General features: G+C 40.8%; 3 protein-coding genes across 4 annotated transcripts in view; 2 read left to right on the plus strand and 1 right to left on the minus strand.

The window, feature by feature from the left end:
- The first annotated feature begins 6,925 nt into the window (after window positions 1-6,925).
- On the plus strand, window positions 6,926-40,540 carry CFAP97 (cilia and flagella associated protein 97). 2 transcript variants are annotated; one of them, XM_004281729.3, is made up of 5 exons: window positions 6,926-7,035; window positions 14,386-15,437; window positions 29,651-29,919; window positions 37,316-37,466; window positions 39,031-40,540. In XM_004281729.3, exons 2-5 carry the CDS (start codon window positions 14,390-14,392, stop codon window positions 39,156-39,158), a joined length of 1,596 nt encoding a protein of 531 aa, XP_004281777.1. In that variant the 5' UTR covers window positions 6,926-7,035; window positions 14,386-14,389; the 3' UTR covers window positions 39,159-40,540. The 2 variants fall into 2 exon arrangements, with proteins under 2 accessions (XP_004281777.1, XP_033265153.1); XM_033409262.2 differs by having other exon boundaries at window positions 6,997-7,137.
- A 13,200-nt stretch (window positions 40,541-53,740) lies between these two features.
- Window positions 53,741-57,831, minus strand: SLC25A4 (solute carrier family 25 member 4). Its single transcript, XM_004281731.3, has 4 exons — window positions 57,587-57,831; window positions 55,811-56,297; window positions 55,147-55,287; window positions 53,741-54,246 (listed from the first exon to the last, which is right to left on the minus strand). The coding sequence occupies exons 1-4, from the start codon at window positions 57,695-57,697 to the stop codon at window positions 54,089-54,091; spliced, it is 897 nt and encodes a 298-aa protein (XP_004281779.1). The 5' UTR covers window positions 57,698-57,831; the 3' UTR covers window positions 53,741-54,088.
- A 7,651-nt stretch (window positions 57,832-65,482) lies between these two features.
- The window catches only part of LOC125962843 (uncharacterized), an 86,563-nt gene continuing 80,218 nt past the window's right edge, over window positions 65,483-71,827 (plus strand). The window contains exons 1-2 of the mRNA XM_049704293.1: window positions 65,483-65,511; window positions 65,634-66,648. Coding sequence (XP_049560250.1) covers window positions 65,483-65,511; window positions 65,634-66,582 — 978 coding nt within the window. The 3' untranslated portion in view covers window positions 66,583-66,648. The remainder of the gene's footprint in view (window positions 65,512-65,633; window positions 66,649-71,827) is intronic.

Raw genomic sequence — 71,827 nt, forward strand, 5'->3', positions numbered from 1 at the left:
TGAGTATGGCTCGTATCTTAGCCAGCCCCCTGACAAGTGCAAAGTGATTTATAATAATCACTAAAGTCAGTAAAACCACAATCAGTAAAGGGGAAACTATCTTTTATTGAGAGCCCTGGTCTGTAACTCTTAAGACCACGATCTTTCCAACACACCTGTATATTGTTGCCAGGAATGCAGATCTGGAGAAATGTACATTCGTGGTCAGAAAACTTCCTTAAAGTATATGTCGTATTTGCTAAGTCAGCATTGACAATTCAAACATTTACTTAAAAAAAAAAAACATTTACTTAACAAGTAGTAGTTGGGTTTCTACCCTGTGCAAGGTCTGAGGAACACTGAGAGGTGGTACGATATACAAGGGAGTGCCTGGGATCAGGAGGTATTGAGGGAGAAGTCAGCTATTAAATTAGAATCCGGTGTTCCCTCCCAGAAGTCAGTGTTGAGTCCTACCAGGTCTAAGTTAAAGACCAAATTAAGTAGAGATGCCTTATTTATATTCCTTATGGCCAGCATATTCTGACAGGTTATAATTAAATGCTCCACAGGCTATCTTCATTATTCTCTTATGTAAGATGGGAATGGTGTTTGCCTGAACTCACTGGGATATTATAAGGACAAATTAAGTGAAAATTTGACATTTCGAATATTAGATAGTGTAAATAGGTAGACAACACCCAATCTCTGTCAAAATATGTGATACATCTTCCCCTTCACTATTTAGTATATTTCTCCTTAAACCCCCTGGCTCTCCTTGAAGGTAACCACAGGATTAGAGAGAAAACCACAGTATTTGCCTTTGACCACTTTGGGTAAAATTGTGAATAGGTATTAACATGAATCAAAAGACCTAGGTATCATTATAGTTTCTCCTACTGATTCAGTGCAAGACCCTAACAGGTCCGTTAACCTCTCTTTTCTGTAGTTTTCAAGCAGAGTTTGATTTACAGAAAATACAGATATAAGTATGGTCAAACTTCAAAAAATAAAAGTGAAAAAATTATAAAATACTTTAAAAACAAATAGTAGGGCTTCCCTGGTGGTGCAGTGGTTAAGAATCTGCCTGCCAATGCAGGGGACACGGGTTCGAGCCCTGGTCCGGGAAGATCCCACATGCCACAGAGCAACTAAGCCCGTGAACCACAACTACCGAGCCTGCGCTCTAGGGCCCGCGAGCCACAACCACTGAGCCTGCGCGCCTGGAGCCCGTGCTCTGCAACAAGAGACGCCACCGCAATAAGAAGCCCACGCACCGCAACAAGGAGTGGCCCCCGCTCACAGCAACTAGAGAAAGCCCGCGAGCAGCAACGAAGATGCAATGCAGCCAAAAAAATAAATAAAATAACTAAAATAAATCTATAAAAAAAATAGTAGACTGTTAAAGCTTAAAGGAAACATATGCAGCATTTCGAAGAGGAAAGTGAATCTGAACAAAATTTTAGAACACAGATATATAAATTATGCTGAGTGAGGCTCCTTATTAGTAAGTAAAATTATTCATATTGGGAAACTTTCAGGCAGAAGTGTCTTTGTATTAATCTTCAAAGAGAAAGAGAATTACAAAGGAAAGTATTGTAAACTAAATTAGCTGGTATCAAGATAAAGAATTGATGAGGGTAGATCACACACAAAAAAGGATAATTTCAATTTACTTAAGTTTTGACCTGAAATTTAGGGAAATAGAGTATGTCAATTATCTGCTGTTGTATAACAAACTACCACCAAATAAAAACCATTTTATTTGCTTATGATTTTGTAGGTCAGCAATTGGGCTGGGGTCATTGGGCAGTTAGTTCTGTTCTTCTTGCCTGGGTCACTAACAACGCTGTGATCTCCTGGTGCATAAGCTGGGGCTGCTTGGGCTATGGAGCCTCCATTGAGATGGCTTGTCTCTGCTCCCTGTGTTCTTATCCTCCAAGAGGTAGCTTGGGCTTCTTCACATGACAATCTCAGAGATGTGATATATACTACAAGTTCTTTTTAAGCTTTCGCTTATGTTATGTTTGCTAGCATCCCATTGGCCAAAGCAAATCACGTGGCCCAACCAGGAGTTAAATAGGAGAGGGGGCCTACGTGTGGAGTTAAACATTGGGAGGTGTAATTCATTGGTTCCATTACTTTAACAACCCACCACAATTTACTTTGACAGAATATACTCATCAGTTTTTGTTGGATCATCCAGCTGGTCACCAAAATCAGTAGCATCTAAGGACTTATCCCTCAAATATGTTAAAGTTCACATTTCTTGTTCCTGTTCTTGTTCATAATCTGCGTCCACCTACCTATGAGATAGAGAAAAGAGCCTGGATAACGATAGGGACATAGGAGGCAGTGTACAACTATGTTTGTCAGCTGGAAGTTTGGTGATGTAGCCGTTAGCCTTATTTTACCCTAACATTTTCAAGCTGTGAAACACAAAGCATAAAAGAAAATTCTAAGCTCATTGAGATTTGGATATCCAGTATTATTGGACAGCAGATTATAGAGAAAGAAAATAAATTGTTTACTTTTTATCTAATTTCTCCAAAATATATGCACGCTGAAAAACTTTGAACTGACTTATATGCTGTTTCATATTTGTCATGAGTAGAATAAAATATAAAGTAGGCAGCGCACAATTATTACACGTACTTGCATAAGTTAGGAAAGGATCTTGAATAGTTTAAGATTAATGCTATGCATTTAAGATTATATAAAGCTTTCCTTTTTTTTTGCGGTACACGGGCCTCTCACTGTTGTGGCCTCTCCCACTGCAGAGCACAGGCTCCGGACGCGCAGGCTCAGCGGCCATGGCCCACGGGCCCAGCCGCTCTGCGGCATGTGGGATCTTCCCAGACCGGGGCATGAACCCGCGTTCCCTGCATCAGCAGGCGGACTCTCAACCACTGCGCCACCAGGGAAGCCCTATATAAAGCTTTTATACACTACCTAAAAGAAGCCAGTGTCTCTTAGTTGTCATTTATTTGCTATAGGAAAGAGAACATATTTTGGGGAAGTAAAAATTAGTATTAGAGAATTAATCACAGTTCAGAACAGGGGTTGGCACAAAGTAGGCCCTTAATTTACATATTTTTCAATGAATAAATGTTATCCTTCTAGGAAAATATATCTAGAATAATTGAACAGACTAAATAACAGTAATAAAAATATTTCATATTTGAACAGGAACTTTAACTTTCTGAAATCCTTTTTAAAACATATGTTTCTCACTACAACTCTATAAAGGAATATAGAGTTAAATATTAAAATCCCATTTTGCAGATGAGGGAACTGAGATTCAAAGAAGTTACATGACTTGCCCAAAATCACATAGCTAGTTGGTGGGAGGACCTAAATCATAGGATTCTCCTTCATTATGCTATCCTTCAAATACAATAGTTAAAAGTAATGTCAAAGGACAAAACAAACTGCTTTCTACATTACATGAAAATGTCCTTACAAAACCAATACAATAATAATGGTATTCAATTGGCTTTTTTCCTGGCCACACCACACGGCATGTGGGATCTTAGTTCCCTGACCAGGGATCCAAACCCCACCCCCTGCATTGGACTGCCAGGGAATTCCATACTTAGCTTTTAAATAGATGGTAAACTTCTGGAAGGCAGTACGTGACTTCTAGTCATTCTCTCACTCAGTCCAAAAATATTAGCCAGGGGCTTTGCTAGAAAGTAGTATAAAATACGGTCTCTGTCCTTGAAGAGCTCACAGTCTAATTGGGGTGGGGGGAGGAAAAAGGGGGTGGGGAAGGGAGGCATAAAGTAATGTAATACATATTATAAGAAAGGTATTACCGAGTTCTAGGGTGACAAGCGGAGAGCTATTTCTGCTTTGTGGGAGTTAAGGAAATTTCAGATGTTACCTTTCCTGGGAATCTAAGTCATTTTGCTTTCTGAATTTCTTCTATTTAATTGTTTCGGGAGGTTTACAAATAAGTGAGGAACAATTTTTAAAAAGGACAGGAGGGATAATATTTAAATCTTTTCTGACAAAAGAGTCCAGATTCAGTGAATTTGGGGAAAGACCTTTTTTCACCTATGAGTTGATGACCTCATATGAACTATGAAGAGGAACAAAGCAAATAAAATCTCTGTCATGAAGGAGCTTATTTACAATATAGTTCATTGGTTCATTCATTCAATATAGATGCTCCTTCAGGAAAAGAAAATCAGGGAAAGGGCAAAACTTACAAATTCATAGCACAGAAAAGAGCCAAAATTAAAGCTTGAGATGTAATAATCTTATTTTTTATCATGGTAAAATATACACAAAATTTACAATTTTAGTCATTTTTAATATAATTCAGTGGCATTAATGCTTTCACATTGTTGCACAACATCACCACTATCCATCTCCAGAATATTTTTGTCATTGCGTACTGAAACTCTGTACCCATTAAACAATAACTCCCCCATTCCCTTCTTCCCTTGGGAATTTCTACCCTAATTTCTGTTGCTATGACTTGCCTATTTTAGGTACCTCATGTAAGTGGAATCATATAATATTTGTCCTTTCATGTCTAGCTTCTTTCATTTAGTGTAACGTTTTCAAGGTTCATCCATATTGTAGCATGTGTCAGAATTTCGTTACTTTTTATGGCTGAATATTTCATTACTTGTATATACCACATTTATCCAGTCATCTGTTGATGGACATTTGTTTATCCAGTCATCTGTTGATGGACATTTGGGTTGCTTCCATCCTTTGGAAGCATTATTGTGAATAATGCTGCTCTGAATATGGGTGTATAAATATCTGTTTGAGACTCTGCTTTCAATTCTTCTGGGTATACATCCAGAAGTGAAATTGCTAGGTCAGATGGTAATTCTGTGTTCAATTTTTTGAGGAACTGCCATAGTTTTCCACAGCAGCAACACCATTTTAAATTCCCAGGAACAATGCACAAGGGTTCCTATCTCTCCCCATCTTTGCCAACCCTTGTTATTTTCTGTTTGTTTTGTTTTAATAGCCATCCCAATGTGTGTGAGGTGATATCTCATGGTTTTAATTTGCATTTCCCTAATGATTAATGCTATTGAACACCTTTCCATGTGCTTATTGGCCATCTTCTTTGGAGAAATGGCTATTCAACTCCTTTGTATAATAAACTTCTGACCACAGGGTGGACAACCATCCCTGGAAAATGGTGTCAGCATAGTTTTTTCAAGCAAAATTAAGTGAAATCCTTCCTTTTAGCCTCCTAAAACGACAGAGAAATGATTCTCTGTGCTTGTTGGTAGTTACGACCAGTAAGTACAAAATGCATAATGAAGAACAAAAATAGAGCCAATTCCTTAAGGAGACTCCCTAGGATATGGCTAACCAGTTCCTTTCCCTATACTTTCATGTAAAAAATATTGGGTACCTATTGTATTAATTTCCTGTTGCTGCCGTAACAAATTACTACAAACTTAGCGGTTTAAAACAACACAAATGTATTCTCTTACCTTTCTGGAGGTCAAAATCTAAAATCAAGGTATGGGCTGGGCTGCATTTCTTCTGGAGGCTTCAAGGGGAGAATCCCCTTTCTTCCTTTTGTCAGCTTCCAGATGTGCCTTCAACTCTTGGCTCACGGCCCCTTACTCCAACCTCTTGCTGCTTCTTTTTTAAAACAAAAAATTTTTAACCCAGTTTTATTGAGGTATAATTGACATATAACATTAAGGTGTACAACAAAATGATTTATGTACATATTACGAAATGATCACTGCAAGTCTTGTTAACATTGATTACCTCACATATATACAAATTTCTTTTCCTTAAGATGAAACCTTTTAAGATCTATTTTTTCAGCTACTATCAAATATACAAGAGGGTATTAACTATAGTCACCATGCTGTGTATTACAACCTCTTGCTTCTAGTGCCATGTCTTTTATTACTGACCCCGAATTTCTTGCCTCCCCTCTTATAAGGACCCTTATGATTACATTGAGCTCACCTGGGATAACCTAGGTTGATTTTCCTATCTGAAGATCCTTAATCACAAAGTCCCTTTTGCCATGTAAAGCATCATATTCACAGGTTTGGGAATAGGAGGTAGGCATCTACGGGGCACCATTGTTCTACCGTACCTACTATGTGCCTGCAAGTTCAAAAGCGAAAAATTGCTGCCTTCAATACATTGGACAGAAATCATTTTTCTTAGATTGTTATTTTTTTTAATTAATTTATTTTTGGCTGTGTTGGGTCTTCGTTTCCGTGCCAGGGATTTCTCTAGTTGCAGAGACCGGGGGCCACTCTTCATCACAGTGCGCGGGCCTTTGTTGTTGCGGAGCACAGGCTCCAAACGCGCAGGCTCAGCAGTTGTGGCTCACGGGCCTAGTTGCTCCGTGGCATGTGGAATCTTCCCAGACCAGGGCTCTAACCCGTGTCCCCTGCGTTGGCAGGCAGATTCTCAACTACTGCGCCACCAGGGGAGCCCCTCCTAGATTGTTTTAACTACCCATCTCATTTACCAGTAGTCAGAGGACTTTCTAATGTGTTACCAGCCCCTGGCCCATAAAGCTAACTAATTCTTTGAACTGAACTTTGCTGATAGAAATAATCACAGGCACAGCCGCCTTCGTATTTATTATCATTGCTGCTGTTCGGGTACAAGATAATTAAAGCAGCTTTCCCCATGACATCAGCCACTGCAACAACTAGGTCCACCCGCACTGCGGTTAACAGCCGAGAGGCAGCAGCAGTAACACCCTGGCGGGGCACCGGGCAGCCGAGGGCGCGGAGATCACTCTCTTCCCGCGTCCCTTGCCATTCGAGAGGAGGGTCGTCGGGCAGGCCTCGCGCCCCCCGCCGGCCGGAGTGGGGCCGGCCCGCCGCACTCTGTGACACCCGCCGCGAGGAACGGCGCCGCGCGGGGCCTCTGGCACCGCCCCGTTCCCACGGGACTCGCCACGTCCCCTTGCGACCTCTTTTCCAGTTCCGCTCTCTCCGCCTCCGGAAGCTCGAGCCGCCGCCGGGGCTGCGGGAGCGCGTGCGCGAGGCCGGAACGCCGCGGGCGGCGCTGGGCTGCTGCGGTGGTCGCGGTTCCCAGGTGAGCGGCGCGCGGGCGACCCTTCCTCCCCTCGCAGAGCCCCCGCCCCCCGTTCAGGATACTTTTTCGTCTCCGGAGCCCAGGCCTCGGCGAGCACGCAGGGTCGGTATGCGGAAGCCGGCGCGGGAGGTTAGGAAGGCGGGCCGGCCGGGCCCCGAGCCCTGCGCCCCGCCTCCTCTGCGGCACGGGCAGACCCTCGGACGGCGGGTGTAACCACCGCGGAGGCGTCTGGGCCGGCGGGACCACGGGGCCGGCAACCCCAGCCGGCAGCGGTGGGACGGCCCGGCCTGCCCTGGGGCGCGTTCGCGGGTGGCTTGGGGGTCGGGGTCGGCCGTGAATTTAAGACGTGGTCGTGACCGGGATCCCGGCTCAGGGCACAGCCGCCCACCTCCGGGGACTTGACCCTGACCCCTGAGGCGGGAGGGGGATGTCAGTTATTATCCGCTACCTAGCGAGATCAGGAGGGGGTTGTGTAAAGAACCAGAGTTCCTGGAATACAGGTGTTTACTTTGGCCCGAGATTTTCGTGTACCCAATCGGTTACCTTCTTTGGACCAAATCATATGTCAAAACTACAGAAGTGTAATGTCATAGTATCAAAATGGCAGTTAAAAATGCCAGATTCCTATTTGTGTGTTTTCCTGATGGAACGTGAAAGCATCAGTATTTCTATTGCTGGTTCTGCAGGGGCAGTACAAATTGTGTGTCCAAGTGATTCCTGGGCACCTTTGGCAAGTATTTGTCCTCATTGAGCACGAGCAGGGTTACTGCAGCCTGATGAACTGTCATTTGATTTGAATCTCACTTTGAAGTGAATGTTATCAAAAGGATTGCTTAGCGGGACAGTTGGATAATTTTTCCGTTAATTAAATCACCTGAATGTTTAAGTCCTTACAATAACCGGTCTGTTGGATGTTATGAACCTAAACTTAAACCTGAAAAGTCTCCCAGGCAATGGGCTATGCACCCCTCTCGTGAACTGTGACCCCTTAGGGAGACAGATGCTTACACCTACTGGGGACTACAGGAACCTTATAAATGCAGATAAGGGGATAGTTGATTCCGGTGTGTGTGAGGGGCGGGGAATGAGGGACAGCTGTAGGAAACTAGCTCAGGTGAAAGAGGTGATTGTTGTGCTTACATAACTGGCTAGCAAAGAGCAGAACTAGGGCCCAGCCTTAAATCTCCTAACTCCAAACTCCTTCATCAGATAAACATTCTTTGAATGTCTAGTATTTGTCAGGTCCTACTTTAGGCACTAGGATATAAAGATGAGCAAGATACCAGGAGTTCCCAGTCTGGTAAGACAGGAAAGGCAGGAAACAGCTTTGAGAAACAGGGATTTCAAAGAAGGATCTGTAATCATTTGGCTTACGGTTAGACTTTGGGATTTAGACCTAGTTCATGTTAGGGCTGGGAAAGGTCATAGCCTCCAAATTTATAAATACCCTCTGCAACATCCCAGCAAATGGCCATCCAGTCTTCGCTCCAACATTATCTAGTGACTTACGGCTCCTAATTTTAGAAGGCAGCCCATTCCATTTTTCAGCAATTCTAATGTTAAACTCAGAACAGCTTTCGTATGCACTCCATCTGTTGATGCAAGTTCTACCTCTGGAGCTACAAATAATAGCTCTCAAGTCTGTTTCATATCACAGTCCTTCAAGTATCTGAACACACCCTTTCTCTTAGTCATTTCTTTTATTCCTATGAGCCCTTGGTCTGATAACCAATTAATCATAACTTCAGTTCTAGACTCTTCACCATAGCGCACCCAGGGCTAAGTGCTTCATTCAAAAAGATGTTGCGGAAAAACCTGAACGAGCTTTTTGGCTAACCCAATGGTTTGACCAAGCAGAATGTAATGCAAGTTGTCCTACACTGTATGTTGCTACTCCAGGTTTAATGACTTCCAGAAATGTCACTCTCCTTGCCAGAAATACCTTTGGAATTCATTACTCTCTTTGGAAAGGGGGTTGGGTCCCAAGCTCAGCTTGGAATAGAGAGTCACAAGTTGATTCAAAGTTCTGAATTCTTATTACCTAGGTTAACAATTTACCTAAGGTGACTGGTTTATTTAATTTGCAATGGCAATGAAATTTGTTCCAGATTACTTTGTTAGAGGAAAACTGCTACACAGCAAATATATCTAGTAAAATGTGTGGCAAACACTGACATATGTATCTAATTTTAACTGTACAGACCACCCTTTTTTGCAAAGAACTGTTTCTAAAGCTCTATTGCTAAACAAGTCCCATTTCCCTTAAAAATCCCTGTGAGGGGACGGTCTTCTTATCTTGCCCACTGTTTACCATCAAATAAATAATAGATATCACAACAATGTGTTTTAAAGTTCAAAAAAGGAAGTCTCAGTTCCTAGCCTTTTGGAAGGACCATACTTTGAAGCAGAGTAGAACAGTGGTTAGTAGCATGGTCCTCAAGACAGCCTGCTTTAGAATCTTGGCTGTGCCGCTTCTTAGCTCTATGGCTTCGGGCAAGTTCTTGGTCTGCTTCAGCTTCCTCTCTGCCAAATGGGAGTGATGAAATCTCTTACAGTTACTGTAGAGATTCAATGAGTTAATACTTGTAATGCACTTAGAATGATGCTAACATGTAAATACTCAATACTTCCGGCTATTAGTAGTAGTAGAATAACAGCACTAGTACAAGTGAGACTTAGTTATGTTAGTAATTTTATTTCCATAGAAATGTAAACAAGTTTTGCAGAGGGATGGAAGTTGGAATGATTTGGATGATTAGCTTTTTAAAAGATTTGTTTTTTAAACTGGCTAGGAAAATTTGTGCTCTGGGCTGTGCTATGAAACCATTTGCTTTTAAAATTTTAAGAACCTTGTAAAAAAAATTCTTGAGTCCTAAAGGCAGTCTTAACCATGGGAAAAACAGTAACCACAGCTCTTTTATTCCAGCCCTTGACATTTTGGATTAAAGGGTGAATTATCTTACAAAAAAGGCTGACTTTGGGGAGAATTTAATGACAATGTTAATAAGAGCTGCCCATCATTCAGCAGCTGATTTGATTTGTTGTTTTTCTTTTTGAACTCAGGTGGGCAGAATTGGATTGATAACGATCAGTCGTACTCTTTAGGTCTGTGATGACCTGTAATCACAGGCCTCTGCGCCTCTGCCCAGGATCTTTTCTCCTTTGTCCACTTTCCCAGCCTCATTCCTCCCTCCCCTTATAGGCTCATACTCTTAGATGTTTAGTGTATGTCCTCTCAGCCCATGCTGTAGAATTTTATTTATATGTTTGTGCCCTTGAGAATTTAGTTTTGTTTTGTGTGTGTGTGTTGCTTTTCATAATTGTATTGTCATTCATTTAATTCTTTTGGTAAGCATAATTTTTGTAGATCTCAGCTTATCCTTTTTGACTGATATATAATATATCATATACAACATTTTGCTTATCCATTTTCCTCTTACTAGACATTGAGTTTTTTCCAAGTCAGTGCTGTTACAGACAGGGCTGTGATGAACATCCTTGTACTTGTGCCCAGGAACACACAACTGGGAAGCATCAGAACCAAGTTTTGAGCCTGAGTGTCTGGCTCAATTTGTTCTCTTTCACTGTGCAGACTCCCTGTCATCACTTACTTGCTTAGTTTATTGCATGAACACTATTATTAAAAATGCAGCGGGATTGTTGATTTTTCAACTCTTCATTTTTGTTCTTTTTTCCCCTAGTTTTTGTTTAAATGTCTAAATTGTATTAACCCAAGATGGATAACAATTTTGTATTATGCATTTTTCATGCTGATAATAGCACCTAAATCAGGTGTCCACAAAATTTTTCATTAAAGGGATCAGTTGGTAAATATTTTAGGCTTTGTGGGCCCTATGGTATTGGTCACAGCTACTTAACTCTGCAGGTGTAGTGGGAAAGCTGTCAGAGACAGTTCCTAAACCTGTGAGTGGGGCTGTATCCCAATAAAACATTATTTACGAAACAAATGGTGGGCTGCATTTAGCCCAGGCACAGTAGTTTGCTGACCCCTGATTTAAATAATTATTTTAATGGATTCATAATATTCCTATATTCAAGTCTTTTTCTGTATTAAAAGAAATGCTGTAATGCACAGTCACAGCCACTAACCATCAAGGAAATGATCTCCCTAAGACTGAACGTCAGAAAAGTAAAGAAGAAAGTGACTGACTTAAAGATTGAGCCTGAAGCTGTGACCTGTGAATGTCACATGGGTTAAGCAAAAGCATCATAACCTCTGGATGCCACACAAAGGAACAGCAAACCTTGAGAACTTCAGAGCAGTAGCTGAGAGTGGTGCTAATGCCTTAGATTTTAATCACATCTCTCATTTAAGCTGAGTTTGATCAAAACGGGGGAGTTGTTAAAAAGAAAACTACAGGCTCCAGATGGAGTCACGTCTGCTGGGCCGCCCCACCAAACTGGGACTTCATACCTAACCTACTTGAAGCTTCAACCTCCCCCAGAAATGTAGTCTTAACCGGTCAGTCAGAAATGTTCTGGTCAGCACCAGTGAGGTAATCTGTCACAGGGCCCTGTCCATCCCCCAAAGGGAGATGAGGTAAACTGCCACACAGACCCCTTTCGTCCCCCATGGGTAGGTTACCTAAGCCTGAAATAGTCTTTTTTATATATGAGTTCCTTGTCTTGCCTTTAAAAACCTTTCCCTTTCTGTAGCCCTTTGGAGCTCCCCTCTGCTCTCTGGATGGGATGCTCCCTGATTCATGAATTGTTCAATAAAGCCAATTAGATCTTTAAAACTTACTTGTTTGAATTTTTCTTTTTTTTAACATATGTAAAACCTTTGAGGAGGAGGCTTCCTTCTGTTGATTTGAATTTTAAAACATAAAGAGGGCATTAATCCATGCTGCAGGAAATAATATTTCTTGTATTTAATATTTATTAAATATAATAAATATTATAAGTTTTAGTCTAATTTCTCTGAAATCTTTAAAATCTACTTACATCTTATTGCAGTTTAAATATAATAATGTGTTAGAATTTTAAAACTCACTTGTACTTAATCCTCTCTTAATTTATCTTCATTTAGCTTAAATTTTCCTGAATACTGTATACCATTTGCAAACCTGCTTAATTAATGGCACGATTACAATTTTAGTATATTTGATTTTCTTGAGTACCTCAAACAGCTAACAAGACACACTTATAGATCTCACAAAGGAAACCTAAGTACTTAGATGTTTTTTGTAAACCTAAGTCTAAACTTACTGATTTAATCAGATTCCCTTAAGTGTTTAAAAGTTGATTGCAGTTAAATTTTTGCAAGTTTAATATATCAGAATCTCTTAAGTTTTTCAAAACTTTAACGGCAGAAACCTTAACCTATCATATTAATCTGTCACATTAGTGTTAATAGTATAAGTTTGGTTGCTTTTTAAATCATGTCTCTACCTACTTGTTTTTATAGATTGCAGGGTCACTTAAACAAAGGCTGCAGAGTATCATGGCTGATTTAGGATACAGATTACATAGTCTTTTATTGCTTGATGTGGTGTAACGGAATTAATCATGATTTGAATATAGTGAACCCATAATTGGATTGTTGGCTACATATTATTATTATTGGAATTTTGTATATACCTTTCCCTTGACATAGCTCATGTTATTTGCTTCTTTTGAATATCATTATCAACTAATGGCTTTCCACAGAATTACTTTTTTATTTTTAAGTGTATTTTGTGTTTTTTTGTTCTTCAGTGCAGGATTGTCCAGCTTGGACAGTGGAAGCCCCTTTAAACTGAATCCTTTATTACCACTACTCTGGGATTATTGTTTGTCTTTACCTCCAGAAATGGAATCAGCTGCCTTCCAAAGGATCTTGGTTTTGGGGGGTGGTTTTAGTGGAGAATAGTATTAGAGAGGTCAAACTCTGAATTCTAGATTATTAGTGACAGATACTGTGACACTGCTGCATAGACCCCTGTAATAGGAGAGAAAGAAAAATATGACTTTATACTGACATTTCCAGTTTAATCCCAATTGCATGAAGTATTAAAATACTTTAAAATCAATTTTGATTTTTTACCTTAGTAGTACACATATAAATTTACAGGTCAGCTAATAGTTTAAGATTTATAGCCAAAATAGTGGTCCCGGCACCACGTTAGCAGCAATTGCTTTGAACTTTTTAATCCATTTCTATATTTAACTCCATGTGTCTAAATAATATGCCTTAATTTTTCCATTTTAGAAGCCTGTCTACTATCTCAGTAGATACTAAATCTCTCTTACGCTGGACTCCCTTTAGCACAATGAGACATGCATACTTCCCCCTTTTTACTGTGGTTATGTAACAATATGTGATTAAATATTCGGAGGTTTTTCCTCCAAGCTCCCTGTACTGTGTATACATGTGTCTTAGAGGTTTTGTTCCTCTTTAAGAAGGGACAGAGGGAGCTTTTACTTTTAATAGGATTTATCTCCTGCTGCTCCCCCAGTGAGGGCAGTGAAGGAGCAGAATAGGACAAAGACAAGTTCTGAAATAGGGAAGTTTGTTAATCCCCATTGAACTATTTCTACCAGAATGATGTGTGTTTGGGCTGGCTAGGCTGATCTGAAGAGGTTTTAACACCATCCTTTCTTATTCTAAACTCTAACTGTACTTAATTTATAGCATTCAGGTTTTCCTTGGAGGCCAGTCTAGGTATCCATGTTTGTGATATGCCTGACGATCTCTTATTATTTTCTTGTGAACCAAACTATTAGACTAACTTACTGTTCAGATCATTGGTGCTACTTGATATTACCCCTGTAGCCCCATTATCATTTCACTGAGTTATTGGTGTTTTTTTAAATTTATTTATTTTTGGCTGCGTTGGGTCTTCATTGCTGCACATGGGCTTTCTCTAGTTGCAGCGAATGGGGGCTAGTCTTCATTGTGGTGCGCAGGCTTCTCAATGCTGTGGCTTCTCTTGTTGCGGAGCACGGGCTCTAGGCGCGCGGGCTTCAGTAGTTGTGGCTTGCGGGCTCTAGAGTGCAGGCTCAGTACTTGTGGCAAGCGGGCTTCAGTAGTTGTGGCTCACAGTCTCTAGAGCGCAGGCTCAGTAGTTGTGGCGCACGGGCTTAGTTGCTCCGCGGCATGTGGGATCTTCCTGGACCAGGGCTCGGACCTGTGTCCCCTACATTGGCAGGTGGATTCTTAATCACTGTGCCACCAGGGAAGTCCGAGTTATTGGTTTTTGGTAATTTTTTTTTGTTTGTTTTTTTCATGTTTCTCTTTATCTATTACCCAAACTTCTCAGTTTTGGAAAATTTGCAATTACTGTATAAAAATGAAAAGTATTTGGAAATTACTCTTTTGTCTGATGGTTACACTTTCCCTCTTTTCAGATATATGTTTGCCGTCATGGATCAGTTTGGAGATATATCAGAAGGTGAAGTGGACCATTCTTTCTTTGACAGTGACTTTGAAGAAGCAAAGAAATGTGAAAGTAACTCAGTTTTTGACAAGCAAAATGATGACGCTGAAGAGAGAATAGATAAAGATACGGAAAATGTAAACTTGAAATTTGGAATACAGAGATGGAAAAGTGATCTTACTGAGAAGGGAACTGAAAGAAATGAGAAAATTTCTCCAGAAGAACACCCCATAGAAAATGATAATATACAAGCTAGGAATTCTTTGTCCTTGACCACTTCTTCACGATCAAAATTGTGTGATGCTACAGTAGAACATAAAATACACTTGCCCATCCCAAGTAGCATTCCCAAAATTGTAAAAGAAGGTGAACATGATTACTATACAGATGGAGAGGAAAGCAGCGATGATGAGAAAAAGCATCATGTCAGGTCAAAGTCAGCTAAACCATCTAATAACTTCAAGAAAAGCGTAAGTAAAAAGGATTCCAGAAGTAATTCCTCTTCCTCTCTGTCCTGCTCGTCTTCAAGTTCTGATACAGACTGTTCAAATACCGGGTCTGATGTCTGTTTATCTGATTCATCTCCATCATTAAAGAAGCGTCTCTCTGGTGTAACCCACTTGCCACCAAAACAGAAATATAAACTGGGAGAAAAATCAACAGGAGCACAAACTTCAGGTACTAAGCCGAGAGTCGGTGACTACACCGAGGAATCTGAAGATACTGTGACAGATGTCAGTCCTTTATCGACTCCGGACATCAGCCCTGTTCAGTCTTTTGAACTGGCTGCATCAAACGATCAAAAAATGAAAGTTAGAAGGCAAGAGAACGTGAGTCAAGAAGTATATGAAAATGTTGAGGATTTTAAAAATAATTCAAAGTCTTTGAAATCAGACAAAAAAGGGAAAGAAAAACATGAGCCCAGTCTTGCCTCAATGTCGGCAGTGTTGGATTCCAATTTAGACCACAGATACGAGGAAAAAGTCTTACATGACACAATGGACCTGAATCATCTTTTAAAAGGTAATTTTAAAAACTGTGTATTGAATTTAAATATTAAACTTAGTATTATATTGAGCTTAAATATTAAATGATATGAATTTGCCTTGATTTTTCACTTAAAAAAATTGTATTGTTTGGAATCATTGATATTATCATAGCTTTACCAAATATTCCATTTAAAAATATCTGGAATATCATTGTTTATATTACTGCAAAGCTACTCAGCTAGGACTAGAAACTACTTCATACTGATTCTGTTCAGTGCCTTATAAACTCAAAATGCCTGGAGAGACCAGATGGATAAAGTAAACAAGAGAAGGGGAGCCAGATGTTTTCCCACCTTTGGTAGAGACACAGGCATAAGATATATTTCACTTTCTTCTTCGAGAAAGGCAGCAGCACTAAGGTTAAAATAACCTGACCTGTTTCAGGGAAAGTGGCAAGAATACTGGCAAATTAGAGAACTTAAAGTAAACTGTAGGAGACTCTTCAGATTTTAAATGAAAGGCTGAAGAGCATTACTTGAAAGTAATTACCAAGTTGATAAAATAGCATAATTCAAGTTGTAGTTGCTTTAAGATAGAAGTATTTTAGAATTAGGATAATCCTGATTGCTGTATTTGTCTCAATTTATTATTACCCATTATTTAGTTTGAAAGGAACAGAATATTCCAGGTGAAATAAAAGCAACTTTGAACTTTATCTTTGACTAGTTAATATAAAACTGTAAAAATACTGAGCTTGCTGGTTAGGTTTTAAGGCAGTTGGAGATAAAATTTTTAAGTTGTAAATAGGACTCACTGTCTTCGTTTGTTTGAAATGTTATTTGAAAGAATAAATCTTCAGCTACATAATTTACATATGGTGGCAATGTAAGGGCATAAATAAATCCCCTATTTAGTCAAATGAGTCGCATAGATTGATAAAGTGTATTTTGGAGCAGTTTACACTTGTGAATGTTCCTTCTTTTATAGGTTTTCTTTGCTCTGATCGTACCTATTGATTGTTTAGTGTGTCTGAAAAATCAGATTCTTGGCATTGGCTATTACCATCTAGTGGTTAAGACTCTACTCAATATATCTTTCCTGATAAATGCTCATTCAGTCTCTTAAAACTTTCAGGATTGAGTTTTCTATTCTTGCCCCTCTCCTTCTTCCCCTAACAACCAAGAGTGATCTTTTAAAAAATAAATCAATCCTACTAGTTTTCTTCTTAACTCTTCAGTGGGCTTACTCTTAGTTTAAATCCAAATTCCTCATCATAGGCTAACAGACTTTACATCAGTGATTTTCACCCGAGGCAGTATATTAGCATCACCTGGAGAACTGTTAAATTATCAAAACAAACTGTTAAATACTGATGCCTAGGCTCTGCCATGAGATTCTGATGCACTTGGTCTAATATGCAGTTAAGAGTGATAAATGATTCATTGCTGTCCGTCATATGGATACTTGCCTACATCTCCTTTCCTCTCTCTCTGTCATTACCTCTTGGTCCAGTCACACTCCTTCCTTACTGTTCTCAGAATACTTTGCATTCATGAAGCACTTTGCACTTGCCGTTGGCCTTTCTCTTTGTAGAGGCTACTTCAGTCTGTTTCTAGGGTCTCGGTTTCTATGTCACCTTCTCAGGGATACTCTTTCTGAACATTCTGTGTAGAAGCTGCGTACCCCACCTCTGCCTCTCTGTCACAAAAACATATTTCCTTCCATGAGACTCTGGAATCAGTGTAAGCAACATGAGGGCAGCATCCTATTTCTTGATGGAATCCCCAAATCTAGCAAGTATTGGCACATAATAGACAGTATTTATTTATTTATTTTGCGGTATGCAGGCCTCTCACTGTTGTGGACTCTCCTGTTGCGGAGCACAGGCTCCGGACGCGCAGGCCCAGCGGCCATGTCTTACGGGCCCAGCCGCTCCGTGGCATGTGGGATCTTCCCGGACCAGGGCACGAACCCGTGTCCCCTGCATCGGCAGGCGGACCCTCAACCACTGCACCACCAGGGAAGCCCCAATATCTCTAATTTTTTATCAAGCCATTCAGTGTAACAATTTTCACTTAAAAAAAAATTGTAATGGCCACTTTGCAGTCTGTAAGATCAGGTGTATGACAAATTGGGTTGATAATTCGTCAGGTTGAGGGCTGCCTCTGTCTTCATCTCTTCCGGATCTCCAGCATCAGTCCCAGTGCTCTAGCGTAACAGTTTTCAAACTTTTTGACCTTAAGACTAAAAGCACTCTTTTAGAGATTATTGAGGACCCCAGGAAGCTTTTGTTTAGTGGGTTATATCTATATAAATATTTACCATATTAGAAATTAAATCAGAAGTTTAAAAAATATTTATTACTTCATTTAAGAATAGTAATAGTGGGGGCTTGCCTGGTGGCGCAGTGGTTGAGAGTCTGCCTGCTGATGCAGGGGACACGGGTTCGTGCCCCGGTCCAGGAGGATCCCACATGCCGCGGAGCGGCTGGGCCCGTGAGCCATGGCCGCTGAACCTGCGCGTCCAGAGCCTGTGCTCCGCAACGGGAGAGGCCGCAACAGTGAGAGGCCTGCGTACTGAAAAAAAAAAAAAAAAAGTAATAGTAAACCCATTATGTATTAATATAAGTAACGTGTTCTATACAACATAACTATAGTTCCAGAAAAGTTAGTGATTTTTGCTAGTTTCTAATGCCTGGCAATAGCTGGATTCTCATGTCAGCCTCTGCATACAGCTATTGTGATATATTGTTTTGGTTGAAGTATATGAAGAAAATCTGGCTTTACAAGGATATATAACTGGAAATGGAGCGTTTTAATAGCCTTTTCCGTTAATTTTAGATATTTTTTTGATACCACACCAAGACTCCACAAGTAATAGTTTCTTAAATGTTAGTTGCAATGTACAATTTGAAACTGATGTTAATTTGTAGTCCATTACATTAGAATTTATTGCTCCGTCTTACATTTTGAACGTATTGTTTGCCCTTGCATGGTTTTGTAACATGATATACAGGTTATTTGGAAAATGTTGGTTCACTGAGCATGTAAATGTTGACATATTTCATAGTACACCATACAGAAATCACAGTTGTTAATATCACTACCAATCTCACTAGAAAGCTCTTGGGAAGCTATCAAACTCAGGTTTATCAAAAATTCTAATTTTTGCTAAAATGCTCAGATTTTATGATTGCCAACAGATACTGTCAGTTGTTTTTCTTGAAGTGACAGGTTTCTTAAAATCATATTTGTAATGCAAAAAATTGGAAGGTAGTTGAAATTAAACCATAAAGGGGCTTCCCTGGTGGCGCAGTGATTGAGATTCCGCCTGCTGATGCAGGGGACACAGGTTCGTGCCCCGGTCTGGGAAGATCCCACATGCCGCGGAGCAGCTGGGCCCGTGAGCCATGGCCGCTGAGCCTGCGCGTCTGGAGCCTGTGCTCCGCGACGGGAGAGGCCACAACGGTGAGAGGCCCACGTGCTGCAAAAAAATAAATAAATAAAAATTAAAAAAGAAATTAAAGCATAAAAATCTATCTGATGTGATAATGCAGACTGCTCCTAATGTTTTGTATTAATAATATGCATCTTAATATATTTGCTGTTTCTTCTGTGTCAAATGTCTATTGCTACATTGTTCTTAATAATTTCTACTGTGATTTATATGTGTTTAAAAGTAGCAGCCAAACGTTTGGCATTATAAAGTATCTTACAAAATTTTCTTAGATTAGAAAAGTAAGTATATTGAAAATAAACGTTACAGAAGATAAATGAAAATGTATAATATGACTTGTAGTTCATTTTAAGGGCTCACTGTTCCATTTTTTTATTCTTATAAGTACTGTTTGATTCCACAAATTATAAGCATCACTCCATTCTAGGAATGAGAGAGGACACAGCCAATAAAAATCTTATCTTGCTTTAGGGAGAAAACATTTGACCCTTTTGGAATTGTCAGGTTTTAAAAAAAACCATCTAATGGAAAATAGTCTGTGATATCTGAGCTTTTTGTTCAGTACCATCAATGATTATCTCTTTGTATTATTTAGGGTGATTTTGGATGTAAGAAACAGAAATTCCTAATGAAACAATGTTTCTCACATAACAAAAAGTCCAGAGATAGACCAGCTTGAGGGTTGACTGACTCAGTGGCTTAAAAATGTCCTCAGGGACCCAGGTTCTGTCACTGTATTCCCCCAGCCCTAGTGTTGGCTTCATCCTTAGGCTACCAAGAGATGTCTGCAGCAACTTTTACTATCCACATGCAGACATGACAGTGTCCAGAGAAATGGAAGCTGCCTCTACGTCTGGCTCTCTTAGAGTGGAGGAACCTTGAACTGACTTCCACTTATGTCTCATTGCTCAGAACTTAGTTACACTCCCATTCCTGAAACAGTGACTGGCAAGGGGAATGGGATTATTCCAGGCCAGTAAACTCACTCTGGAGTCAGGGTTGGGAGTCCGGAGAGGGAGGTCAACTTCCTCTTAAGGACATAGCTTCATGGGGAGGAGCTAGCTGTCTTAAAAAAAAATAAAAAAAATAAAAAATCAGGATGTGTTAATAAGTAAGAAGGAGGGGAAAGTAGTGTCAGGGAGGAGAAAATTTTCCCCTTCTCCTTCTTGAGTTCTTTTGGCTGGCCTAAAAATTAAATTGAGACAAAACATTAACAGGAGAAAAAAACAAATTTAAATCGTACTTACAGAGGTCTCAGAGAAATAGGAGCTAAGAAGTAAGCAAGGCAGGCAGCTTTCACACTTTATAGACAAACAATAAATTTTGTGAGGAATTGACAGGACAAAGAAACTTAGGTTTGGGTTTTTAATTAGTGAAGAATCTTAGCAGGGATTGGGCTTGGAGTAGTAAATCAGCAAAGAAGAACAAGGCTTGTTTATGCAGCCTTCTTGGTCCCAGGTTCCCTATCACTGGTGATAAGATTGGCTCTCTCCCTCCTGGTACAGGGAGGGCACCTTTCACATTGAGAGATTCAGTTCTTGTTTTCAGGGAGACAGGAGGGTCAAAGTGTCATTCTTGCGCCAGCTTTTTCTTAAGTAACTTTAATTCAAAATCATCAATATGGCACTTTGGCATATTTGGGGGTGACCTGCCCAGAACCCCAACAGTAGGAATATATGCTAATTGGGCAGCCAGCTTTATCCACTAGGCCAGAGCTTCTCAAACTTCAATATACATACAAATCACTTGGGGATCCTGTTAAAATGCAGATTCAGGTTCAGTTAATCTAGAGTAGAATCCAAGGAGCTACATTTCTAGCCAGCCCGATGGTGATACCAATGCTGCTGATTCAAGGACCCTAGTCTGAGTATCAAGACATTAAAAAAACTACCTGGTCCCATTGAAAATAATTAAGGTGTATCCTCACAGCTCTTAGCTAATCCATTTCTGAAACATTTTAGATACAGAAAGCCTATATATTTTTAAGTTTTAAGTTGGAAAAATGATAATCCACCCCAAATCCCTTATCCGTTTCCCAAATATAATTGAAACACTGAAACACTGGTTTAACCCGGAAACTGAGCTAAAATGTAAAAGGAAAGCTTTATTCATACTGCTGCACCGTAGGGAGCCCTGATCGCAGTGACCTGCCAGTAGGCGGTATTCAGGGCTTCTACAGGCACAGGGACAAAACAGCGTTTTGCCCGTTGATACATCTGTTATTGGAGTCAGTAATAAACCACCAAAGATTCTTTATAGTACTAAAGTATTTTAAATACTAATTATGGAGATCAGTCTATTGCATAAGGTATTTGTTTAGATTTTTCAAATTATTTTTCATTCTCGGTTTACCCAGTGAAGCTTTTCAGATCCAAGAATATTTTCATTAAGTTTTCTTCATTTCTTTCATTAAGTTTTCACATGTCCAGTTTCCACGGACATGTGAGATGTGATGTGTGCCTGGCCAAGCTATGCCCCTCTGCACTCATATCTCAGTAAGCCTTATTACTTCCAACATTTACCCCACTCTGTGGGCCTTTTAGGCCTCCTTGGCTCACCTAATTTCTTCACAGCCTTTTCCACTTCCTGGGAAGTTAAATTCACTTAATGAGAGGAAGATGATAGTGATGATGGTAACACATTTTAAAAAGTATGAGTAGGACCTGTGATCCCATCAGAGACCAGCTGAGTAGGAACACAGCATGCTCTGCAGCCTCTCAGTTTAAACATTCTCACTAGCTCAAGTACAGCTACAGTAAAACACTTCATTCGTTCAGATAGTGAATTCTGAGGTAAATATTTTGCAAGCTATTACAGCAAATATTGGGTGAGACTTTAGATAGGGGTGCCTCTATTAGCTAACAGTGTTAACATTATTTATTGGTTTAAAAATGTTTTGTTAATAAGTTTGTGAGTTCAAACTAAAAAATATTAAACCTGTGAAAGAAAAGTTAATAATAAAAGAACATAAAATCAAGTGTCCCAATAGGCCATGGGATATTGAAATAGGCCATGGGATAATGAAACAGTGTTGAACTTGAATACTCACACAGAGGGGTGAAGAAAATTCTGAAAGCGGAATCAGAACCTTTTAGGCTGGGGCTTCCCTGGTGGTCCAGTGGTTAAGACTTCTCCTTCCAATGCAGGGGGTGTGGGTTTGATCCCTGGTCAGGGAGCTAAGATCCCACATGCCTCGGGGCCAAAAACACCAAAACATAGGGACTTTCCTGGTGGTGCAGTGTTTAAGAATCCACCTGCCAATTCCGGGGGCACGGGTTTGAGCCCTGGTCCTGGAAGATCCCACGTGCTGTGGAGCAGCTAAGCCCGTGTGCCACAACTAGTGAACCTGCGCTCTAGAGCCTACGAGCCACAACTACTGAGCCCATGTGCCACAACTACTGAGCCCGTGCGCCTAGAGCCTGTGCTCCACACAAGAGAAGCCACCGCAATGAGAGGCCCACGCACCGCAATGAAGAGTAGTCCCTGCTCACTGCAACTAGAGAAAGCTCGCACACAGCAACAAAGACCCAACCGCAGCCAAAAATAAATTTTAAAAATAAAACAGAAGCAATATTGTAACAAATTCAATAAAGACTTAAAAAGAGCAACTTTTAGGCTTCTGGGTGTCATCCACATGACCATAGACAAGCAGTAACTTTTCTGTGCCCCAATTTCTTCATTTGTAAGATGGGGGTAGTTGATATAGGTTGCTAAGGTCCATTCTAAATACAGGGTTCTGGGGTTCTGTGAGAAGGGAAAGTCCGTGGAGACTAGAATTATTAGACATCTTACTTTGGGGGGACTTCCCACTCCCATCCCCAGCCTTCCTTTGCTGTACAAATGTCGAAAGGGTATGATTGGAATTAGTTCTTTGGCCTTGGGCTGTTTATCCCTGAATAGGCAGAGAGGGCATTGAAAAGTGGAGTAGTGGAGGAAACCAAAGTTAGGCATTGGCTTATGGCATGAATAGCTCCTGTTTGGAGAGCAGTGAAGTTGACATGACTAGATTTTAAAGTACCTTTCATCCTTTGTAACGGTAAAATGAGGTCAGTTTAGGAAGAATCTGGAGGGCGAAACAGAGATGGTTTAGAAATGCACCACTTCAGATTTTACCACCTAGATTCTGTAGGAAATAATTAGATTCATTATTAGAGGGTGTATCCTGGGAAGAAAAACTAATATAAGAGAAAGAAAACTAATATAAGAGAAAGAAACGGGATAAGGAAGCATTGATGAGCAGAGAAACCTGTCAGACCTATTGCTAAACTGATAGCAACATAGGAGGAAATAAACAGTACAGTATTCAAGGGGAAGATACAGCCCCCGTTACCCTCGGTAAGAAAGAGGATGCCCACGCTGGGACTAGTGGCTGCTGGCACATCCCTTGGCAGCACGTTGTTTGTCTTTGCTGGCAGGCTGCAGCAGACAGGGTTCAGATAGGCAGGCAGGAAATCTCAGATACCCTCGGCCCACCACCAGATACTACCGAAGGTTTGATAAAAGCTCAAATCAACAGAGGCACCATGCTCACGTGAAGAACCAAATGCCTGAAACTGTTAAAGGAGCAAGCTCAACGATTTTAGAGAGGATCTGCAAGGACAGAACTATTTTCACTCGTAAAGCGAAGGCATGATTTGCTTTTCACTCTCTCCTGTCATGTGTGGAGCTTTCCAGGGGCTACATGACAATGACAGCACAACAGAGTGAGTGCAGAAGCAGATATGAGAATCCAGCTGTCTTCTATTAAGGCAGGCATTAAAATATTTGCAGAAATGTTCAACTCTGCTACTCTTCTCACTAACCTTTTTTATAAAAATGTGATGTTCACATATCACTGGTTTATTGTTATTTTCAGACTAATTAATACCTTAAAATTTTTCCCTTTTAACTTCTAACATGATAAATATTGATAGATGTAATCCACATAAACATTCTTTGGGGTCCCCAATAATCTTTAGATGTAATGAAAGGGTCCTGAGACCAAGAAGTTTAAGAACTTCTATTCTAGAAGAATGGAATTAGAATATAGCATTTGTAGTCAATTAGAGAAAAAAAACTTTATCATAGTCTTCCAAAAGGGGGAAAAATGGGGAAAAAAGAAGAAATAACCAAAAAAGCATTTTTTAAAGAAATAAAATTGTGAGAAAAGAGATCAAACAATAAAAGTAAATGGTTTTATCAGAAGATAATATCAGAGGGGGTTAAAATTTTTTAATCAAATCCAACCTGCAAAGATATTTTAAAAAGTATAGGAGGAATGAGTTTTGATATGCCAAACAGGTAACAAGGAGAAAATAGAAATATCAATCTTAGTAGTACACAGAATAGCATTCAGGATGTGAAAATTACTGAAAGGGACAAAGAAGAGTGTTTTACATTAATAAACTGACCAAATATGCTAAAAAGATTTAATAGCCATTGATTTAAAATGTATAATAAAGGCAAAGCAGAACTAGATGATCAAATTGGTTAGACCAAATCAGTTAGACCAAAAAAAAAGGAAAAAAAAGCATAAACTACCTGCTTGTAGACTGCTCTTGGCCATGGGTATTTTGTTTGTCTATCACACAGAAAAAATTTTTAAGTGATGAAATATTGGTTTCTGTTGCTACTTAACAAATCACCCCAACATTTAGGGTATGGAGAGACTCAAAGGCAGGAGTGACTTGACAGCTGGGGGTCTGGAGTCATCTGAGTGCTGGTTTACTCACACGTCAGATATCTGGGCTTGGGGTGACTTGAAGACCAGGGCTGCTGAGTGGAGGACCCACGGGTGGCCTCTCCTTGTGGCCTGGCTTCTTCACATACCACAGCCTCAGGGCAGCTGGCTCAGGGCTCCAAGGACAGTGTTCCAGGAAACAAGGCACAAACCTCATCACCTTTTATGACCTAGCCTTGGAAGTCACATAGCATCATTTCTTCCATGTTCTATTGGTTTAAATGGTTATAAACCTTCCCAGGGCATAGACCCTCCTTCTTAATGGGAGCAGTGTCAAATAACATGGACATGTTTCAAAACCTCTTCAGTCCAGCCTCTGGCCATACACTGATTTACATTCCTCCCCAGTGCAAAAATGTTCCCCCTTTCCAAATATCCCTCCAACCTGGAGATCCAGGGTTTAAATCGAGTCCAGGTGCGGCTGTGGCTCCTCGGGCGTGGTTCCTCGGTTATAGCTCGAGTACTTTGAAAATCTTCTGCCGGGAGAGACTAGGAAGCTGAAGTAGTAGTTATACTTTTGAATCCCAAAAGTCCTGACTCTTATATTCTGTCTAAATTTTGCTTGAAAAGTGACCAATTCCATTTTTTAAAATTAATTAATTTATGTATTTATTTTTGGCCGCGTTGGGTCTTTGTAGCTATGCGCGGGCTTTCTCTAGTTGCGGCGAGCGGGGGCTACTCTTTGTTGCGGCGCGTGGGCTTCTCATTGCGGTGGCTTCTCTTGTTGCGGAGCAAGGCTCTAGGCACGTGGGCTTCAGTAGTTGTGGCTCGCAGGCTTCAGTAGTTGTGGCTCGCGGGCTCTAGAGCGCGGGCTCAGTAGTTGTGGCGCACGGGCTTAGTTGCTCCATGGCATATGGGATCTTCCTGGACCAGGGCTCGAACCTGTGTCCCCTCCATTGGCAGGAGGATTCTTAACCACTGCGCCATTAGGGAAGCCCCCCCCCCCCAATTCCTCTTTTTACTTCATCTCTTTCTATCCTGTCTTATTATTGTGGTAAAATAAACCATTGATACTTCCAGGATGCTGGAATCCTTGTGCTTGGGCCCCTGGGCCAGCCAACAAGGGGTGGGGGGGTGGCCTGTGTCTGTCTCCGTTTTTGCTGAGCCTTGGGCTATATTGTGTTGGTCCACGCCATCACAGGCCTGTCGAGATGCAAAGGAAGGAGACCAGAAGAATGTCACAGAAGTTCTCATCTGACAAGATGTTCATAAAGAAGACAAAGAAGCTTAGTAAACTTAGTTATTATTCCTTGAATTGTCACCTCTCAATTATAAGAGTTGGATTTTTTTTAAACCTTTAAAAATCATTTTAAAAAGCAAATATCATTGATTTTTTTAAATAGGGATTATGAATATGCCTACAGGATGTATTTTTTAAGAACTAATATTATGTGAATAAGGACTTAATATGGCTTGGGATAAATTTTCCATTAATAACATTACACATAAAATATTTAAATGCTGTCATATCTCAATTAGCTTAGGTGCAAGTTAAGCTGGTACTTCCAGTAGTTAGATGAGTCAAGAAGTGGCTCTAGCTATGATGGACATATTGAAATACTGTAAAGAGTTTGAGCAAAATTGTTTCATTAAAGAAAATTAGGAAAAAGCAATATTTCTTAAATGTGTGACTTTAAATATGTACATATTTATATAAATATGTTTGTATCCCTGAAAGTTTATTCAAGTTAACTTTTTTTAGATCTTAATTGGAAAGACAATGGATTATATATTGGAGGTTGCCATGTGCTGAAGCACACAGCAGCCACTTTAGAAAAATGTGCTAGTGATACCTGGTGTCACTAAATAACATCCAACATATACTTCTCCATCAAGGAGAGTTAGAATGCTATCTTTTTAAATGAATTAGACTGAAATTCTTGTTTTATTTTATTTTTTAGCTATTGCCTTCTTTTATTTTTAAAACCTTTTTTAAAATGATATTAGGAAAATAGCTTACTTGTAATTCCCTCTAGAATTTAATTTTAAAGCCTCTCATAAATGGCTAAATTAATCAAGAAACCTTATTAAATTCTACAAAATGGATATTTCTTGGAAGAAGATACTTCAATTATATATAGTACAAATATATCTTTTTATTTTATATATTTTTTATACAGCAGGTTCTTATTAGTCATCCACTTTATACACATCAGTGTATACATTTCAATCCCAATCTCCCAATATCATGCCACTCCCTTCTGGCTTGTAGAGTTTCTGCTGAGAAATCAGCTGTTAACCTTATGGGGATTCCCTTGTATGTTATTTGTCATTTTTCCCTTGTTGCTTTTAATTTGCTTTGTCTTTAATTTTTGTCAGTTTGCTTACTATGTGTCTCGGCATGTTTCTCCTTGGGTTTATCCTGCCTGGGACTCTCTGCGCTTCCCGGACTTGGGTGGCTATTTCCTTTCCCATGTTAGGGAAATTTTTTTGACTATAATCTCTTCAAATATTTTCTCAGGCCCTTTCTCTGTCTCTTCTCCCTCTGGGACCCCTCTAGTGAGAATGTTGGTGTGTTTAATGTTGTCCCAGAGGTCTCTTAGGCTGTCTTCATTTCTTTTAATTCTTTTTTCTCTATTCTGTTCCACAGCAGTGATTTCCACCATTCTGTCTTCCAGGTCACTTATCTGTTCTTCTGCCTCAGTTATTCTATTGATTCTTTCTAGTGTATTTTTCATTTCAGTTATTGTATTGTTCATCTCTGTTTGTTCGTTCTTTAATTCTTCTAGGTGTTTGTTCTTTAATTCTTCTAGGTCTTTGTTAAACATTTCTTGCATCTTCTTGATCTTTGCCTCCATTCTTTTTCTGAGGTCCTGGATCATCTTCACTATCATTATTCTGAATCCTTTTTCTGGAAAGTTGCCTATCGCGACTTCATTTAGTTGATTGTCTGGGATTTTCTCTTGTTCCTTCATCTCGTACATAGCCCTCTGCCTTTTCATCTTGTCTATCTTTCTGTGAAGTAGTTTTCGTTCCACAGGCTGCAGGATTGTAGTTCTTCTTGCTTCTGCTGTCTGCCCTCTGGTAGATGAGGCTATCTAAGAGGCTTGTGCAAGTTTCCTGATGGGAGGGACTGGTGGTGGGTAGAGCTGGGTGTTGCTCTGGTGGGCAGAGCTCAGTAAAACTTTAATCTGCTTGTCTGCTGATGGGTGGGGCTGGGTTCCCTCCCTGTTGGTTGTTTGGCCTGAGGCGACCCAGCACTGGAGCCTATGTGCTCTTTGGTGGGTCTAATGTTGGACTCTGGGAGGGCTCACGCCAAGGAATACTTCCGAGAGCTTCTGTTGCCAGTGTCCTTGTCCCCACGGTGAGCCACAGCCAACCCCCGCCTCTGCGGGAGACCCTCCAACACTAGCAGGTAGGTCTGGCTCAGTCTGCTGTGGGGTCACTGCTCCTTCCTCCTGGGTCCTAATGTGCACACTACTTTGTGTGTGCCCTCCAAGAGTGGAGTCTCTGTTTCCCCGTCCTGTTGAAGTCCTGCAGTCAAATCCCGCTAGCCTTCCATGTCTGATTCTCTGGGAATTCCTCCTCCTATTGCTAGATCCCCCAGATTGGGAAGCCTGACGTGGGGCTCAGAACCTTCACGCCAGTGGGTGGACTTCTGGGGTATAAGTGTTCTCCAGTTTGTGAGTCACCCACCCAGCGGTTATGGGATTTGATTTGATTGTGATTGTGCCCCTCTACCGTCTCATTAGGTCTTCTCCTTTGTCTTTGGATGTGGGGTATCTTTTTTGTTGAGTTCCAGTGTCTTCCTGTCGATGACTGTTCAGCAGTCAGTTGTGATTCTGGTGCTCTCGCAAGAGGGAGTGAGCGCACATCCTTCTACTCCGCCATCTTGAACCCCATATATATCTTTCTAAATGGGTTCCTATTCAGGTTTTGTCATTAGTGTGGTATGGTTTGAAACAAACTACCAACCACTAATTTCCTAAGTTTTCCTTTCAGGAAGCCACTGTTAATCATTTTTTTTAAAGTTTCTGTAATCTTTGATAGTGTTCAGTTTAAGCTTTGGGAGGTAGATTTACAGTTTTTGTGACTTTGCTCAAAGGATTTAACTTTTTTGCACCAGTCACATTTTTTAAATGGAGTTTAAAATGCCTCTTTACCTTACAGCACTGTGCTTTTAACAGTATAAAATACTAAGGAAGTAAAAGAGTTTACATAAAGCTACACTCTAATAAAAACAAATAATGGTTACTCTAAAAAAATATTGTTAAAACAAAACAAATGTACCATTCTGTTAATCTGATATAATGTATTCATTTTTAGCACAGACTTAAGCCGAAACACTAAGCCAGCTTAATATTTTTAGAAACTTCTGACAAATGTTTAGTAATAATTGTGACTTACTGAAAATTGTTATAATAATGAAAATTTAAGAATTTAGCATGTTGATAAAAGCTTCATTTGATAATCATAGTATGGAAAATATTTTTCTTTGTTAAAAACTCCTTTTATATAATGTATTTATTTGGCTTTTGTTTAGTCAGGAATAAAAGTTTGACTTTTATACAAGTATTTGTTTTAATGCGAATATTAAGGTCATAAATCTTGTGTAGTAAAATATTTTCAGGTTAAGTTGAAGGTTTCAGAATATTCTGGGTTTGCTTTTGCCATTTTCTGGCCATTGTTTGCATTGCTGAGGACATTTTATTTTTTGAAGTATACCCTCCAACCAATAAGAACCATCTCAACTAAGTATTGCGTCAGTACACTCCACCAGAGGTTTCTAACTTTTAAACTGCCTTAGGAGAACATAAAACGAATGTGACAAAGGCATTTTCCATAAATTATACCAGCAGTGTACAACCAGTGCCATGAACATTTCTCATTAAAATATCTTCATGGTTTTATATTAGCATTTTATTCCCAAAGAACCCAACGAGCAGAAAACTCTAAGCTGCCTCTGAGTTTTTTTCTACCCAATTGTAGTCTGGATGTCACTGGCATTATTTCATACATCCCTTTTCATGACTTAATGTAATTGTTTCCATTTATAGGAGCTAAAGCATATACCATCATATTTCTGTGCTACTTTGTTTAGCCATTTTCCCTTTTTTTGCTCACTTCTGTAGCTTTTCTGCAATTAGATAAAAAGGGACCACAAAAACATCACTTTGATCAGCCTTCAGTAGCACCTAGGAAAAACTACTCTTTCACAAGAGAGGAGGTGAGACAGATTGATCGGGAAAATCAGAGGCTTTTGAAAGAACTGTCGAGACAGGCTGAAAAACCAGGAAGCAAAAGTACGATTCCAAGAAGATCGACTGGTCCTCCACCTAGGTTATATCATAGTGCTCTCAACAGACAGAGGGAACAACAAAGGATTGAAAGAGAAAATTTGGTAAGTAACTGAGATTTTTTTAGTCATCAAAGAAAATGCATTTGTACTGATTTGTTAGTCCAACTTTCAGGAAACCCAATACAGCGAAATTTTCTAACTTATATAAAAGTAGGAATAGATACGTATGGCCTGAAATACATGATGAGCTATGAGCCTGGAAGGTACAATGTATGCTTTTTTATCCAGGAAACTATATTTTAAGGGAATATTAAATGAAAATACTGAAAGCTCCATTATTTATTTGACTATATCTGTGGAATCACTATAGTAGTACAGGAAATGGTGTCCAAGGGTGAGATACATGTCTCTTCTGGAGAGCTAAATCTATTTCACTTCATTTTATCCTCGAAAGCTAAAATAATTTAAATATCATTTATTTTAAATAATAAATACATTCTCAGAGAGGTCAAATTTGTTGCCCTGCTGCTTGAATGTATGAAAGACATTGATTGTTAAAAACCATATAAGTACGCTTTGATGTCCTAAGGAATATATATGGAAACTGTTGAAAATCTTCACATTAAAACCTATTTATTCATAGCATATCATTTTCTTTATAAAATGCAGTTCATAGTAATTGATGATATTTATTGAGCTCTTTAATGCTGGGCATTGTTCTAAGTGTCTTCTAAATATTAGCTTATTGAATCCTGACAATAATTCTTTCAGGTAGGTACTTTATTTTTATCCACATCTTACAAATGGAATAATTGAGACCTAAAAGGGTTAAATAATTAATCCATGGACAAGGAGCTGGTAAGGAAGTGGCTAAGCCAAGATTTTAAACCCACGTAGCATCTTAAACTAAAATTAGACCCTTAATGAGCACATACATTCAGAGCTAAAATAATTGGTAAAGCTATTATTAAAATTACTAGAATAATTAGCAAAATTCACCCTCATTATGTTTCGTCATCAGTACAGTTCTATTTGACTATGTACTTAACCTGAACTTGCAAGAGTAACAACTCCTGTGAATTTCTTTGTTACCATCACTAGCACCAGGAGTTGGCGAGCTGGGTTGGTATATTTACAAAAATAGTACTCTTGGGCCCTTTAGGAGAGTCACCCTGAATGTGGCAGGAAGTAGGTAACAGCAAAACGAGTTGAAGTGAGGTTGGTGGGTAGTGAGCTACATGATCACTTCCTGCACGTCACTCTGGCAGTTTCAAGATTCATTCATGATTTTAAAAAATTTGGAATTAGTGTGTGTCACGAACATCTGGTTTTACCTTATTTTCACTCTCCCACATGGCTCTGGAGTCTTGTTTTATTTAACAAGCAGTTGCATAGTGCATACTGTTTTACAATTTTAGGTCATTTAATCCTCGTAGCAACCTAAAGACACACTTACTGTTGTTGTGGAGGAGAAAATGAGACACTGAGTAGGGCGCAGGGACTTCCTCAAGGTTAAACAGCTAGCAGGTGGCAGAATCATGTCCCGGTCACCTAGCTTTGGGGTTACTTTTTTTTAACAGCTTTTTTGAGATATAATTCACATACCATACTCATTTAAAGTGTACAATTCATAAGTTGTAGTAAAATATATGTAACATAAAAGTTGCCATTTTGTTTTTAAGTGATTGATTCAGTGGCATTAATTACATTCACAATGTTGGGCAACCATCACTACTACTTATTTCCAAAACTTTTTTGATCACTCCATACAGAAACTCTGTACCAAACAATAACACTCCGTTCTCCCTTCTCCTCAGCCCTTGGTAACCTCTAATCTACCTTCTGTCTATAAATCTGCCGATTCTAGATATTTCATATAAGTGGAATAATGGAATATTTGTCATTTTGTGTCTGGCTTATTTCCCTTAGCATGTTTTTGAGGTTTATCCATGTTGTATCCTGTATCAGAACTTCATTCCTTTTTGTGGCTGAATAATATTCCATATATGTATGTGCCGCATTTTGATTCCCCATTCATCTGATGGTAGACACTTGGGTTGTTTCTACATTTTGGCTACTGTGAGTAATGCTGCATGGGAACACTGACTACAAGTATCTGTTCAGGTCCCTGCTTTCAGTTCCTTTGGGTGCATACCTAAGAGTGGAATTGCTGGGTCATATGGTAATTCTGTGTTTATCTTTTTGAGGAACTTGGGTTTACTTTTGAGAAGCTGAAGCCATACTGTCTAGAGGCTTTACTGGTATGAACAGGATGAAAACTGTTAAGCAGCTTCTGTTTACAGCTTTTATCATCCCCCATATCAGTGGTACATCTCAGCTGTTTTAATAAACAGTGAAAAATTACCACTATTTTATTCTTTTTACTTTGTATGCTTAGTAATATGTATATGTGAGCAATATTTTTCTCCATTTCATAGTAAGGTCTTATTTGTTTTACTCTAGGACAGTAGAATATAATGTGAACCACATGTATAATTTAAATTTTTCTAGTAGCCACGTTAGAAAGTTCAAAGAAACAGGTGAAATTATTCTGCTATAATATTTTAACTGACTCAACCAAAAATATTTCTTTTTAACATGTAAGCAATATAAAAAATTGAGATTTTACCTTTTTTTGGTACTAAGTCTTTGAAATCTATTGTATATTTTATACTTAGAGCACATCTCAATTTGGACTAGCCACATTTTAAATGCTCTGTAGCTACATATGGCTTGTGGCTTTGGGCAGTGCAGCTCTGAAACAAAAGCTTAATTCATAAGTGGAAAAAGTAGCTTAAAGCTAAACAGGAAAATAAACATAATTTATTATAAAATATTGTTACATTATTGTAAGGAAAATTAATCTTCCAGATTTATGCTTAACTCTTCACCGTCTATACCAAAATAAAACTAATTCTATACCTTTTAAATTTTTTTCTTGGCTATTCCTTTGCATTTATTCTTCATACTGACTGACTTTTTTCTTTATAAAAAGTTTTTTTATTAAATTTTTGTTGGAATTGTGTTGACTTTACATTTTAATTGCAGAGTGTTTGGCACTCTTAAAATATTACCTTCCTATCTAGAAATATGGTATGTCTTTCCATTTACTCAAGCCTTCTTATACTCTACCTTAGTAAGGTTTTATAGTTTTTTTTAAAACTGTATATTTTTATGCTATTGCCATGAAATTTTTCATTACATTTTCTAATTGGTTACTTTTGTAAACCATCACTTTTTGTGTATTTATTATATAAGCAGCCACCTACCAAATCCTTATTTAGAGCCACATTGGCTCTAATAGTTCCTCAGGGTGAGATGATATACTTTTTAACCTGTTTGCTAAACTGTTCGTAGTCAAAACACACATGCATGGGTACAGACGTGCTCATACAGCACTTTTGTGTCAGGTGTACTGCACAAGCAGGGTCCATTACTTTATAATTTTCATGATTTATAATCCTTCATTTGCTCCATCTCCAGTGATAGAGGCCAGTTCAGATGGCTAACAGGCATGATGACTAAAGCAGTTCTGTTCCAGTACTCTCAAATTAGTTCCTTAGTAATCCAGAGGCTGTTAGACTTGAGACAAAGTAGTGCTGTGCAGAAGAGGTAGAAAAGGAGAGCCCTCTATCCAGTAGAGGGCGTGCTTGCTACATATAGACTCAATTATATTAGAACTTCATTATTTCAAAAGGGAACAAATTTTTTAATTCATGAATTTTGAAATATTCCTGTTAAACCATGTCTCTTTATATTCATTTGGACATAATATGAATTCTGTTTTTATGAAAGAGTGCAAGAATAACCTTAGCAGAAGGAGAAGGGATCAGTGAGGATACTTTATAGTTTCACCTTACTCTAAAAATAATGAGGCTATTTCATGCTCTTAAATGTATGTCTGTCAGTTTCCTGAGCTGTGAAAAGGGGGTGGGGAGAGGAGTAATTGAATAAAGTAAACCATAAACTTTCCACTCATGAGTTACTGTGTTAAAATATTATTTTTAAAGTAAAAGTAACGCATGTATGGGGTTGGCCAAAAAATTTGTTCGGGCTTTTGTAACATCTTACAGAAAAACCCGAACGAACTTTTTGGCCAACCCAATGTAAATTTATAAAATTCAAACCAGTCTTAAAAACATTAGATGAGCAATAAAATCCTTCCTCCCTCTTCTGTTCTTTGTCTGCTGGTTTAGGGAGGTAATGTTAGATAGATGTGAAAACTATTAGAGAGTGATATGTTGTCACAAAGATGAAGTTTTATAGCAAATCTCATACCAAGTATGAGTATTATCTGTGGATTAGTCAGTACCTTTGTTCCAAGGTCTTGAAATAATTTACAGTTCACTCGCTTTGGTTTTCCTCCTCTGCTTATTGTCTGTTATCTCCTTCCACAGAGGAAAGCAAGCTAATGATAACTGAATACAACTCCAGCTATAGACAAATATGTAGAACAGTCGTGATTGTCCCAGACTGTAGGACACTTGTTACTCTTTAATGTCCTTCGGGGTCTTTGCTTTTTCACTTTAGAAACAATAAAGCAACTCTCCTCTGCCGGCAGCTGCAGAAATTATTAACTCACTGTTTGTCCATTCATTTGTTTTAACCTTTCCACCTCAGAAGGCAGGATTCAGGCTGGGTTAATTTTCTTTCGAAAAAGAATGATACTTCCTAGATAGAACAGAGATATTTGAACAAACTGTTCAAATTCATTATTAGAATCTGATTTGAGTAGCAGTTCTAAGATTTTGTAAACCATAAATGGGAATATAAGTAACCATTCTTACATTTTTCAATCCATTAAACAGATATTTGTTTAATGTCTGCTATGAGCTATGTAAGAAACTGGAATGGATATAAGAAAAAATATAAAATACTGCCCTGTCATTTAATATATAACTTAGCTATGAAGATAATACTAGAGTGTGTCAAACAACTAGAAAATAATCAAAGCAGTATTAAGGATAGCAATTAATATTTAATAAGTCCTCACTATATGCCAGGCACTGTTCTGAGCATTTTAAATGCATTATCTCATTTAGTACCCTAAACTGACTCTTTGAGTTTTATTTCATTGTTAATATCACTATTAAGTCATTTGACCAAGGTCACACAATCAAAGGCAGAGCAAAGGTTTAAATCCAGGTCTTTCTGACTAGAAAACTTATATTTTTTTATCACTCAATTACAAGTGTTACAGTATTTTGACCTATCATTTTTAAGTCTTACTCAGGAGTTGTAAATTGATGACTAGATTGAAATGTATATACTTTTGATTTTAGGGTTTCTACTGTAATCCTTCATATTTTTATCAATATATGGTTTCTACAAGTAAGAGCTGTTTGTATCTGAAATCATTCCTTTAGGTTTTGCTGAGCTTGTTGTGTTCATATTGCACACAGATACATGGCACGGTTCCGTGTGATTTGGATAGCTGAACCAAATCATTGCTCTCTTATTTCCCCAGGTTTCTGCATGTAAACTTGATAAGTGACATATCAGCATTACAGAATGGGTTTACTTTTTGCCTTATTGTTAACTTATTTCCAAATTGATTTTGATCACATTACTTTATATGTTTTATATCTGATAAATAAGCATTGCAATTTTCTTAAAGTTTGTAAAAGAAAAATATACATACAACCAAATGAATAAATTTAGGGAATTAGCAGTTTATCTAAAAAACATTGAGACTTCTACCAGCAAGAAAAAATTGGTAGGTAACTGAAAATACCAAGTTTTCTGTGCTGTCCATTCCACCGTGCACAGCTCAATGGGTAGTTAATAGGATAATCAGATAAAACAGCGAATGGTTCTCTACCCAGTAAAATACATTGATGATGTGACACCCAGCAAGTTTCTTACTCAGTTATAAACTGCAGGTGGAGGAGATATATTAGTTGGTAGGTCTTGGCACCTAAATTGTACAGGTTCTCTGTCTACAAAGAGAGAAAGACAGCATGTTATTATGGAAAGACCGTAGACTTTATAGTCAGGTGGAACCACAGATAAATCCTGACTCTGAACTCAGCAAAGAGAACCGTTACTCTACTTGTGTAAGACTTCACTGAGGAGTTGACTCTTTTCTAGCTTTTGAAGGCTCAGAACTGAAGAAGGCCATTTCATGCAGGAAGATGAGCTGGCAGGCTGAGTCCTCTGGGTGGGTCCGGCTGCTCCTTCCTGTGTCCTGCGCCTCTGCCGTTTGTCTGCAAGCTCCTTTCATTCTACAACCCTTGCTCTCCTTTCCTCGATAGCTCTTCCCTCAATATTCTGGCTTCTCTGGAATCGCGCAGGAACACACTGATAATGGAGCCTCAGAATAGCAGGGCGGGAGGGGGCTGATAACAGTTGAGAACAAGTTCTGGAGACAGTTGTTGGTGGTGAACTGTAGGCCTAAAAATGGTTAGAATGGTAAATCTTATGTGGATTATACCACAATACAAAGATAAAACTAAGTTGAGGGAGAAGGAAAAAAGATTGTCCAGAGAAAACTTGTCCTATGACTAAACTCATGAGGCTAACTTTATAATGTGAATCTTAGTGCAGGACAGCATTCTCTTTTCAAACAAAGATCAACTTGCTACAGAGGAAGTTTAAGTCAATAAAGAAAATAATAAAACACAACCATGGATCAATTCCCCCATCCATTTGGTCTACTTAAACATTCCTTTCTCACCGAAGCCTGTGAAAATCAAACAAAAGAAACTCTTTCACCTTCTGATTTGTGAAGGAAGGATTATGAATAAAATTAGGGACATTACACATTAGCCTCTGTTACAAAATCGTATTAATGCACATACCACGCTACTGGATACTGTCTTGCCTTGGCTAGTTGGTTTATACAATCTTTAAAAACCTTTATGTTCTGTAGTAGTTGATTTCAAACTTCTTAAGAGCAAAAACTTTTTTTTTCCAAACAATTTTATGCAGAATCTTCAATATATAAAACAGACAATACAGAAAGCATAGTTGGGCCGGTAGAAATTAGGAGTGGGAGACCTGAGAGGCCGGCCCACTGGCCTTTCCTCAACGTCCTAGGAGCCCTGAGGCACCACTGGAAAGTAAACAGGTTGACAGTCACTGCTCTGTGCGCATATATAGATAGAACTTATAATAGTAGCTTAGATATGTTCACAGTCATTTCTAGGGTTGAACACTGGGCTCTTAGCATTATTGCTCCCATTATGTCATTTCTATGAGGAAATCAGGTTTAATGTATTTCAGCTTACAGCACCTTTTCTAAGATTGTAACCCGACAAAGAAGAGAGATGTGCCTACAGTCGGTTGTTAAAATCATAGCGGTTTTGGTTAGCCATAGGTTAGGTGAAAACCCTTAGATTTTCCTGAAAGTACATTATTTGAAATATTTTTTCACAGTGACTTAAAGTCTTTTCTACTTCATTTTGTGAATTTCAGGTTCTAGAAAGTATTCGCCTTTTTAAAAAACTATTGCTATTTTTCTAACATTGGCTTTTAAATGGGTTGTCTTTAAATGAAGGCTTTATTGAAACGGCTTGAAGCTGTGAAACCAACAGTTGGTATGAAACGCTCAGAACAGCTGACAGACTATCACCGCAACATGGGTTATTTCAGCTCATCCCCGACCTCCAGACGAGTGAGGTCCACTCTTGGCCAGTACAGCCCGTTAAGTAAGCATACTCAAAATTATTTTGTACTTGTTCGTGTCTTTTGTCCTTTTAAAAACATATAACTTTGGTTCTTATGATAGAGTTTTAAAATGCTGACTTCTGGAATGCTGTCTGTTGTTTTTCACTGGCATGCTTTGTTTTATTTGTGTTACTTCATTAATTTCAGGTTTCATTTACAGTGTATAATGGCAGCATAGGAAGGAAACCAGGAGAAAAAACAATTGAAAATACCAGTTATCTCTTAGATAATGGAGGAGACACTTTTACTTTCAATATGTTTATTTAAGGAAGAAATGAACAGATATGCTATTTAAAGTCGCTGTAACATTCTCTTTAGCCAGTTAAGAATTTTTAGTAGTATCTTCCAGCCCTAATATGTGCTTTTTCTTCCTCATTGGTAACTAAAAGAAGAATTAGCAAATCTGTAGTCATCATATTAATCCCTCTTAATACTTAATATATGATCCGTTACATGCCTGGCCGGTAGTGTGTCCCGGGGTAGTGTGTCCCGGAGAACGCAGGTGGGAGTGACCACTGAGTGCTAGGGCGTGTGACGCATGGAAAGGCCAGACCTTTTTTCCTTACAGAAGTCTGTGCTGTTAGTTCATGTACGTGTTCAAAACGATAAAGTCTGGGGCTTCCCTGGTGGCGCAGTGGTTGAGAGTCTGCCTGCCGATGCAGGGGACACGGGTTCGTGCCCCGGTCCGGGAAGATCCCACATGCCGCGGAGCGGCTGGGCCCGTGAGCCATGGCCGCTGAGCCTGCGCTTCCGGAGCCTGTGCTCCGCAACGGGAGAGGCCACAGCAGTGAGAGGCTCGCGTACTGCAAAAAAAAAAAAAAAAAAACTATAAAGTCTGTAGAAGCTAATCCTAAGAGAAAGTTGGAACCGCTTGTAATCTTAAACACTCAAATGACTAGTAATTCCATTCACTCATCCTTCAAGCATCATTTCCTTGGCAGAGTTCATGACTAAGAAAGGGTCTTATTCCAGTTACTCACACTTAGTATTATGCCTTGAAAGCAGTAAATTATTTGTTGAATAAATGTATAAATGGTTATACATAGAGATTTTTTTCCCACTTGAATCCTTTGAGAAGCTTTTAAAAAGATTTATTCCCACTCCAAATCTATTGAATCAAAATGCCCTAATATCACAGGGAGATCAGCTCGGTGCTTTGTGACCGCCTGGAGGGGTGGGATAGGGAGGGTGGGAGGGAGGGAGACGCAAGCGGGAAGAGATATGGGAATGTATGTGTATATATAACTGATTCATTTTGTTGTGAAGCTGAAACTAACATACCATTGTAAAGCAATTATACTCCAATAAAGATGTTAAAAAAAAAAATGCCCTAATATAGCGTTTGGGCATGTTTGTTATTATATTTTTAAGTTCCACGGGGAATTCAGAAGTACATTCCTGGTTGAGAATCACATTAGACTTAAAAACACCTGTGAGATAGGGAAGACAATTTTATTCTGGGCTTCAAGATAGGAGAAGAAGTTTATTAGATGATGATTTAGTTTAAATAATTCAAATCATTTCTTATTCTTTATATATTTTCAGGAGGAGCTTCCAGGACATCCAGTGCTACCAGTGGTCTCAGTTGTAAGAGTGAGCAATCAGCTTGTGACACATCCAGTGGCCTGTTGCTAAGACCTAAGCCCCCTAATGTCCGTACAGCTTGGTTATAAAAACTCTTAAACATTGATCATCAAATTCTTATTGAAGTGCTTTTGTATATTACTATCATTCTCTGTATAAACATCTAAATACTTCTTTAAGCAATTTAAGGTGTACAGCAGTGACTTGTAATTTATTGTAATTTGATGCAAAATTGTTTTGAAAAAGACAATTTAATATAAAATCAGTGTTTCCTGTGAGGAGGAGTTTATAGGAGACTTGTATGTATTTTACAGAGAAATGGTAGTATGCCGGTGTATTTTCTCAACATAGAAATCGGTTCAGCTGTCAGACTGACAAAACAGAAAACAGTTGTGATAGCATCGCTGAATGTTGGACCCAAGATGTTTAGCTATATAGTTCTTGTTTGTTGTTTTTTTCATTTCTTGTAAGCTTTATACCATGAGCATAGCTCCTGACTGACTTTGTTTTCTCTTTGCTTCAGAACTTGGGCAGTGTGACTTATAACTTAATTGTAAGATAGTTATTATGAAACAAATCTTGAAATTTGTTTTCATTGGTAGAGCTGATTTAGATTTGATGAACAGATTGAGTGAAGCTTGAACTGGGGCAATCCTTGGGATTCACCAGAGGTGCCTACTACTTCCGTAGAAGGGAACTGAGTTAGATCTCAAACACGTTATCAACCATTCTGAACCATTTCGAACTGTATTAGAAAGCTCAACTTAGAAGCTCCTCTTTCATGTTTTTATATATTCAGGGAAAGTAGTTAATGATTCTGAGAAATTAGGTTTCTTTAGAGCTACTGCATTGTGAATAGTTTGTCCAAGGACCAGATCATCATAAGCAAAAGCAAGTATCTATTGAATCAGCAAAATAGCACCACCAGTTTGAAGAGCCAAGAAGCAGATCCTGAGTTGTGTCAGGACAGTGTTTTAAGTGATGCTGTTAATGAGTTGTGTTATCCTTAGAGTTTATTGTTTTAAGTGAGAAGAAAAGAAAGAAATGCATTGTCTCGCAGCTATAGAAATTCCAGCTAGTGTTTTTAAGGGCTGAAAAAGAAAACTAAAAATGTGAATGATAAAGGGGAAAAAAATCACGTTTGTTGAGGCTACTTTAAATGTCAGCTAACTTTCTTGCTTTGTTTTGGTTTGGGCATTTGTGTTGAATCCTGGAAGTATCATTTTTATCAGTCCCACTTTTAAAGTCCTAATAATCTTAAACAGAATTAGTAATGGCGAGTAGGGTGTAATATAGTTGACTTTTAAAATTAGAATATTTTTCTGTCAATCTAAAGGCTCTTATATTATACAACAAAGTATATCTAGGTCATATTGCTTCTGCTGTCCTAATTATCACTGTTTTCATTACTGGCCTTTTCTGTATACCTTAAAATGTATTGGAAAGTTTCTATATTAAATGCTAAATCTTTCTTTTTCTTAGTGTGGATTTTTTATCTGTAACCACAGTAAGATTTGTTTTTTGTTTTTCTGGGTTAACTCAAGCTCTGTAGCGTGCATGCCGAACTTACTTTTCTTAATACCTTTGGCAGTAAGCCAAACTGCATTTTACTGAACATCAATTCAGAATTTCTTGGTCTTAGTTTGTATTGATAGATTTTGTTTCGGATAGGGCCTGTGAAACGTGGGAAGAACGGGGTTAAAAAATTTGTGTGAACACAACCTGATTGTGAGATTTTTCTGCTGCTTCCTTTGAGCTTATAATGTTCCTTCGCTGTTATTTGATATTCTGTTCTGGTGAACGGATTTTTCCATCACTTAGTGCTCTGCTTTATGTATAAATTTTAGCTATACTAAACCACGGTTTTTGTTTTGTTTTTTAACTTATTGCACTTTTAATGTTTGTATAACAACCTATCTTTAAGGAGCGATATGATAATGTTGAATTTAAAATTCAGCATTTGAATATCTGCTCAATAGTGAGTTAGCCAATTTTTTTTAATTGATTTTTAAGTTGTTAGAGAAAAAAAGGTATGTAACCTTTTATGTAATAGCATTAGTCTCTGAATACATTTTGTATGGTCTTTGCTACCCTATGTCAGGATACAATTATAATTTTATAGATAAGGCTGTACTTTTATTTTTGATCATTAAATTTTTTTTCTTTGTATTTTGATTTTAGATACTAATATAATGCCTTTAGTTTTTACTACGTTAAAGGGGAGGTTCATCTAAGTATTTCGGATAACAGGGGTTCAACTTGAAGTAAAAATCAGGAAGAGCAACAATATTCATCTTTTCAAAGTGGAATTTACAATTCTGTTGTCATGATTCGTTTATGTGATAAGTATAAATAGAGGGACAGGAGTTGAAAAATGTGATATTTCTGATATAAGTCAAGGTACTTCTAAGATGTCATAGTTTAAGGGGTGTTTTTATGAAGGAATCATAAGTGTATTATTTTCATTTTCAAGAAGATAAAAAAAGTGAAGGATCCTCTAGCACTGCTTTACATTTGGTTCACTTGTACCTAAGATATATATTTTGAAGATTTACACGTGCAACTAGAAATTATACTAATCCAAGGTCTACAATTACTAGGCAAGGTTCTTATTGAGAGTTATTTTCATATCTTTCAAATGTTAAACTGATGTTACATCCTTTTTAATAAGATTCTATGAAAGTTTTTTTTGTTTTTTTGTTTTTTTTGCAGTACGCGGGCCTCCCACTGTTGTAGCCTCTCCTATTGCAGAGCACAGGCTCCAGACGTGCAGGCTCAGCGGCCATGGCTCACGGGCCCAGCCGCTCCGCGGCATGTGGGATCCTCCCGGACCAGGGCACGAACCCGTGTCCCCTGCATCGGCAGGCGGACTCTCAACCACTGCGCTACCAGGGAAGACCTATGAAAGATTTTGAACTATTAAAGTTATTTTCTAAGGGATAGCAATTACCTCATACTTCCCCTACTTCCCTTTTTCAATCTCCATAAAAAGCTGCTTTCTTAGCTACTACTCCGAATAAAATTTTTCTTGTTTGCTTATAAATGTAGTGTAATGCAGTTGTTTTCAGCTTGTTAACCCAAATGCCAAAATGGATACCTAGATAACTTTAAAAAGAGGTCATTGGGATGGACATGATTGTGTACTTCTCATCTTCAAATTCAAGTACTGCACAGTGTGAAAAGGATTATGACCAGTATAAAGTTGGAGACACAAGTTTAAGTTATTCTGTTTTAATAATTAAATTCATAAAATGTTTAATATCTTAAATGCCAAAGTCTAAACCTATAAATGATTGTAAACCATCCTAGAAAATGTGCTTAATGCTCATGAATACTTTATTTCTATGAATAAAGATAGTAAGAAAATTAAAAATCAACATCCTTTTTTAATTTTCCAGTCCACTGTAATGTGTTTTAGGGATGAAGAACTAGCTTGGCACAGTGAAGACACAAAGAAAAGAATGAAAGATAACTGAGTTTTGATCCTATGTCTGTCTCTCAAATGCACTCTCTTATTTCCATTTTAAAAATCAGAATAACTTTTATGTGCCTTACATGACTAAGAATTAGCGAGAATGAAATTGGAAAGAGGATATTAATATTTATATCTTTGAAACTATGACATTTATGTGGCAAAGTGTTTACTTAAAATTACATTCTTGGGCTTTCCTGGTGGTGCAGTGGTTACAAATCCACCTGCCAGTGCAGGAGACACGGGTTTGAGCCCTGGTGCGGGAATATCCCACATGCTGCAGAGCAGCTAAGCCCGTGTGCCACAACTACTGAGCCTGCGCTCTAGAGCCCGCGAGCCACAACTGCTGAGCCCACGTGCCACAACTACTGAAGCCCACGTGCCTAGAGCCCATGCTCCGCAATGAGAGAAGCCACCGCAATAAGAAGCCCGCGCACCACAACGAAGAGTAGCCCCCGCTTACATCAGCTAGAGAAAGCCCACGCACAGTAACGAAGACCCAACGCAGCCAAAAATAAAATAAATTTTAAAAAAGAAATTACATTCTTGATCCTCATCTCATCAAACCACATCATCTAATTTGTTCTGTAAAATTGTTATGATGCTACAACACTCTTTTATAGCTTGAAGCAGTGTTTTTTAAAAAGTTCACATCAACATTTCATATGTAATATATGTATTATGAATGATAAGAAATACTCTTTAAAAGTTGCTGCTAGGGCTTCCCTGGTGGCGCAGTGGTTGGGAGTCCGCCTGCCGATGCAGGGGACACGGGTTCGTGCCCCGGTCTGGGAGGATCCCACATGCCGCGGAGCGGCTGGGCCCGTGAGCCATGGCCGCTGGGCCTGCGCGTCCGGAGCCTGTGCTCCGCAACGGGAGAGGCCACAGCAGTGAGAGGCCCGCGTACCGCAAAAAAAATAAATAAATTAAAAAAAAAAAAAGTAAAAGTTGCTGCTAAAACATTAGGAATTTTTTTGATGAGGGTTAAATAACAATGCCTTTGGAGTAAATCACTGAGTAGTTCTGCTGTAGTGTATTTGAGCTCTCAACTAGGAAGTTAAAGGATGCTTATAGCATAAATTTATTTATTTATAGCATAAATAAGATTACAGCAGAAAATTTTGTTCGGTTCTAAAATTCTGGTGACTGTTTTTTAGTCCACTTAGAGATATTTCTGGAGCCACCATAATACAATCTTAATGTTCTGTGTCTCTATTTCAGAATCCAGTTTGTAAGTTCAGGTAAATTGCACTGTTTGTTCTAGATATTTTTAAGGTTTTACTGCTCTACAAAGTAAAATTTACAAGGTAACGTCATTATTTTACTATAATTTAATGAGACACGGGGTTTTTTCCTATGAACCTAATTTTGTATCCACCATTATAGTAAAAGAATTTGGCTAGTCACGAAAAAAATGATTAAAAATTAAGGTTTGAAATTCTTAGAGTATGTATATTACAAAGATAGTCTTCACCAAAAATCACGTTACATTTATTTCATATATTTGGGGATTATAGCTGATCTCCAAGTTTTGAGTATGCTTTGGTTTCTTTATTTCATTATGAGAATCTTTATGTTTCATGAAGAAAATATCCCAAATTAAGCAAATATATCTGCTTCCCATGTAGTTAGGTATACAAACTAGAAAAACCTAATTCTACTGTTAATTTGAGAAGATTTCATTTTAAATTATATTTCGGGGAATGTGAGAGGAATGTGGTCTTTGAGGTGAATATCCACAAGAAAATGACATTCCATAGATTTTTTTGATAGCTGTTTAAGTATTACAGAAATACAGAAAGGGGCACAAAACAAATGTACAACTCATGTCACAGAGCAAACTCCTGGGTCACCACTAACCAAATCAAGAGTTAGAATATTGCCAAGAACTCACAAGATCTGCCCCCCCGACTTCTTTTTCACAAATGAGATTTTTTATTTGTCATCATTCAGAGTCTGAGTTTTTTTTTTTTAATAAATTTATTTATTTACTTATTTATTTATGCTGGCTGTCTTGGGTCTTAATTTCTGTGCGAGGGCTTTCTCTAGTTGCGGAGAGCGGGGGCCACTCACTGTCGCGGCCTCTCTTGTTGCAGAGCACAGGCTCCAGACACGCAGGTTCAGTAGCTGTGGCTCACGGGCCCAGTTGCTCCGCGGCATGTGGGATCTTCCCAGACCAGGGCTCGAACCCGTGTCCCCTGCATTGGCAGGCAGATTCTCAACCACTGCGCCACCAGGGAAGCCCCAGAATCTGAGTTTTAAACAGATTCTTGGACTGGTGGTTCATCTCCACCAGCTCTTTCACCTCCCTCATCCCCAAGCTTGTCCAGAATTGCTCCCTTCACCTTGAAGCTCCATGAGTTTTCCCAGTTCAAACGTGGGCTTTTTCAGCATTTTTACTTTTCTAACAAGTCTTCATGGAGCAGATAAATAGGCTGGCAAGCCTCTCTGTGTCTTGTCCAGTGCTGTCTGGAATCAATTTATTGACCACTTCTCTCGAGTCATTTGTCTGCACCTCTTGGGCTGTGATTTTCACCACCTTCTCCCGCATTCAGTGGGCCTGTGGGGCGAACTCATGAGATCCCGTGGGGACCCCTCCCTGTTACAATCCTCTCTGCCTGCCAGAAGGTAACCACCGGCTTAACTTTTAACACCATTGTGTGGTTTTGCCTGTTTTTGAATGTCATACGAATGGAATTATATTCTTTTGTGTCTCAGTGCTTTTACTGAATGTACTTACATTTGTGAGATTCTTCCACGTCGTCGCCTGTGGCTGTAATTCGTCGGTGCTCATTTCTGTGTAGTATTCTAATGTATGACTATACCACGATCCATTTATCCAGCCTGTGGCTGATGGACATTTCAAGTGGTTTCCAGGTTTTGACTATTATAAGTAATGCCAATACAAAGATTTCTGTAGATGTGCCTTGACCTGCGCGTGCATTTTGGTGGGGCCTATGCTTAGGAGTGGAGTTGCTGTGCAGTCTACATATTCGATAGACAGTGCCAGAGTTTCCCAGAGTGAATGTACCAGCTTACGCTCTTGCAGAAGTGTATTAGTTCCTGTAGTTCCATATCCTCACTCATATTTAGTGTCGGTTGTTTTTAAGGTTTAAGCATTTAGGTGTGTATGTAATGGTATCTTGTAAATTTTTTTTTTTTAATTTTTGGCCACACCCCTCGGCATGTGGGATCTGAGTTCCCCAACCAGGGATCAAATCCGCACCCCCTGCATTGGAAGGCAGGGTCAACCACTGGACCGCTGGGGAAGTCCCTATCTTGTGATTTTTTTTTTTTTTTTTTTTTAACTGCATTACTCTGGCTAATAAGATTGAACACTGGCCACTGGGATATCTTTTTTTTTTTTTTTTTTTGCAGTACGCGGGCCTCTCACTGCCATGGCCTCTCCTGTTGTGGAGCACAGGCTCCGGATGCGCAGGCTCAGCAGCCATGGCTCACGGGCCCAGCCGCTCCACGGCATGTGGGATCTTCCTGAACCAGGGCACGAATCCGCGTCCCCTGCATCGGCAGGCGGACTCTCAACCACTGCGCCACCAGGGAAGCCCTGGGATATCTTTTGTAAGGTACCTTTTCAAGCTTTTGGCCTGTTTTTCTGTTGGTTGGATGTCTTTTTCTTGTTACAGGAGCAGTTATGTGTTCTGGATATGATCAGTCCCAGTGGAGTCATGTTACAAAAATTTTCTCCCAGTCTGGCTTGCCTTTTCACTATAAATGGTGTCTCTGAACAGAAATTCTTAATTTTAGTTTAGTCCAGTTTGTCAGTCTTTTCTTGCATGATTAGTACTTTTTAAAATGTTGGGCTTTATACATTTTCATTTACCCGAGGACATGAAAAAATGCTGCTCAGTTATCTTCTAAAAGTTTTGCCTTTCACACTTAAATATGCAGTTCACCTGGCACTGTTGATTGTCTCTTTTTTCATTAATTCTATTACTTTAGTTATTTACTTCCAGCTTTATTCTTTGGGTTTAATTTGCTGTTATTTTTTAAACTTCTTGGAATGGATGTATAGTTCACTGATTTTCAGCCCTTCTTTTCCAATAGATGCATCAAAGGCTATAAATTTCTTCTTAGCATAGCCTTAGCTGTTTCCCACAAGTTTTGATAACATGGTATTTTTATTTTCAAGTTCAAAATATTTTTGAGTTGCCCTTCTGATTTCCACTTTTTACACCATGGCCCTTTAGAATATATTTTTATAGGATGTTTTAAAGTTATATTTGTGGTTTTGGTTTAGTTCATATGAAAAATTGTAGGAAAAACTAGAAGCTCTAGATCAGGGTTCAGCGACTTACAGCACATTAGCCAAATTCAGCAGCCCAGAGCCCATGTTTGTGGCTTTTACCTTTTTAAATGGTTTTTTAAGTCAAAAGAATATTTTGTGACGTGTGAATATTATATGGAATTCACATTTCAGTGTCTGTACATGAAGTTTTATGGACCAGCCACGCTGGGTTCATTTGTCTTACCCAGGGCTGCTTTTGCAATAGGGCAGAACTGTGCTGTGTCAAAGACCATCTGACCGCCACAGCCTGAAATATTTACTACCTTGTCCTTCAGAGAAAACATTTGTTGACCCTTTGCTCTGGATGATATTTTCTTGCAGACGACATTTACTTTTGCTTCTGGCAGGGAGCAGGGGTGCTCACAATCCCAAATCTCCCTAATCCAGCTAAAGGGACGAGATGGACTGAAGGCTGGCATCAGGGACTGCAGGGCCAGCGGGTCTCCGGTTCCTTCTTCCTGCTGCAGGAGGGCTCCCAGGGCTTCCCTCCCTGGGCGGGCCCCCCTTCCCTCCCTGAGAGGCTCTCAGAATCGCTTTCTAGTTCTCAGCCTTCCAGCCATATTTCCACGACTTTCAGACACCTCCCAACTCCTGGGGAAATGGACCCCGAACACCAGACTCTTTTCTCAGGATGTCTTCCCCAAAATCTTGGCCCAATTTCCCATGCCCTGTTAGCTCCCCGCTGCCTTCAAGCAAATTTTTCTTTTAAGTAGTTTGAACCCTTTTTCTAGTCGTTTGCAGAGAGACCACTGGTTGGCATTACCTGGTCTGCCAGTATGGAAATCCTTTACGAATCATAAATACACTCTGCTTTGAGAGAGGATTCTTCGATGTTACAGTGAAACTGCCCAATGAGTCGCGTTAGTCTTGAGCCTGGAGGGGTCTGGGCAGCTGTCAGATGAAGCAGCCCCGTTTCCTCATCCCCCCCTTAGCCCCCCCAGGGTTGAGGGTGATGGTGGCCGTGATCCCCGTTCGTCTGGTTCCCACCAGTGACTGAGTCCCGGGAATAACCCCAGCCTCTTCCCCCGTGCTCACTCTCTACCCCTTTTAAACCCACTGCAGGTCCTCACGTCATCCTGCTGTTATCGCTTTGATTCCAGGTAATCGTTTCTCACCTCCACTGCTGTCTCCTTGCCCCCAATCCCTTCTCCACGCTGCTGCCAAAGTGCTGAAGCGGAAACTTGATCACGTCACTTCCTTGCTTTAAAAGTTCAACGGCTCTCGAGAGACTGTTGTAGAAAAATGGAAGTTCTTCAGAAGAGCCCACTAAGCGCTTCATTATTTAGCCTCACTTCTCATCACGCCCACAGACCCCTTTCAGCCTTCCTTAAGCTCAGCCTCCCCCCAGACTATAAATTCCCTAAGGGCAGACATCATGTTTTACTGGAATTGTATGTTCTCTGGCTCTAGCACAGTGTAGGTATTCACATGCTGGTATGAAAGGACTGGTGGATAAGCTAAAACAATTGTGTCCATGCTTACCATTCCCTTTATTCTTACCATTCTCTGTCCTCTTAGTCATTGGGCTTCCAATGAGCCCATCTTCCAGATTTGGGGGCAAAAATTCTCTTTGTCTAACCGAGCCTCTGGCTACTACCCTGTTTTTATTTCTTTGTACTAAATTGAGAATGCTGTGTGAGAATTCTTTCTTTGTACACAGGGGTCCTTCCACCTTGGCTGCCACCTGTCTCCCCTGGTCCACTGGGTTCCAGAAGCCCAAGGGTGTGTACTCTGAATCCTCTGACATCTCGCTGCAGGCCTGCCACATTCACCCAATAACCCATCACTTGGCTTTTCTCTCTTACCAACCCTCTGTTGTGGGACTTGGAGTCTCTAAGTTACTGCAGTTACTTATTTACATTCTTCTTTCCTCTGTTAAGACTCCTCCTCAGTGACAGGGACTGGGTCAGTCTGGCATTAACTTTGGCTCCAGTGCCTGACTTGCCGCTTTGGCGTGTGCTCAGGTGTGGGGGGTGAATATGTGTTGTCCCCCTTCTGCCCCACTCCCCACTCCCTCCATAACCTCTTAAAAATGCTGCCTTACCTCATCAGCACCATACTGAATCCGTTCAGGTCACTGATGGCTCCCTCCTTGCCAAATCCCAAGACCTTTCTCTCTACCTCCTTCTTTTCTGACCTCTCTGGGGCATTGGCTATTATTGGCCCTCTTTGAAATAATCCTCTACTTTACTTTGATGCCACATGGGTTACCTCAATTCTTTCCCTGGGTTTTGCCTGATGACTTGTTCTAGCACCTGTCTCTCCAACCCCTAATGGTGGTGACTCTTCTTTAAGGCCATCTCGGGCATCTTCTCTGTTGTTGTTTTTTGTTTTTTATTGATTGATTTTTGGCTGCGTTGGGTCTTTGTTGCTGCGTGCAGGCTTTCTCTAGTTGCGGCGAGCGGGGGCCACTCTTCGTTGTGGTGCGTGGTCTTATTGCTATGGTTTCCCTTGTTGCGGAGCACGAGCTCTAGGCACGCAGACTTCAGTAGTTGCAGCACGCGGGCTCAGTAGTTGCGGCTCACGGGCTGTAGAGCGCAGGCTCAGTATTTGTGGCACACGGGCTTAGTTGCTCTGCGGCATGTGGGATATTCCCGGACCAGGGATCGAACCCGTGTCCCCTGCATTGGCAGGCGGATTCTTAACCACTGCGCCAGCAGGGAAGTCCCTTCTCTGTTGTTTTTATACTTACTCATTTTATTGATTCTTAAGGACTGTTTACAAAAAATGCTACATTTAAGATAGTTTCCAAATTTCTATCTAGTCTTCTTTCCTTTACTTTTACATAGTCCTTTACTTTTAGGGTCCCTTTTAGATGTTTTCAGTTACTTCAGAATCCTTATATCCAAAACTGAAGTCACTGACCTTCCCAAGTGCTGCCTCCTAACTTCTGCTGCCATCAGGGTAGTGTCATTTTTTTCTCAAACATTAAAGCTCAGCATTCTTATTAACATTTTTCTTCAGTGTCTGAATTATGTCCTGTCATTCTTCAAAATATAACATATTCCTCATTTTCACTGCCATCACTCGAATCCACACCTTTATCACATCGTATTTGGATTACTAAAATAGGCTTTTAGCTAGAGAAAGATTAGGAAGCACTGACTTTAGATTATATATCATGTGGTTTGGTACTTAAGTCATATGGTCTCAGGTATTGACTTTAGTCTGTGTTTTACATCCCAAATAAAGCAAAAGACAATCCTTGAGAGCAGAGACCCCATCATGCTTTTGGATCTGCCACAGCATCCAGGCACATGTGAGACCATAGAGTGTCATTCAGTAATGTTTGGCTCATCCATATTTGCAAGAAACTGCAAGAAATAGGGAAACTGAGCTACAATAAAATGTTTAAAGATGCTCTAGTAAAGGGCTACAAGAATTAAAAATGAATAGAATACAGAAAAATTATATTCTACAAAATGTCTTATGAGACATAGGTAACCTTAATACATACACTGTACATTAACAATTATAAAACAGTAGATTCTCATTATTTGTGGTAGTCATGTCCTACAGTGTTAGCAGGAACACTGAATTAGCAAATACTGGTTCACTGCTCCTAAAGGAAATACAGGTTAGGTTCCTTTGAGCTTCTGGTCACATTTTTGTCAATCAACCAATACATAACCTTGTTTTACATGTGTTTGTGTTTAAAGCCACATACTTAATATATATGGTTGATCCATTAACATTAAACTCATGGCCAACAGCACTCAGGCCTGAAGGAAGCTCACCTAACACACATATCTCCTCCATAAGGCACAGCACAGCCTTCCAGCACTTAGAAACCCTGGACATCACTTCATCATTATGCTTTGGGGCCATTTTAAACAATGAAATCACCAACAGAAAGCACAAAAAGGTGAAAAACATGGCACTGAATAGGTCACGAAAGGCCCCGTTTTTGGAGTGGGAGCAGAGCGGAATCACGAAGGCAAGTCATGGACTAGTTTGACCTCAGCTGGGAAGACACATGTCAGGCAAGTTTTTCATTGCTCTGTTCATGTCCAAGAATGAACACACAGGGGTTAGAAATAAATTTTAGAGAGGAGTCTAATTTGCAAATATGGAATCTGCAAATGAGGAACAAGTGTACTTTTTCATGCACTGATAAAAACTGATATTCAAGAGAAGCAGAAAAATGAAAGGAATTTATGGCATGATAGATTTTGTAAAATTGTATTTAAGGACTTGAAATTTGAATTTAAGGCAGCCATAAATTTTCATCCATAACATTATATTGGGGTCAATACATGACCCCAACGTGGTTGTCCACTTACTACCCTCTGTGTGTTCAAGATCCCACCCAACTGGGGGCTTCCCTGGTGGCGCAGTGGTTGAGAGTCCGCCTGCCGATGCAGGAGACGCGGGTTCGTGACCGGTCCGGGAAGATCCCACATGCCGCGGAGCGGCTGGGCCCGTGAGCCATGGCCGCTGAGCCTGCGCGTCCGGAGCCTGTGCTCCGCAATGGGAGAGGCCACAACAGTGAGAGGCCCACATACCGCAAAAAAAAAAAAAAAAAAAAAAAAGATCCCACCCAACTGGAGGACTCGACTTTCCCCAAATACTCCCCAGGTTCTCTATGTTTTTTGCAGATGCACCTTTTCCTCATTCATTCTTGCATTCAACAAATACGTATCAAACACCACCCATGTCCCAGGCACAAGGCAGTGAAAAAGATGATTACTGTCCTGAGTTTGCGTTGCACGCTGTAGGTGTTTTTAAATTTTGCCTCAGCACAGTTTATGGTCCGTATTCTACACAAAGTAAAACAGAATGGAAGCCATTATTCAGTTAATTGAGGTTTGAACACAAACCATGGAGGCGAGCTTTCTGTCAAAGTTACCCTTATGAGCTGCCTTCTTCTCTGTCAGCCTCCATACTTTTTCCCATACACTCAAAATACAAAATAAGGTGGCTAAAAAGACAGAAGATACCCATAAGTGAGGCTTTTAGGAAGAATATCCATAAAAAATGAAAAGGGCTTATTGGGGGTGCTAGTAAGAGAAGGGGTGCATTTAGGGAGAGAGCTCTGCAGGAAAGAGGGCTAGTGAGGAATCCCTGAGGGCGGGACACTCCATTCCCAGCTGTTACTTTAAACACTTCCCAACCCTCCAGACCTTCAAGCCTGACAGCTCTGCACGGTGAGAAGACTGCAGAGCTAGGACAGTAAGCAGAGGTACTGCCTGTCAGAGGCTGAGGGGTCTGGGGGTTCTGGGTGTGCTCAGGAGCTGGGCTGAGGACGGATTCCACAGGCTCCTTACACAAATCTCCACTCCCGATGCCTCAGGGATAACACTCACAGGGATGGAGGAGGCCAACGTCTGGGTCACGTGCAGAAGGGGGATAGTGACACTAATAAAGGTTCAGTCCCCTTCTCCACTTCCACTCCTGCCAGGGAGGGCCCGCTGTTCACTCACTGCTCACACGGCCCACCTGCTTCTCATACCCCACATCCCGCACCCCCGGCTAACTCTTAGGCTTGAAAATACTCAAAGGGCTGGCCTTACTTTGAGATATACTTCACAAAAGTATTTGTCCTCTTAGCCTGCCCTGCTTTTCTTTTCTCTCCATCAGCAACAGAACTTGGGCCGTTTCTTTCATCCTTAGCATTGGAAAGCCAATGAGGACAAGGTATCCAGAAGGCGCCTAACAGCCAGCGTTTGTGGCCTGGCCTCGAGATGGCCTTAAGAGACTTTCTTTTGAGCTCTCTGGCCTTTTCCAGCAGCAGAGACAACTGCTAGATTAGGAAGGATGTAACCTTGGAGGTGGCCAAACACAGACCTTAGTTACTAGAGTGAAATGAGGCAGCCGATTTTTTACCGGGGAGGCGGGAGTAAGGAGAAGAGATTGGGAAGAAGGGTAAAGAACAGAGGGTACCGGGACTTCCCTGGCGGTCCAGTGGTCAGGACGCTGCGCTTTCACTGCCATGGCCTGGGTTCAATCCCTTGTCGGGGAACTAAGGTCCTGCAGCCAAAAACAAAAACAAAAACACAGAGGGTACCGAGATGCCCTTCAACCACCTGTCAGGAGAACCACAAAAGACACGTGCCTGCCCTCCAGGCTTCGCCAGCAGGTAGGGACTTGTTTCCTCCAGGTCACTCCCAGCAAGCAAGGGCCATATGAACCGCGTGCTCTTCTGCACCAGTAATGCTTCCTTTCCTCTCGCAAACAGGTTTATGAGAGCCAAATCCAAAACTGCCTTTTCCTCTAGGTCTTGATAAATTGTTGCTGAAAAGAAGTGCTCGCAGATACTTTCTATGCCCACGTATTTAAATCTAGTTATTTTCTTTCAAGGCCCACCTTCTACCACCACCACCCCCCCGCCCCACCAGTTCATCTCCCGGCTTCTAGTCCCTACTCAGCCAGGATTCACTGTATTGAACGTTACATTATCTAACAATGCCATGTCACTCCTCTCTCCTAACCCCACTTAAGCTTTTTTCAGAATAGGCTCCTGCCTTTTTGTATCTTCCACAGGACCTAACAAGCATTAAATACCAGCTTGCTAACTGATTTTCAGTGAATACTGTCTACCTGTCATAAAATTCCAAGCATCACAATTCTCTAAAGGCACAAATACAGAGCACTTCCTAATTACGCAAAGCCCTTGAAACTGTGATTTAAAGCTTTTAGTGGAACCTCAGCGTTCCTGAAGACAGTATGAAAGTGCATAAAGTAAGGTAAGATTATAGAAGCTACGATCCGTGTTACCACTAGGAGTCTACAGCAGCATCGTAGGAGGTAAGGTGAAGAGAGACGGCATAACCTATTTCAGTTTGAAAACCAGAACTTTAAGCCCTGTAGGTGCTCACATGATACACAGTATAATATCTGACATTTAGAAGCTTGGCCACGGAGTTATAAATGAGTCATGCTAGAAAATAAGATGGATGGTCTTATGATTTTAATCCATTTGGCAGTTAAGAAGAATTCAGTAAAATATCGTGCATTAAGTGGTCTTTACTGACATTTCACCTTCAGTTATTCATTATTGTGTCTTCAGTTAATTATATAAGTATGATAAGTTCTTTTCTATTTGCTGTGGGAATTTAAATGTAAAATAAATACAAAATACATTTGTGGTTTAATGAATACTCAATGAAGCCTTTTTTTTTTTTCCTGAGGTATTCCTTTCAATCTGGTTTCATCCCAGATCTTTCTTTTTACTTCCCCTAGGAAGAGTCTATTAAACCACACAATGGATCTGGAACCAATGAACTTGAGTTTTAATTACATCAGACATATTTTTTGATCTCATCATACAATACCAATACAAAAGCACCGCCCATGCCTCTCAACACATTGGACCAGGCGCCTTTGAAGAAAGCCTTGGGTCCTTCGTCTTTTGCAATCTTCCTCCAGCAGTCCACTGTCCCAGAGTACATAATATCCGCTGTGGAAACAAATGTTGGTAAGGGCTCCATAAGTCTGGGGGAAAGAGACTTTTCCTCCAAAAGACATCTGCCCACATAGTCATCAGTGTTATAAAGGTCACTTTGAGCCTTCCGCCCAGCTCTATGCACATTCAACGGGACGTCCCCTCCCCCTGCATAACTGCTGAGGGGGGGTCTCTGGTGATTCCTACTTCAGCTCAACTCAAGATCAACTGAAGAACTGGGGTGATGAACCAGCTAATTCACAGAAGTCAAACAGAGAAACAGGAAGGGAGCTGGGTGAAGCGGAAGTATTAAGCTGGGTGGGCCCCTTTGTTATGGATGAGAAAACAGGCCTAATCTCAGATTGTACTGCCTAAGGTTAAAATAAGAGATGCAATTATTAGGTTGAACCATAAGAAACGGCCAACATTCGATTTTTTTTTACTGTAAACATGGCAATTTCATATGTTTCAACCTATGGAAGCCAAAACGTTTCCTATCGCAACAGACTGCTTCAGGCCATCTCTCCCCCAGTTAAATCACCCTCCCCAATAATACTTGTAATAACTAGATAAGAGAAGAAGTATTTTTAAATAAACTAGCTGACTACTTCAATTCTTTCCCCTTGTTTCTGCACCCAGGCTCTAAGGGAAAAGGGCCTAAGGCCTCTATGATGCTAGATACCTAGTTAAGTTCACTTCTAAATATCCCGTTTTTGGTGTTATCATTTCTTTGATAAAAATAAAATATCTTTTTTTAAAGGAATAGTTGAGAATGTTGGGGAGGATTCATTATCATCTTTCTTTCCTAAATTCTTAGCACAATTTTAACAACTTAGAATAGTGAAGGCTGAAACGAGCACTGACTAGTATTCTCCTTGAGCAGAAAAATAAGATTCTGATAGGTCTCAGGCTTACCCCCTTTCCGACCAGACTGCATCATCATCCTACGGCGGACAGTGTCAAAAGGGTAGGACACCAGCCCTGCGACCGCCGTCACAGTCTGGGCAATCATCCAGCTCACGATAATGTGCACATTCTTGGGGTCAGGCAACATCCCTGTGGGAAGAGCCAAGAAACCAAATGACCATGACATGATTCCTCTGAGCAGCTGAGCAAAAAGCAGGTGGGGATGGAGAACAGGCCACCACACCTCCAACTCCATGCCCTACCCTTCCAGAAGAGTCCGCCCTTCGTGGGGTGCCTCATGAGTAACCAGGCAGCCAACAAAAGTTGGTGGCACACTCCCTGGATCCTCAAAGCCAGAGCTGTGCGCAGTGCACAGGGCATGTTGAAGTGGCTCCAAGTTAAACTTGGCAACTGATAGAGGGAGCTGGGCTCCCCCTTCATGCGTCCCCGCCGAATAACTCAAGGCCAGTTTATTTCAGTAGAGGACAAGGAGAATCCCCCAGCTATTGATCCACGCCTCAACACCTCCTCACTGAGAAGCCTCAGTTTAGGCCAGGGCAAGGGACAAACAAGATTAACAAATACAAAGTCCTTTATCAGTTAGAGATCTCTCAGGATCCTCTCTGCACACACCCTCCTCCCCGCTCTGCACCCCCTGATGCCCTTCTCTCACCCTTGGCCGTGTCATAGACTCCAAAGTAGGCGGCTCTGTAGATAATGATGCCCTGGACAGAGACATTGAAACCCTGGTAGAGACCCCTCAGGCCATCAGACTTGAAGATCTTGGTGAGACAGTTGCCCAGACCAGTGAACTCACGCTGGGCAGCACCCTTGCCCACGTCGGCGGCCAATCTGGTCCTAGCAAAGTCCAGCGGGTAGACAAAGCAGAGAGAGGTGGCCCCAGCTGCCCCACCGGAAGCCAGGTTACCGGCAAAGTAGCGCCAGAACTGCTTATGCCGGTCCACGCCCCCCAGGAAGATCTGCTTGTACTTGTCCTTGAAGGCGAAGTTGAGAGCTTGGGTGGGGAAGTAACGGATCACGTTGGCCAGGTTACCCCTCCAGAAGGAGAGAACGCCCTGCTCCTTGGGGATTCTCACCACGCAATCAATGATCCCTTTGTATTGCTTCTCAGCACTGATCTGTTGGCTGGCATGCTGGACCTGTGGAGGGGAGGAGGGTGGTGGAGGACAGGCAGGGCAAAGAGAAGGAAAGACGACAGGAGAACAAGGTTTGCACTTCCTGGATTTCCTTGTTTAAAAAGTATGGGGAAATCAAATGAATACTGAGTAAATGTGTTAGCTACTTGGATAATGCGCCCCCCCAAACCCAATTTTGCCTCAATTATCAGGGCATTTGGGAGAAAAGTTTCTGCTCCAAATAAACAGAAAGGACGATTTGATTACATAAAGGGAGTCATTTATTTGTTGCATTTTTCCGTAGGTGCCAGAACTATACTAGGGGCTTACTGGGAGATAGAAATGATTAAAGATCCTTGCTCCAAAGGACACCTGCTCTGATTTGACAGACATAATTGGCAGGAGATGAGAATTCCTCAGTCTCTCTCTAGTCTCCCCGGAGACCAGGATCTCTGAGTAGTAGATGTTCTAACAGCAGGAGAAGGAATCCACTAGGCATTCAAGCCTGAAATTTTTCAAGAGGATTATCCAACTAATTAATTATTGAGGGGTTTGTTGCCGTGGGCAATTTGTTGGGGTTTTTCTTGTTACTGATCATTTTGACTCCCAAATTGAAAACGCCCAATTCCTCATTGGAGGGGCCCTTGCCTTTTGGGCAAGTGAAAAAAAAAAAAGGATACATGGGATGATGAGAACAAACCATTCAGAGACCAGGCTGGGGAGGAAAAGATTTGGGGAAAGGATGAGTAAAGCGATCTAAGTTTATTCTGAAAATTGTTTCTTAGTCTCTCAAAATCTCTTTATGTGCAAAATGGGGAAAAATAATACCTACCTTACAGAGGTCATACAAAGATGAATGAATAATAGATATGTCAGCCTACAGCACAGCGCATGGGACATCGTAATAATCTCGAGTAATAATTATTATTTTGATGTTTTTATTGTAAAAGGTGGATGCAGGTAAGAGGATGCAAGGGGCTTTGAAAATCAAGAGGTGAGGCCGACCCAAGAAGCCTGAGTGTCCGCGCTGTCCCCGAGCAGGATCTGGCTGGCTGCAACCTACTCCGGGTGGGTTTCCATATATAGACACCCGCACGCGGGGCGCCACCCGACACCGGGAACCCGCTACTGACTGACGCTGGACCTGACTCTGAGCAGAGGGCACCTTCCCCTTCTCGCAGGCCGCGCGCCGGGCCCAGGCCTACAGCGGATTTTCGGCGGCGCCCCGCTTCCCCTCGCCCCGCAGCTCGCCCGGGCTCCGCGCGCCCCGCCCCGCGCCCAGCTCGCCGCGCTCGCGCCCGCTCGGTCTCCACCTGCAGCAGCAGTTTGACCCTCTCGATGGGGGCAACCGCGGTCTTGGAGATGGCAGCGGCGACGCCGCCAGCCAAGAAGTCCTTCAAGAAGCTCAAAGCCTGGTCGCTCATGGTGACAGCCGGGCGCACACCGCCTCCGGGAGCCGCGCTCTCGCTCTCTTCGCCTGGCCAGGCACAGAGTGCCCGGCTCTGTCCCTGCGCGACGCGAAGGGGCCGATCGTGCCCCCGCCCCCCCGCAGCCGGCCTTATATGCCCCGCCCAGCCTCTCGCGAGAGGAGTAGGGACCCCGGGGCCGTGCGCGCCCCGCGCATTGGCTGGACAGGTGCGCGGAACCCCACCCCACCCCTGCCAGCCCCCTCCTCTGCAGAGGGCAAAGGGGGCGAAGGCGCTTCCGGGAGGCAGGGGTGGGCCGGGTACTGTGCCTTTACTTGGGACGTTTAAAGGGCGAATTCATGTTATCTGTCCCGCGAGCAGAGGGAACACCGTGTCTGTGCAGCATGTGGGCCGCTGTATTTATAGCACAAGGAGGCTTAGTCCCGGGCCTTACCTGGACTCAGACACAGGACCTGCAGCCTCCAGCCCAACTCGCTTTAGCCTCGGGCCTGCCCGCGACCCGCCCCTGGCCAAGGCCTGAAATGCTACTTTTTCTTCTTCTTCCTTGTAACTGTGTCCCTCACCAGAGCTCCCTGCCTGGATGTGGGCCTCTAAAGAGTTGTGTGCGTTCACAGATAAGATCCGCCAAAATAAATACACGAACGTCACTTGATGCTATGGTTGCTTCATCTAATTTGGCAACTCGCTGATTCCCCTCTTCTCACCATTCAATCGTTCAGGCCTTCATTCTGCTATCAAATGTTTCTGTGCCGGGGGCTCTGCGCCACCAGGACAGGCCGAGTGCAGGGCGCCACTAGGTGAATACTTTTAGCAATATTTTAGCAAGTTGTGTGTGTGTGTGCTGTTTTTCTATTGGGTCAGCCTGTAACCCCATGATACATAGCCCCAAGGACCTTATAGGATACAGGATACGTTTTTTTGTTTTTTGTTTTTTGTTTTTTTTAAATCCCTTAAGGGCTTGATGTTCCACCCTGCTCTCAATGGAATCTCAGCACATATTCTGGGCGGAATGTTCTCGGGCAGCTGGCGGCTTTCTGAGGGTCAGTGCTGTTACCCTTCCCATTGGAGTAGCTGGGTGACCGGGATGTCAAGTAAGAGAAGGTCGAATCCTTGACTGTATTTGCCTCTTTTTAATAGACACCTGGGGTGGGGGAGATATATGCTATCTAGTCCTAGGAATGGATTGCAATTAATGTGTGGAGTATTTTTTAAGAAAATATATTACTATGAGCTTTGATTTTCCTTAACATTTTTTCTAGACAGTTCATATGATCATACAGGTTTTCAAATACAGCTGTTCCTTCCCCTAGAATGATTGCTCTAAACTCTTCACACTATCCAATTCTCTTGCCATGTTTGTTAATGTTCGTTTGTACACTGGACAAAGTTTATTCACTTTTTTCACAAGCTTGCTGTTGAGTGCAGACAGATATCATGTTAGGCATTGAGTGAGCTGCAGCTTTGTGTCACTCTGGGTTTGGAGGCTTCAGTAGAGCTGAGGTCACGTAGTTGGGTGCCAGGACCACAAAGGGTACGCGTTTATCTGAGGTTGGAGAAGACTAGAGTCCAGAAATCCAGGTGAGAGGTCAGAGCAGGCAGAAGGTCAAGGATTCAGCATAAACAGAAAAGTCCACAACCTCTTAAAACTCAAAAAATTGGGAATTCCCTGGTGGTCCAGTGGTTAGGACTCCGTGCTTTCACTGCTGGGGCCCAGGTTCAATCCCTGGTTGGGGAACTAAGATCCCACAAGCTGTGAGATGTGGCCAAACAAACAAAAAAAAGTTTTGTCTGCCTATATGCCTGGATTTATTTTTACTGTCGAGCTGTTCAATTATTTAAACATCACAAGATTTTTTTTAACCAGACATTTAAGTTAAATATTAACTTATATTAATTCAGGAAGTTTTATCATCTTTGTTACACTTAATTTTACCAATCAGAATTTTTAGTATTTCCTAAGTGGGAGATATCATATCTCTCCTTGGCTCCTGTCCAATTATCCTGTCACGTCAGAGGAGCTGTAGCTGGAATCCTTGACAAGAGGTTTTCCGTGGACATCTGCACACTGTCCTCTCCCCCCATGGGCTTTCTCAGAAAGGAGAGGCCTCAGATGCCCCCAGGAGCATGGGCTGTCTGTGATCACAAGATCTGGGTATCACTTACACAGGCAGGGGTGAAAATGGCGCTCAGTAGAACATGCGCCTGCCTGCCAATCCCAGTACTTGGTGGCTTTCTGCCAGCCTGAGGATGGACAAGGCATCTGAGATAAGAGAGAAAACTCTGCTTTCAAATGTGGCATGGTGTCCTGGAGACTGGGGTGGGATGGGGGGAGGGCTATGTAGAAATGAGAGTAGTGTATTGAGCGGGTTTTGGGATTTTAGTGGCAGCTTTTAAAGAATTAGTCTCTTTTTACCAAATTGGGACTAGAGAACGGGAGCTGCTAAAGAGAAAAAGGCACAAGAAATTTAAACAAAAAACAAAAAACACTTAAGGACTTGGTGATGGTGGGGCTAATGCACTGCCTGCGTGTAGGTGTACCTCTAAAACTGCAACGAAGTAGAACACACTATTACTATTTGTTCATGTGGTAAACTCCGGCCTTAAACAAAGAGGAATGAATTCTGAAAATTTATTTTTTGATCATATAAGACCATACATGAATTGCTGAATTTCAATCAAAGATTGAAGTAGACGCATTCATTTTCATGCATTGATGCATCGTTTCCAAAAGACCAAACAAAACAAATGCTATATTTCTCCACAGTTCTCGCTTGGGGCAGCTTAATTAATTAGAACGATACCTTAATTAACAAATTCTTTATAAGAAAGTGTCTTAATAGTAAAGTCCTTTTTAAAGGGCACACACACATCACATGCCTTCAGAAATCATGTGTATTCATGCAAAACACTCCAACTACCAGCTCCTACTTAGCTCATGCCAAGAAAATTATGCAACTACAAAATCTGTCTTCTTTTTAACCTATTTATTCATTGTAGAAACTGCTTACCCTTTAGTGATCAACTCCTTGGGTATCCACTCTCCTCCTTCCTTTATCCATCAAAGTAGAAATGATCTGAACCATTCACTCACCATTCATTCATTCATTTCCTTTTCATCTTTCAACAAGCATTATTGCATGCCTACTCTAGACACCAAACACTGTTGGGCACTGGTGATACAAAAATCAGAAAGGTAAGAGTGCTGCCCTAGAGAAGCTCACATGGCAGGAACAGACATACTTGTGCTGTCTATAAGGGTGTTCCAAGGTGGTGAGACAAGGGTCCAAGTAGGCCTGTGGTTGTACTTCCAGGTGAGTGACTTTCAATGTGCTACCTGAGTCAGAACTTGTATTTTTATTTTAGGAACGCTTAGGACACAAAACTTTTGTTAGAAGGATCTTAGGCATTATTATTTAAAGGAGGTGATTTCTCGGGCAGAGGAGCCCCTGAATCATCAGAAAGATGGTCAGAGGGATTTCTTCTCCCAAAAGTCCCTCCTCCCTGGAGAAGTGGGCTCAGCAGTTGCTGGTGGGAGGAGCCTGCAAGCTTTCAGCCCCTGCAGCCTGTCCCCCACTCACAGAGTTGGACACCCCCTTCCTATAGAGACCCATAACCTCTTCTCTCCCACCCAATCTTAGTACCTGCTCTTTACTTCATCCGCGACCCCAGTAAGCATTTTCAGTCTTCTGTAATACAGTCAAGCTCATTTTTATGGATGTGTAATAATGTCTTCTGATCATAACCGTCCACCCTTCATGATTTACGGGCTTCTGATTTCACTGAACTACAGCCTCTATGAATAAAACCAATACTCACCTGGAGTTGTCCTGACTGGTAAGTGTTGTACATTTCGAACTGGCTTCCCCAGTATTTAGTGTTTCTTTATCCTAGAATTGCTTTTTTTAAATACTTGCTTTATTCCTGTTATTATTTAAATCCGTGTTTAATAAATGTTATCCAAGAGTCCATTTTTGCTCATCTGTACTGTTGAATAACAATATGTTGCTATTTTAATATAGGAAGTCTTTTCCCCCGTATGCTTGCTTTTACCCCATGACCCTTCCTTTTTCAGTCAGCTAGACATTCTGTGTCATGGCCTCAGAAAAAGAAAACATTCAGAAAGCAAAGAAAATAAACAGTCTATTCTTGGCATTCGAATTTCCAAAGGAAGAGAAAGAATTCACATCTACACAGGAGATTTGGTAGAATACCTGAGGGAAAGCAGAACTTCCTGCCCAGCCCACCCTTTCAAAGATTACCTCAAGTTTTCCCAAACCTGCGGTGAAAGGAAGAGAGTTAGAGAGAAAGCAAGGAGTGATATGTTCGTTTGGGTCTTCAGGAGACGGGGCCCTGTACTCTCTCAAGCCCAGGGAAGCTGTGAGAAGCCAGGGAGACATGGCTGGGTGGTGGTTTAGGACACAGTCAGAGACAGCCTTGCAGAGTTCATCCAGCATGAAAGGGAACAGAACAAATCCCAGGCACCTGCCTGCTCAGGTGAAGGAACCTAGAAAAACCCATTACATTCCTCCTGCCCCTGTGTGGCGTGAGAGCACCAGAATACCATTCTGTAACCAAGGACACCAAAGTCAGCCGAGGGCAAAACCGACCTGAAGAGCCCTGTGGCTGGAAATGAGGCAAGTGTCAGGCGTGACCTTGGCGTGGCAATGACTGAAGACCAGAAGGGAATAAGGGAGGACCTGGCAGGTGATCCAGACCACGTGCCCTTCCTCCCCAGACTTAGTGCTACAGACATCCCTGGAATGTAGATGGAATCCACCGGAAAGCGGTGGAGAGAAAAAGGGGACCCAAACTGTTTCTACCACTTGGCAAAAGAGAGCCTCTTCATAGAAATTAAATTGCTTTGCACAGTTGAGTTTGTGGGGCAGTATTTGTACTTGCTGTAGTATTTTCTTAATTAAAAAAAACAATATACTAAAGGCATATCACAGTTTCGGAAACCACCATTGCTCATTCTGTCAAGCACATTTCTTTAAGAAGGAGATGCAGACTTAATTGAGAGGGAGAGACAGAGGGAGGGAGTGTTGAGAGGGAGGGCCGTCAGGGCAGTTTACTCTATAAATCTCTGTGAGACTCCAACTTTTGCATTTCTATTAAATGGCTAAACTAAATAGGCACAGTAACTGACTCGTTTAACATACAAGCTCCATGATGTATTAAACACAATAGTTGTTCAATAAATGTTTTTTAAATGAGTAGGGAAATATCAAGCTTCAATTTCTAGTGCACTAGTTTTATTTTTACAGTGAAGCTATATGATGTTTTATTTATTTATTTTTATTGAAGTATAGTTGATTTACAATGTTGTGTTAATTTCTGCTGTACAGCAAAGTGATTCAGATATATATATATACATATATATATTCTTTTTTATATTCCATTATGGTTTATCTCAGGATATTGAATATAGTTCCCTGTCCTACACAGTAGTACCTGATTGTTTATCCATTCTATATACAATAGTTTGCATACCCTAACCCCAAACTCTCAAACCATCCCTCCCCCATCTCCCCTCCCTCTTGGCAACCACAAGTCTGTTCTCTATGTCTGTGAGTCTGTTTCTGTTTTGTAGATGAGTTCATTTGTGTCTTATTTTAGATTCCACATATAAGTGATATCATATGGTATTTGTCTTTCTCTTTGTCTGGTGTACTAGTTCTTAAATTTTTCAATAATGGAGCACCTGGAACCCACCTTAACTTTGGTGTAGCACTATGAAATGTGGGTACATAGGATTTCATCATATAAAGTAGGAGTAAATATACTAGCAGAAATATGATTGTCTCTAATGTGTGCCCGCCATTGAAAATCATAGCCACTTCAGTGGTGGATTTGTCAATTTCTCCTGTAGTTGTGACAAATGTTCCTTTATACGTTTTAAGGCTTTGTTCTTAAAGGCAAAGAAAATTTGAATTGTTATACCTTCTTGGTGAATTTAACTTTTAACTTTTATTATTTAACTTTTATTAAGTTTTAGTCCTCTTTATCTGTAGTGATATTTGTGCCCTAAATTCTTAACCCCCTAAATGAACAGAGAAATACCTGCTTTTCTTTGGTTGGTATTTGCCTAGTTTATCTTTTTCTACTCCTTTACTTTCAACCATTCTGTATATTTGAGGTATATTTTCCATAAACTTTTATATTTTCTTTTCCCCTTTTTAAAAAAGTCTAAGTTGATACTCTTATTCTTTTAGCTGGAGAGTTTGGACCCATTTCCATTTGTTGTGACCATTGGTGTTTTAAAATTTTTATTTTTAAATAATTATAGATTCACAGGAAGTTGCCAGGGAATCACTACACATATTTTAAATTTTTACTTGTGCCATTTTATTTTATAATTTCTATTTGTCCTCCTTGTTCATGTCCTTGAAAGTTACCATTTACATTATTTATCTACCATGAATATCCTATGTCAACCATTATATATGTTTCCGACTTACATATTAAGGTGCTAATAACACTATAATGGTTATTAATTATTTTAGGTGGCTACTGTTTTGCCAGGTTCTGAGAATGCCAAGTTTTCTCTCTTGGTCTATTTAGGCACTGAGTATCTCTCTGGACTGTGATGCCAATTTATTTGCTGCTGCAGAAAACACTGACGTCAAATTAATTCGGAACTGACACAGTGGTCAAATATGTGCAGCTTGCTGTGCGTAAGATGCTCTGGAAGAATTGCTTGAATTTCATAATATTATTCAACGTGGCCACTAGGGGGGGATCACATGTAGCTATTATACCATGTATCAGTTTGTGAAAGATGCCATAACAGAGTATCAATACCACAGACTGGGTGGTTTAAACAATAAATTAATTTTCTCACAATTCTATAGGTTAGAAGTCCGAAATCAATATGTCAGCAGGTTTGGTTTCTTCCGAGGCCTCTCTCTTTGGCTTGCAGATGGCTGCCTGTGTCCTGGTCACATCGCTCCTCTGTGATGGGGTTGTTCTTATGTGTATCTGTGTTCCAATCTCCTCTTCATATAAGGACACCAGTCATATTGGATTAGGGCCTACCACAATGACCCTATTCTAACTTAATTTCCTCTTTGAAGGCTCTATGTCCAAATAGGATCACAGTCTGAGGTACTGGGAGTTACGGCTTCAACATACGAATTTTGGAAGAATACAGTTCAGCCCATAAGACACCAATAAAAGTGAAAAGACAAACCACAAATCAGAGAGAAAATAAGACTTTGCCCAATTTAAAAATAGATGAAGACTTGAACAGAAACATATCCTTCGCTAAAGGGATTATATTCATAGTTTAATAAGCACATGAAAAGGCGTTTGACATCATTACTCACCAGGGAAATGCAAATTTGGTTCAATCGTATAACATTGCCATTTCTGTAAGTCAATTTTCAGCAATTTCATATGATTCAACCTAAAGAAAACTCCACAGTGAGATGCCACCACACATCTCAGAAGGCTAAAATTTAAAAAGACAGACTGCCAAACGTTGGCAGGAATGCAGAACAACTGGGATCCTCATACACTGCTTGTGGAAATGTAAAACGACACAGCCACTTTGGAAAAATAATTGATCGTACCCGCTAACGCTACGCATGCGCTAACTCCACCGACCACCATTCCGCTGAGAAACAAAACAAAATACAAAAAACGTCGCAGGGAAATGCTAATAGAATGGCCTGGTAAAGAGTAGATCTGTTTAACTATTCTAACCTCTTCGTCCGAAAAGCTGGGTAGAGAGGGACACAGTAAGTCCCCAGAATTTGTTTTGAGAAAGCAGAGACGGCTAGGATGGCGTTAGCGTTTCCGAGCAGCACCTGGTACAGTACTCGGTCCACGTTGGCTGATTTACCCAGAGAGCAGCGGGGTTATTTGCTTAATGTAGAAAGAACGAAGCTACCTTTAGATTAACCCCTTTCTTGCAGTTACCCTCTCTTGCTAGGCCTTTTTCTGGAGTTCGGGCAACCCCGCTATCCCTGCGTTTGGAGGCGCCTCAAGCGCTGTCCCCCAACCCGGGCCACCAACCCCGAGGCGCAGAGGGCCAGGCTGGCGCCCGCTCTGCTGTCCGCTCCCCGGTGCCTCCGGGGGGAAGTCGGGCCTGGGGGCGGCGGACACACAGCCTTGGATGCGGTGGGTCGGCCTCCTGCGTTCATCCCTCCTCTCAGCCCCAGGGCTCTGCCGCGGGCTTCTGGAGAAGTGATGCGGAAGAGGGTGCTGGGGGCTGGGCCCGTTGCCGTGGCAACCCGTACCCGGCGGCTAGCAGAGCCCAGCGCGCCAAGCCCAGCGCCTCTCGGCTCCTCAGGAACAGGAGAGCGGACTCCTGGGAGCAAGCAGCCGAGCCGCGCGGCTGCGGGGACGCGGCCAGGGTGTGGACTAGGGGCACGACGGGGGCCGAAGAGAGGCTGGAAGCCGGGTGGGATCAGCGCCCCCTGCGTTCTCGGTGCCTGGTTTTCAGCCCAAGCAGCCCAGCGCGCCTGGACTCTCGGCGGCGCCTCTCGGCCGCTGGGGGAGCCCGGGTCAACCTGGAACGCGGGCCCGGGATGCGCGCGCCCCCTCCCGCCCCCATAGTCCCGCCGCGGCGCCCGGCCCGGACCCTGCGCAGCAACCGACCTGGAGAGACGCTGCCCGGAGAGCCCCGCAGTGGCCCCAGCCCTCCGCGGGCTGACCCCCAGTGGCCCCGGCCCACAGGTGCGGGCGTGAGACATCCCGGGGTCAACGCCGCCGAGCTTCCGCGGTCCCTCCGGGGCGGGTCGTCCTGCATCCGTGAGACACCGCCACATCACGAACGGCATCACGAACTCTCTAAATACAGCTCCCTACCGGCCCCTCACCCGTCCCCAGAGGTTCGTTTATTCGGTTTTCGAGTCTACCGCCCTGCAGGACACCGATGACTTCGTGCTGCGCACCGTACTTGGCTCTTACTCCATCATCGCGTTTAATTCTTTCAGCAAACCCAGGTAGGCGGTGCTACCTCTGTTTTGAGACTAAGGTGCTCGAATCTGGGAAGAGGCCGTAGCCCTGTATGACCTCTCCAGGCCAGGGCAAAAATGTGAAGCACCTCCAGCCTTGGCCTGGTCTCCGCCTCCACAAGAGTGCAGCTGTTAAAAGCCCCGCCATTCATCCTCAGGGTGAATTTCGTTCAATTCAGCAATTGGGATCTAGCAGAAGCCTGTCTTTGTAGGTAGCTCTCTCCTTACCCTGCAAGAGGGGACTGGAAACAATCTATCTAAGCTCCTTTCAAACCAGAGATATAATGCATCAGTCATCTACAGCATTACACTTTATTGACATATAATAACCAACTTTTAATAACACTTTATCATTGTAAAGATCTCTCCCTTACTTTTCTTTTTTTTTTTTTTTTTTGGCCACAGCTCAGCATGTGGGATCTTAGTTCCCCAACCAGGGATCCAGCGGGCGCCCCTCTGCAGTGGAAGCTCAGAGTCTTCACCGCTGGAATGCCAGGGAAGTCCCCTCTCCCTTACTTTATTACAGTTCATGTCATAATCACAAGTTGCTCCATGAAGCAGGTGATTATCTTTGTTTTACATGGATGTAAACTGAAGCCCAGAGAGGGTCAGCAGCTTTGCCCAAGGTCACACACCTATAAGGCAGTTGGTTCCTTATTTAATGCCACCCCCATATCTGCAGTAATATAGACATTCCTATAAAGTATCACACATTTCAGCCATCACAATGTACACAAATACTATTCCACCTATTATACATGCAGTTTTTTCAGGTGCAGAAGTTAAAGAAGTTTAGGACTTAGAAAACAAGAGATTTTGTTGTAATGAAGTTATTTTCCTTTTGTGTAGTTTGAAATATCCATCAAAATATTTCATGGTTCCATTATAAAAGCGATGGATATAATTTAGAGGGAATAGCTCATCAAAACCTAACTACCAAGTGTCACTTTTGAAGTCAGTTCCAGAAACAATCCTTTCTCGATTTCTGGAACAATGTCATATGTATATGTTGAACCATATGAAAATGATGGTATTTGACTGATTTTGCCCTACAAAACCATAATTTCATATGGCTTAACTTACTGTGATATTAGTTATTTTATTTTACAGTCTTGGCCAGTTTGGGCCTGCATCTTTCTTCCTTTTGGGGTGTGGGACGGGAGCCCTGGGTACTATAAGAATCCTTTTCCTTCTGTGCCTCTCCTTTCCAAGAGCTGCATATGACTGTCATCCTAGCAGGAAGCTCATGTTGGTTACACATGGTCACAGGCACGTGATGCCCTCACAGAGGTCATACTCAGTACTTTCTACAGTAATAGAACTGTCTTCCAGATGGAGTTTGTTTACATATTTTATATTCAGAGCTAACAAAATTAATTTTGCAGGTGAATTTACCTTGTTGTGTTTTTCTCTCTAAGCAACGAAGTGGAAGTTAAAAAAAACGATTTTCTCATTCAGTCCCACAATGGTGTTAATAATGACTTAGCTGCTAAAGCGTAAGAATGCCCTTCTGCTTCTCAGGATACAGTTTAGTATTTGAATTGTGTCTGCACCTCATGGTAGGTTGGGACCTTGAAGAAATTACTTAAATTTGCTGCATTTCACTTCCTTTACCTGTAACATTTGAGAAACTGATGCACCTGTCATGATTGGTGTGTGTGTGTGTGTGTGTGTGTGTGTGTGTGTGTGTGTGTGTGTGTTGAATGTGTGTGAAATGCAGGCTCTGGTTAAAGGTCAGCTCCTTTCTTCCTCTTCCCTTCCACGTCTCTCTGACATGTGTGGCGAATCCCACCCATATCTTACTCAGTGTGCATATAGTCCATCTGTGAGTGAAAACCTCAGTGGTCAGTAAGAAGTGCTTTCATTACACAAATAAGATAGGACAGGTATTATCTTTATTTTTCCGATGGGAAACTGGGAACAGAGATGGTAAATAATTTGCATAAGAATAAAAAAAGAAAAACATATAAAACACTAATCTTGTTCAGAGATGCAGTAACAGTAACAGATGCACCAAATATTTAGTTCAGTGACACAGCATCTAGTGGGTTCTGTAAACCAGATACAAACAATGTGCCTATATTTGTACAGTTAACTACTTCAGATGCCTTGTGGTTAAGAAGTTTCAACTATGTTCTAAATGACTGACTAATAGGAAATAGAACAAACGTGAAGTTTAGTATTTCCTTTTTACTCAACAGTGGAAAAATCAATAGGGGAAAGTGAGAAGGGAGCTAATATTTCGGTTGAGAACTTAGACTGTGTACCAGAACTTGTGCCAAGTTACACATGTCACATCTTTTAAATTTTATAAATCTGTTAGGTAGGCATCTCCATTTTACAGATGACAAAACTGAGGCTCAGAGAAGGTAAATAACTTGCCTCAAATAATTCAGTCAATAAGAAGTAGAATTAGATTCAAACTCATATCCTGGCACTCCTAGACATTGTTGGAGAAAGTACCAATTTATAGATTTTTGGAAGGAAATGTTATCAAGAGGCTTAAATATTCAGTCTCTCTGACTCAGTTATTCTACTAATGTAAAGTTATCCTAAGAAAATAGTTTGAAATATAGAGAACAGCTTATTGAATAAAATTCTTCATTAGAGAGTTATTCATAACAGGTAGAATGTGAAATGAACCTAGTAACCAATACTGGGGAAATGGCTAAGGGAACAGTAAACTGTGGAGCTTCCATGGGATGGAATATTACACAGCTGGTAAAATAATCCTTCCCCCAAAGTTTGTAAAACTGTGAGAAAATGTTCATGTAATAAGGTTAGGTGAAAAGAACAAGATGTTAGGATATATTTTTATCTATTATATTAATTATAATAATAAATTGATAGTTATTAGTAATTAATTATGATAATATACATAATAATCTCAACCATTAAAACATATGCACAGAAAAAGAACAGGAATGCTAAACACCAAAATGTTACCATCAGTTATCTCTGGGCGATGAAACTACATTTATTACTTTTCTTATTTTAATCTTTTATTAAAATTAGTTTTATTAAAATGAATTTTTACCAAAAATTTAACATTTTTTCTGTAAGCAGATAAACTATTAAAAAGCAAACAGTTTTGTCTGTCTGATTTTAAAGTCCGTGTTTTCTCATCCACGCTGCATTCACTAGTGAGGTCTTGGCTCCTAATTTTATCTTCCTTGTCAGTTCCTTGGCTGTCCAGGTCCCTGTCATTGTCACAAGGAATCCAAGCAGGTGACTTGAGTGTGAACATACCCATCCAGATAGGTAATAACAGGGAGGGTCAGGGGTAGGGAGCCTTCTGCCCTCTGCTCTTACTCCTCCCTTCTCTTTTCTGACCCCAGCGTCCAGCGTGGTACCTGGCATATGGTGGACCCTCAGTGAATGCTGGTTGAACGGATGAATCCTAGCCTTACTTTGTGATTTTCTCTCAGCTTTTGCCCCTGTGTTACATTTGGCTTCGAGCTCTGGTCAGCTCTAGTCTAGTTCCAACATAGTGTTCATGAAGGCCATTCGCTGAGGGCCTATTAATTGCCACACTCTGTCCTAGGCTCTTTATACAATATACCGTTTACTTCTTAACAACCCTGTGAGGTGAGTGTTATTTCTTCCGTTTCATAACTGAAGAGACTGAGACTCAGAGAGAGAGAATTAGAAGTTACAAACTGCAGAGTCAGGACAGAGATTCAGAACCTAGTCATTGTCAAACTCCAGGGCTTGTGCTATTCAACCACTGTGTTGGTACTGATTCTTCATATGTTGCATTTCTGATCATGACTTCGAGCCAAAAATGATTCACATATATATATATACTTTGGATATCAGGAAGGGCAGAATGAACCCACTAACAAGCCAAAGGTTTATTAGTCACCCTCTAAGGGCAAGGCAGGAACAGTTAGTTGTACTTCTCCATAATTATGTATGTAAAAGTATATGTGGTCCCGCATACAATGATAGTATGTTTTTTTCAAGCTCCAAATCAGGACACATGATCTGCCAAAGAATTTTTTTTAATATTTATTTATTTATTTATTTATTTATTTATTTATTCATTTGGTTGCACCAGGCCTTAATTGCAGCAGGTGGACTCTTTAGTTGCAGCAGTCAGTCTCCTTAGTTGTGGCATGCAAACTCCTTTTTTTTTTTAATAAGTTAGAATATTTCTTTAAAAACAATTTTAAAAATGCAAAACATTAAGGAATTTAAAACACCACATTTTCGTTAATATAGAAAGAATTTTCACTAGAGTTAGGCAGCCACCCCAAAACAGCATGGCAAAAGGGCATTGGTATAAAGGAAATAAAATACTACACAAAAATCCAAAACAAAACTAAAAACATTTCAAATTAAACCTGGAAGACTAGAAGATTCCAACAGCAGATTTCTGTCCACTGCTGAAACATTCCAAAATCCAAGCTTCAAAGGCACCTAAATGTATCTTAAATAAAAATTTTTTTAAGAAAAAAAGGAAAGAAAGCAGTGAACCTGGTTATAAATCCTGCAATATATTACATTTAAAAATATCCTAGTACAACAAAAACAAATTATAAAAGAAATGAAACAAACAAACAAAAACAGTAGCAGCAGAGGTTACCTGTCTGAGCACCTACATTTTCTTAGGAGGGGATGGTGTCTCACCAGCCATATAGCCCATAAACCTTCTCAAAAAGAGTGAGCCAGGAGAAAAATGTAACGCGAAATTTGATTTCACAGTGTCTCTAAGCGCCCCAGACCCCAGACTGGGGACTCACTGAATGAAGAGAATTCCTTTTTCCTTTGTTTTCTTCTTGAGAAAAAGAAGGGATGATCTTGAAAGTCAATTACTTCTTTCAACGCCTTCGATGCCTTTTCAAAAGTCTGATAAAGCGCTTGACGAAAACAAGTCTCTTGATGGATTTTTCTAATGTTCCAGGGTATTTTCTTATTTGATAGCATATACAGAAATACTTCAAAGTTCAGTGGAGTTAAAGCCAGCAGAAATGACCACTCAAAAGAAAATAACTATTAAAATTTTTAAATGGAATAGTTCGTATTAGTGTGTTTATGTATATACATAGTCCGCTTTTCATCGTGGGTGACATAAAAACAGTATCAGAAAGAATTACTTTTAAATACAATTCAGAATTACAATTTTAATAATGTACAATAGTTTTACAATAATTCAGATTTTTGC

The sequence above is a fragment of the Orcinus orca genome, chromosome 21 (assembly GCF_937001465.1).
Source record: "Orcinus orca chromosome 21, mOrcOrc1.1, whole genome shotgun sequence".
NCBI lineage: Eukaryota > Metazoa > Chordata > Mammalia > Artiodactyla > Delphinidae > Orcinus > Orcinus orca.

What these genes read in the sequence shown, in the direction of transcription:
- CFAP97 (XM_004281729.3), top strand. Translation starts at nt 14,390, where the DNA reads ATGTTTGCCGTCATGGATCAGTTTGGAGATATATCAGAAGGTGAAGTG. An exon ending in CCTGAATCATCTTTTAAAAG is followed by an intron (nt 15,438 to 29,650) that starts GTAATTTTAAAA and finishes TCACTTCTGTAG; the next exon opens with CTTTTCTGCAATTAGATAAA. An exon ending in GGATTGAAAGAGAAAATTTG is followed by an intron (nt 29,920 to 37,315) that starts GTAAGTAACTGA and finishes CTTTAAATGAAG; the next exon opens with GCTTTATTGAAACGGCTTGA.
- SLC25A4 (XM_004281731.3), bottom strand. Translation starts at nt 57,697, where the DNA reads ATGAGCGACCAGGCTTTGAGCTTCTTGAAGGACTTCTTGGCTGGCGGC. An exon ending in AGTCTATGACACGGCCAAGG is followed by an intron (nt 55,288 to 55,810) that starts GTGAGAGAAGGG and finishes CTCTTCCCACAG; the next exon opens with GGATGTTGCCTGACCCCAAG. An exon ending in GCAGTCTGGTCGGAAAGGGG is followed by an intron (nt 54,247 to 55,146) that starts GTAAGCCTGAGA and finishes TTGTTTCCACAG; the next exon opens with CGGATATTATGTACTCTGGG.